Below are 65,227 nucleotides of genomic sequence, written 5' to 3' on the forward strand. Positions count from 1 at the left end.
TGATTGGTGCCAATCCCCTTACTCAGAAAGCCCAACTGCCAAGGTCAATGACCGCTAATGACCCGCCCAGCTACCAAGGCACCCGCCCCTTTATTGGCCGAAATCGAAGAGAGTGATCAGAGCCCTGTCGAGCTATTGGCCATGTGTTCTGTCTCTTTTGGATCCGGCCTGTGCCAACCGAATCGAAGCAGGAACAGCCAGCCAAGTTCAAGACCAACAATCGCTGCCTGATGGATGAGCCCAGCAGAGACAGAGCCACTTTCTTCGAACCAGCCAAGTGAAATCCAGATAAAGCCTTATCCATTTGCACAGTGCCGGTTGCCCTGAAGTTAAGATTAGGTTATTGTAGCTGATAGAAGTAGTTTAACACGTAATAGATATTGTGTTTGCATGTCGCGATAACTCTTGTGTATGTGAATAAACCATCTTTTGAACTAACTAACAGGTTGTTTGGTCATTGGATCGATACAAGGGAAGGCTTGTGGTTCCCCAACATTATTATAGAGCAACACTTCCCACACCTCACAGAAGGAGCATTCTACATGACCAAGCTGCCATGCCATGACTTAGCTTTCACTTACTCCCTTTACTTTAATTCCTCTAGTTTAAGGGATATTGAGTCTATATTGAGGACCTTATTTCTTATACTTCAAACATTATATAATCTAAACAAAAGATCAATTTTTACTTTAAAGACTGGACAGTAGAAATATTTACCAGTTCCAACTTACCTAGGCTGCAGTTCCTCTCATGCTGGCTCCCAGTACTGCACGGATCTCGGTCCTGGTTCCTCTCATTCTTTAAGGCTGCTTCTCTCACAATCGCCTGTGTCCCGGTCTGGTCACAGGCCTGGTTCCTCTCAATCGTTATGACGGCTGCTCCTCTCGCAATCACCTGGTGACCTGCTCTGATCTAGGGCCTGGTTCCCTTCACTGTTTAAGGACGCTGCTCCTCTTGTGCTATCAGATGTCAAAAGTAAAAACCTCCTCCCCTAACTCATTAATCACCCAGCTCCCAGCACTCTATTCAAAATCGCACTCAGGTGGACAGGCTTTGGGGAGTCAGGAGGACAGTTATTGCAGAATTTCCAGCCTCAGACCTGTTCACATTATTTATATGGCTGCCTCAGTTCAGTTTCCGGTCAATGGTAACCTCCAGGATGGTGATAGTGGAGAATTCAGCAATGGCAACACCATTAAATGTCATGATGTGGAGATGCCGGCGTTAGACTGGGGTGAGCACAGTAAGAAGTCTTTCAACACCAGGTTAAAGTCCAACAAGTTTGTTTCAAATCACTAGCTTTCAGAGCGCAGCCCCATCCTCAGGTGAATGAAGAGATGGGTTCCAGAAACACATATATAGACAAAGTCAATGATGCAAGATGACTAAATGTCAGGCGGAGATAGTTGGATTCTCGCTCGCTGGAGATGGTCATTGCCTGGCACTGGTGTGGCACAATGCTACTTGCCATTTACCAGCCCAAACCTGAATATTTTGCATGTCTTGCTGCATATGGAACATCCCCTCTACTGACCTTAAGATGGAAGGAAGGTCATTGGTGAAACAGTCATTTGGCCCAGGAGACTACTCTCAGGAACTCCTGCAGTGATGCTCTGGAAGTGAGATGATTTACCTCCAACCACAACCATCTTTCTTTATGCTTGGTATGACTCCAACCAGTGGAGAGTTTTCCCCTGATTCCCATTGATTTTAAATTTGCTCAGGTTCCTTGATGCCACATTCAGGCAAAAGTTGCTTGATTATTTGCCTTGGAAAATTAAATGCTGGCTTTCTTTAATTAAATCCACATTTGCCAAAGAGATTCTTAATTTTATGCAGGATTATTGTGTCGAAAAGCTTTCCCACCACCGAGGTTAAATGCATCATCCCATATTTAGTACTTACTTGTACATCTTTTTTTCAATAAAGCTGTTGTAATTCTCTAGTCCTCTGGGATCCCTTTACTGAAGGAAGTTTGGAAGTTAAGGTCAGTACCTCTGAGATTTCCACACCATGCTTCCCTCGGTGTCCAGGATGCACACCTCATTAGACCTGGTGAGTTCACAACTTTAAGAACGTCAGTCTTTCTAATACAGCCTCTTTACCGGGGGCATGGTAGCAAAGTGGTTAGCACAGTTGCTTCACAGCTCCAGGATCCCAGGTTCGATTCTCGGCTTGGGTCACTGTCTGTACAGAGTTTGCACTTTCCCACGTGTCTGCGTGGGTTTCCTCTAGGTGCTCCGGTTTACTTCTACAGTCCAACGGTGTGCAGGTTAGGTGGATTGGCCATGCTAAATTGCCCTTAGTGTCCAAATAAAAGGTTGGGTGGGGTTGCGGGGATGGGGTGGGGGCTTGCGCTTGGGTGGGGTGCTCTTTCCAGGAGCCGGTGCAGACTCAATGAACTGAATGGTCTCTGCTTAATAATTTTTAACTATTTATTTGCCTATTAAATAGAATCAATAGAAACCGTACAGTGCAGAAGGAGGCCATTTGGCCCTGTGAGTCTGCACTGACCCTCCAAAAGAGCACCCTGCTAAGGCCCACTCTCCACCCTATCCCCGTAACTCCACCGAACCCGCATATCTTTGGACACTAAGGGGGAGGTTAATTGGGCGATCTACATAACCTGCATATATTTTTTTGGACTGTGGAGGAAATCAGAGCACCCAGAGGAAACCAACGCAGCCATGGGGAAAACGTGCAAGCTTCACACAGTCAAGGCCAGAATCGAACCCGGATACATGGTGCTGTGAGGCAGCATTGCTAACCACCGTGCTGCCCCAATATTCCCATTATTTAGCTGCAAGTCTCTGCTCATTCTCTCCATTTACATCCTGAATATTATTTGAATTATTAATCTGACATCTTGCTTCATCCTACATTCTACCTGTTTTATCATCCAGGGAATTCTGCCTTTTTCAACACTGACTTTCCCATTTCTTCAGATTTCCCAGCACAATCTAGTCTCCTCTAGAAAGGCAGCGGCTGCTGCTGGCTTTTCCCACTCTGTAACCCTGAATATCCTCACGACTCCTCCAGACAGACGCTAGACAGGGTAGAGCTAGCCCACGGTGCCTGACGGGAGTTGTAGTTCTGCCGCGCGCAGCGGCGGTTGGCGCCCAGCGTTCGGCAGTTGGAATGTGAGGGAGCGCGAGCTCGAGCGGCTGAATCGAATTGAAAAGCAGAGATTGGCCCTTGGCAGGAACCAGAGCGATGGCGGTGGGAAGATTCACCATTGCAGCAGAGTCTCTGCATAAAAAGTGCCACAAGTGATACTGACTGGCCAACAGGTTAACTCAGGTTAGATTGGTTTAACCTGAGTGCAGACTGGGGAGCATAGCGCTGATGGGTAGCAGTAACCTTCTTGGATTGACCAGAGATGCATTGGAGATAGAATAGACAGGAGAATGAGCACACAAAGAAAACACATGGTCAAAATTGACTGTGTCGGTGCTTTAAAAACTAGTGTCAAGTGAAAAATGACAAAAGTAGTGAGCTGGTCGCTCAACTCACCCACGCTACACCGCCCTGTGGACCGACAATGAAAATGCAGCTTATATTTTGTGAGAGTTGATTATGCTTGAGTCAATCTCCGAGTCAAAGTCACTCCCCAAGCACAGTTTACACCAAGTTACGGCGTAACTCTACAAGTCCTTGTGGTCACCCTCAGGAACAGAGTCTCTCCCCAAACACTGGCTCAAACTCCTCATCCACTCTCTTTTCCGTTCCACCCTGTCAGGCCCCTCTCTCCAGTGTCCCTCTCTCCTGAGCATGTGTTCATCCCACCACTGCCTTCCTTTTCTGATCTGCTGTGAAACACTCCTGAGGCCACACGTCCCACACTGATGCTGTCAGTTTGAAAGCCACGAGAATGAGGAATGCTATTCCCACACTAGAAATCTCTGTCAAATGTTTACCCGGGGAACTGAGTCAGCAGCTGCAATAAGTGAGGTTTTATTCAGATGGGACAATGACCTGACCTGCTGCTCAAAGTCACTTCTGTTTCACCGGTCAGTTTCCCAAGGAAAATTATGTCACTCCATAAATAGTTGGATTGGCTGTGAGAGACGTCAATCAGAGAGCCTACCCACTCTGCCCATCTCCTCTACCTCTTCCTCTACCACAGCGGCTTCACTTCCAGTAGAGACTGAAAACCAAGTCAGGAGATGGTGAGTGAAGGAGCAGAATTTGGAATAATTACATTGCACAATATCCACACTAATGTTCAGGCAGTCTGACTATCCTGTGGGCAATCAGGTGTGGAAATGCCTCTTATACTGTGTGAGATCCAGTTCATGACCTGTGCTGAACTGTTTGATTGGCTGTGTGTTGGATATTGAGTGTATTTAGTGGAAGCATTTCTCTTCTGATTTACAGACTGAGTTTTGTTGATGGATCATTGTTGAATATGAGATGGTGAAGTCTAATTATCTGAGAGGGGCAGAGACAAATTTATTTAAATGTCTTCCAAAATGCATTACCTCACATTTATCCAGATTAAACTCCATCTGCCACTTCTCCGCCCAAGTCTCCAAACAATCTAAATCCTGCTGTATCCTCTGGCAGTCCTCATCGCTATCCACAATTCCACCAACCTTTGTGTCATCTCCAAACTTACTAATCAGACCAGTTACATTTTCCTCCAAATCATTTAGATATACTACGAATAGCAAAGGTCCCAGCACTGATCCCTGCGGAACAACACTCGTCACAGCCCTCCAATCAAAAAAGCACCCTTCCATTGCTACTCTCTGTCTTCTATGACCTAGCCATTTCTGTATCCATCTTGCCAGCTCACCCCTGATCCCATGTGACTTCACCTTTTTTACCAGTCTGCCATGAGGGCCCTTGTCAAAGGCCTTACTGAAGTCCATATAGACAACATCCACTGCCCTACCTGCATCAATCATCTTTGTGACCTTCTCGAAAAACTCGATCAAGTTAGTGAGACACGACCTCCCCTTCACAAAACCGTGCTGCCTCTCGCTAATACGTCCATTTGCTTCCAAACGGGAGTAGATCCTGTCTCAAAGAATTCTCTCCAGTAATTTCCCTTCTACTGATTTAAGGCTCACCGGCCTGTAGTTCCCTGGATTATCCTTGCTACCCATCTTAAACAAAGGAACAACATTGGCTATTCTCCAATCCTCAGGGACATCACCTGAAGACAGTGAGGATCCAAAGATTTCTGTCAAGGCCTCAGCAATTTCCTCTCTAGCCTCCTTCAATAATCTTGGCTATTCGCCAGTCCTCCAAGACATCACCTGAAGACAGTGAGGATCCAAAAATTTCTGTCAAGGCCTCAACAATTTCCTCTCTAGCCTCCTTCAGTATTCTGGGGTAGGTCCCATCAAGCCCTGGGGACTTATCAACCTTAATATTTTTCAAGACGCCCAAACCTCGTCCTTTTGGATCTCAATGTGACCCAGACTATCTACACACCTCTCTAGGCTCAATGTCCACCAATTCCTTCTCTTTGGTGAATACTGATGCAAAGTATTCATTTAATACCTCGCCCATTTCCTCTGGCTCCACACATAGATTCCCTTGCCTGTCCTTCAGTGGGCCCACCCTTTCCCTGGCTACCCTCTTGCTTTTTATGTACGTTTTTCCTGTTTTATAGAAGGAGTGCACCATGCTACACCGGTGATACAGAGAAGATAGACACCTCAGTTAGATCCTGACCATCACCCAAGGGAAAACTGTACAACTGTGGGAAAACATCAAGTCCCTTCACAACATTGGTCAACGGAGAACCTTGAGCAGTGAAACCATCATCTGGAAATCGGTTGGGCAGGGAGCTTTGACATATTATCAGATTTGGAACTGGTCAGTGGTGCCAAACTTTCCATTAGAACCAACCTTTCCAAAGGTTCGGCTGGGGGTGATCGGTCAGGGTGAGACTGGGAAGAAGAGTGAGTGGCCTCCAAGTGTGTTGAGAGCTTCAATCATTCATCGAGCATCAAAAACTACAGACTGATTCCTTCAAGTGAGAGGCTGTTCAAGTGAGGCTACCTCCACAGGGACATATGATCTGCTAATACACAGAGGAGAGAAACCATTCACATGCGAGGTGTGTGACAAATGATTCTCATCATCATCTAATCTCTGCACACACCAACAGGTGCATCAATTTTCCCACCTATCACACAACAAAAGAAGCATGGAAGAGAAGTGGTTCAAGTGTAATGTGTGTGATCAAACTTTCACATATCCATCGACATTTGAGAATCACCGACGCAGTCACACCGGGGAGAAGACTTTCGAATGTGAGGTGTGTGGCAAATCATTCTCACAGTCATCCAGCCTCCTGCACCATCAGAGGATTCACAGAGGGGAGAAACCATTCACGTGTAAGATGTGTGACAAATCATTCTCGTCATCATCAGTACTTGATGCACACCAACGCATTCATACAGGAGTGAAACCATTCAGGTGTATGGTGTGTGAGAAATCATTTTCACAGTCATCCAATCTCTGCATACACCAGCGCAGTCATACAGGAGAAAAACCATTCACACGTAAGGAGTGTGAGAAATCATTCTCATCATCATCTAATCTCCACGTACACCGACGCACTCACACAGGTGAAAGACCATTCAGGTGTGAGGTTTGCAGCAACATCGTCGAGACTTCGCACACACCAACGCATTCATACAGGGGAGAAACCATTCAGGTGTGTGGTGTGTGATAAATCATTCTCACAATCATCCAGCCTTCTGCATCGTCAAAGGATTCACACTGGGGAGAAACCATTCAAATGTGAGGTGTGCAACAAATCATTCTCTATGTCAACATGTCTCCCGAAGCACCAGATGATTCACACTGGGGAGAAACCATTCCCATGTATTGTGTGTGACAAATCATTCTCATCATCGTCAGTACTTCGCGCACACCAATGCATTCACACAGGAGAGAAACCATTCACATGTGCAGTGTGTGACAAATCATTCTCATCATCAAATCTCCGCACACACCAACACACTCGCACAGGGGAGAAACCATTCAGGTGTGAGTTGTGCAAAATAGCATTTTCCTCATCATCGGGTCTCTGCAGACACCAACACATTCACACAGGGAAGAAACCATTCAAGTGTGAGGTATGTGATAAACCATTTTAACAGTCATCTAGCCTCCTGCTCCATCAGAGGGTTCACACCCTTCAAGCGTGACGTTCATGATGAAGCTTTTGTAAATTATCAACACTCCTGGTTCACCAGTGGATTCACACAGGGGAGAAACTCTTTAGGTGCAGTGTTTGTGACAAGGTGGGCGGCACAATGGCACAGTGGTCAGCACTGCAGCCTCACAGCACCAGAGACCCGGATTCAATTCCAGCTTGGGATGACTGTGTGGAGTTTGCACGTTCTCCCTGGGTCTGTCTGGGTTTTCTCAGAGTGCTCCGGTTTCCTTCCACAGTCCAAAGATGTGCAAGTTAGATGGATTGATAATGCTAAATTGCCCCTTAGTGTCCAACGGTTGGGTGGAGTTATGGGGATAGGGCAGGGGAGTGGGCCTGGGTTGGGTGCTTTTTATGAGGCTCGGTACAGACTCAATGGGCTGAATGTTCTCCCTCTGCACTGTTGGCATTCTATGATTTTATGAAGACACACCCACCCCTCCCATCTCCTGAAGGACCAGTAGATCCACATTGGAAAAAAACATTCAGTGTGAGGTGTGTGACAAGAATTTCACAGTCAGTGTATGCCCTGGTCCATAAACACATTCATAAGGGAGAAACACTATCGGTGTGAGTTCTGTAATAAACCCTTCACATAGTTGTTGGACCTCCTGAAACATCAGTGAACCCACACACAGATGACCAAAACCAACTTCTTGCTAATTTGTTGTCAAGAGTGTTACTCTCTCCGCAGGTCCACTGCAAAGGATGTTCAGTGGTGTTGGGGCACAGAATAAGAAGCAGCTTTCACTCACATCAAACAATTATTTACGACAATGCCAGTGCTGAGGTACTATGGTGTCAATGATGAAGTCACCCTGCAGTGAGATGCCAGTGAAACAGGACTTGGAGCAACCCTCGTGCAGAAAGGACAACCAGTTGTGTTTGCATCCAGAGAATGAACAATGCTGAGTACAATTGAAAAGAGTGTCGCCTTGTGAGTATTTCAACCAGTACCTATTTGGGAGAGTAATATTGGTCCTATCTGCCCCAGAACTGATCCCAATGTCCAAGGAAAGCCCTCAATCGTGCTCCATCTCGGCAATCGCACATTCATCTGCTTTATCTTGCTCATTTCTATATTCGCTTGCACTTGGTACTAGGGGGAGTCTGGAGATATATCAAGCTTTTTAATTTCCTACTAATCTCCCGAAATTCTAATTGGAGGACCACATCCCTCTTTTTATATACATTGTTGGTGTTTATCAGGGCCATGCTCCTTTGCTGTTCACCCCTTAGGTTACACTGCAGCCGTTCAATGGTACTCTTGACTTTCGTATCATGGAGGCAACAAATCATCCTGGATTCACGTCTGCAGCAACAGAAATATTTGTCTGTTCCCCTAAGTATGGAATCTCCAATCACTATTACTCTCCCTGCCCTCTCTGTAACCCCTGTAAAGCTGAACCAGCTGTGGTGCCATGGACTTGGCTCTGGCTGCACTCCCCAGATCAACGATCACTTTCATCAGTGTTCAGAACTGATTACTGGTTATAGAGTGAGATACACTCAGGGCTTCCTGCTCTACCTGCCTTCCTGACATCACCAAGGGCAGCACATTGACACAGTGGTTAGCACTTGTGCCTCACAGCGCCAGGGACCCGGGTTCAATTTTGAATTTGGGCGACTGTGTGAAGTGTGCACGTTTTCCCTGTGTCTGCATGGGTTTCCTCCGGATGTTCCAGTTTCCTCCCACAGTCCAAAGATGTGCAGCAGAGGTTGATTGGGCGTTCTAAATTGTGTTCAAAGATTCGGTGTGGATGTACTGATTGGGCAGGGAAGTGGGCCTAGTCCATTATGCCACGATGTAATAACGGTGTGATATGTTCACCTTACAGTCTACCAAGATTAATTTCATGTTCTGGGAAAGATCTTGAGACATTTTTGAAATATTTTGTTATTTTGGTAGATTCGAAGTTGGTGTACATGTGCATTTTATTGTTGTTTACCTGATCTTTTGTTATTTGGTCCACAGATGTAAAGCTCACAAACCCACATTATTGATTTGTTTCTCTGCTGTTTTATAAATCTTCTGTATACATTTATAACTGATAATAAAATCAGCATTTTTTGCTTGACCCAAACTATCTGATTTGTCAGCAGGCTGTGTTCCTACTGACTGAAACACTCAGGACCCTACAGTAAGACTCTTGTACACAATATATTGGTCAATGTCACTGTGGCTGGTATATTTTCTCCATCAATGGGTTTTGAATTCCCAGTTCACAGGAAGCACAATAAGAGAGAAATACTTGTATTTAAGTATCACCTCAAGGCATCGAAAGATCTTTATAACCAATGATGTGCTTTTTTTGAAGTGTAGTCACTGTTTTAAATGAGGAAATAAAGCAGCCGATCAGTGCACAAGAAGCTCCCATTAACAGCAATATGATAATGACCAGATAACCTGTTAGGTGATATTCTTTGCAGGATCCATATTGACCAGGGCATCAGAGATAACTCCCGTGCCATTATACACTGTAGTAACTTGAAATGTTTTATCTGAAATAGCTGAAAGGTGGTACATCTGACTGTGCAGTACTCCCACAGCACTGGCTCTCTGACAGTGCAGCACTCCCTCAGCACTGAACTTCTGACAGTGCAGCACTCCCTCAGCACTGAACTTCTGACAGTGCAGCATATCCTCAGTACTGACCCTCTGACAATATAGCACTTCCTCAGTAATTACCCTCTGACAGTGCAGCACTTCCTCAGTACTGACCATCTGACAGTGCAGCACTTCCTCAGTACTGACCCTCTGACAGTGCTGCACTCCCTCAGTACTGACCCTCCGACAGTGCAGCACATCCTCATTAGTGACCCTCTGACAGTGTAGCACTCACTCAGTACTAACTCACAGACAGTGCCGCACTCCCTCAGTACCGACCCTCTGACAATGCAGCACTCCCTCAGTACTAACCCTCTGACAGTGCAGCACTCCCTCAGTACTGACCCTCTGACAGTGCAGCATATCCTCAGTACTGGCTCTCTGACAGTGCAGCACTCCGTCAGTACTGACTCTCTGATAGTGCTGCATATCCTCAGTAGTGACCCTCTGACAGTGTAGCACTCACTCAGTATTGATCCTCAGACAGTGCAGCACTCCCTCAGTACTTACCCTCTGACAGTGCAGCACCCCCTCAGTACTGACCCTATGACAGTGCAGCACCCTCTCAGTACTGACCCTCTGACAGTGCAGCACATCCTCAGTACTGCACTGGGGTGTCAGCCTTCATGCTCAATGTTCTGAAGTGAGAATTGAAACCGCAACCTTTGCACTCAGAAGAACACAGTTTTGAGTTCAAGTCTAACTTCAGATGGATTATTCCATGAACATGGATTAAAGTTGTTGTCATGGCCGCACAAATAATTCTTCAGACTCTGAGCTCCCCGATCAAACCCCACACACCATTTACTGAAACACAAATATTTTCTAAAACGTATGAATAAATTATGTAGATGTTTACACACACATTGATTTGTGGCAATCAGATCACAATCTACCACTCTTAAATAAAACTGCTTTAACATATTAGAAAATTAGAAAAAAATTATTTTCTGAATCTCCTTGACAAATATGCAACAATCACAAGTGCATTGATTGTGGTCAACAATTTATACTAGTTGTGTTGGTTTTATCAGCGTCATCTTGCTAAATGAAACAAATCAGGAATGTTAAATGTAAGTTACGTCAAGCATTAATTAAACTTTTGTGATCGTTGACACTGGTTTATCAAACATCACCCAGGAAGCGGGTACCAATCACAGAAATGGCCAGGGTTCTAGATGGGAATAATGAGAGTCGTGTTCCTGCCGATTGCTGGAGGAGAAAGATAGGAGAGGAAGAGCGCAGGGGAGGAAAGAGGATTGATGAGGGAGAAAGAAGACAATGAGGACACAGAGGCAGAGATAGATGGGGAATGAAGAAAGATGAGGTGGGGGACCAGAGTAAATTACTCCCTCTGTGACACACCAACCTTAATCTCCCATGCTCCCCTCTCTCTCCTGTGCATGTGCTGATCCCACAACTGCCCATCATTGCTATCTTGGATATTGAAGGTCTTCTAATCTGCTGTCAGACACATCCGAGACTACACACCTCACACTGATGTTGTCAGTTAGCCTCCGAGAATGAAGGATGCTATTCCCACACTAGAAATCTCTGTCAAATATTTACATGGGGAACTGAGACAGCAGCTGCAATAAGTGAGGTTTTATTCTGATTGCACAATAACAAATTTAAATCCCCATCTGATCTGCTGCTCAAAGTCACCTCCATCTTACTGGTCAGTGTTCAAGATTCAGAAACTCATGTTACTCCAGAAATATTTGGAGGAATTTTAAACAAATGTTCCAGATGATGTGCAAAATGGTTACTGCCTCAAACCTTTATTTACCTATGATGACATCAGAGGTCACATTAATCTTGGATTCACAGTGTACCAAGATATTTATCTGAATATATCCCTGTTCATAAAACAAACAAATTCCATATCCTATCATTGACAAATTGCTCCACATACATAGTCCAAAAAGAAAATGATCACACATGAAAACAAAACTGTTCTTTCTCCTCTGTTCCAATTCCTCTCCCTGCGCACACATTGCTCACATAATCTTTAATGTGTTCAGATCTTACGGGTTATGTGTGAGTTGTTTGTTGGCTGCTCATCTCGTGTCTGCTGATTTCTGAGGTGACATCATCTCTCTGGGGAGCATTGTTGCTGAGGTGAGTGTTGCTGCTGTGATCATTGTTGCTGCTGAAGCATTTCATTTATTGGGGACGGGTTGACCTCTGGGGCTGATGGTCATTTAGTTCCTTGTTCAGTTGGTGATATCAGATCTGCCCCATCAGTTGTCTGCTGTGAAGGAGCAGCTTCTCCGGTTGTACATAGATGTTTGTAGAACACAGAACATACAGCGCAGAAGGAGGCCATTCGGCCCATCGAGTCTGCACCGACCCACTTAAACCCTCACTTCCACCCTATACCCATAACCCAATAATCCCTCCTAACCTTTTTTTGGACACTAAGGGCAATTTAGCATAGCCAAACCACCTAACCTGCATGTCTTTGGACTGTGGGAGGAAACCGGAGCACCCGGAGGAAACCCATGCAGACATGGGGAGAACATGCAGACACCGCACAGACAGTGACCCAAGCTGGGAATCGAACCTGGGACCCTGGAGCTGTGACACAACTGTGCTAACCACTGTGCTATCGTAATGTTCTTAAAGTGTTTAAGGCCTAGGTTTGTGCACAAAGTGACAGACTTGTGACCCGACAGTCGGCCAGAAGACGGTCATAGAATCATAGGATTTACAGTGCAGAAGGAGGCCATTCGGCCCATCGAGTCTGCACCGGCTCCTGGAAAGAGTATCCCACTATCCCAGTAACAACCCCAGTTAATCTTTTTGGACGCTGAGGGAAATTTATCATGGTCAATCCACCTAACCTGCACATCTTTGGACCGTGGGAGGAAACCGGAGCACCCGGAGAAAACCCACACAGACACGGGGATCCGCATAGACGGTGACCCAAGCTGGGAATCGAACCTGGGACCCTGGAGCTGTGAAGCAACTGTGCTAACCACCGTGCTACTTCCCCTTCATTGAGAAAAGAAGAATTTGGTACTCTAAATATATTTTTTAAAATTTCTCTACACACGTCCCAAGTTGCCCACTGAGCTGTCTTTTGTTGAGAGTGTTGAATGTTTTCACTCTGACCGGCTCTCCAACTCTCAGCTCTGGCAACAATGTGGTGGCTTCAGCAAAGTGAAACATGCTTCTGTCGTTTTACTTTGATCTTGTCACTCACTGCTGTTCCTACTTATGGTCTCAGTCGTGATTTAGCCATTGGAAGAACAGTCTGGGTGCGGTGTGACATTAGTCACTGAACTGGGCAACTTCCCATGCCTTCAGTCGGTATGTTTCTTCACTCTAACATTGTCTTGTATACATGTCTGCTGGATTCAGTCAATTTTTTGATGACCCCTTTGACAATTTTCATCACTGCCTCAGCCATTCCTTTTGACTGGAGACAGTGTGGAGATGATGTGTAGAACTGAATTTCCCAATCATTCATAAAGGTCTGAATTCCTCACTTGTGAATTGAGGGCCACTGTCACTCAGCAAAATGTAAGAAATGTCATGATGACTGAAGCGTGCTTTCAAGCATTCTATAATTTCACTGATTGTCATTGGCGTCAGCTGGTTTAACTCTGAATCTGAATAGTAGTCGACTGTGATGAGATAATCCATTCCAGTGAGAGTGAAAAGTTCGACTTGAAGCTTCATCTACCCTCTGTCATGAGTAGCACTTTGTCTTGATCAGCTTGATGTTCATTACAACCACTGTACTAGCTGATGTGGTCCTTAATCTCATTGCTCATGTTTGGTCACCAGAGAGTGCATTGATGTCTTTGGAGTTCTGATGGCTCCAATAATGATTTCTCACACACCTCACAGGCACCTACGCTTAATTCCTTGAAAGCCTGTGTAGATGAGCATACACCAACACCCTCACATTGGGAGAAACTGTTCATGTGTATGTTGTGTAATAAGGACTTTCCACAGTTATCAGATGAAGCATCGACACATTCAAACAGGGGAGAAGAAAAAAAATCATGTGTGAGGTGTGTGATCTTTGAACAATTATGGGGCATGTTGGATCACCGTCGTATTCACATGGCGGGGAAGACAAGAGAGATGTGTGACTGAGCCTCACACAGTCAGTAACATACCTGCAGCACTGACATATCCACACTGAGGAAAAGATGTTTCAGTGAAATGTTTGACAAAGACTACATAAGGACAACATCCTTCCTGATTCACCAGAGGATTCGCACAGGTGAGAAACCAATCAATTGTGAAGTATGGCAGGATTGTTTCACTTTCTCTTGCAAACACCAACATTTCCACACAGACTTAATAACTTGGGGTTCCGGTTGCGGCTATGCCTAGGTAGGTCGCACGTTCGGCAGCTCCCGCCGGGAACGGACTTTTGGGCTCTTCAGAGGGGCCCCAATGGCAATTGTTCGACGGCTCCCAGTGTGGGAAGGTGACAGCAAGGTTCCCCGACATTATATGGATTGGACCAGGAGTGGAGCGGTTAAAAAAGTGATCCTGGTGCAGCAGAAAGTGCGAGGGAGGAAAAGCAAGATGGCGGCGGGTGGAGACCAAGCAGCATGGGCGCAGTGGTCGCAGGAGCAGCATGAATTTCTGAAATGCTGCTTTGCGGAGCTGAAGACAGAAATGCTGGCGCCAATGAAGGCGGCGATTGAGAAGCTTGTGGAGACCCAGAAGGCCCAAGGGGCGGCGATCGAGGAGGTGCGGCAAAAAGCCTCGGAGAACGAGGACGAGATCTTGGGCCTGGCGGTGAAGGTGGAGGCGCACGAGGCGCTTCACAAGAGGTGGCAGGAAAAATTTGAGCACCTGGAGAATAGGTCGAGGAGGAAGAATCTTCGGATTCTGGGTCACCCTGAAGGAGTGGAGGGGCCCGATGATGGGGAATATATGAGCACGATGCTCAATTCGCTGATGGGCGCGGGAGCTTTCCCGAGGCCCTTGGACCTGGATGGGGCTCATCGGGTCCTGGCAAGGAGACCCAAAGCCAACGAACCGCCAAGGGCTGTAGTGGTGAGGTTCCACCGCTTTATGGACAGAGATGGGCCAAAAAAGAACGGAGCAGCAGGTGGGAGAACACGGAGATCCGTATTTACCAGGACTGGAGTGCGGAGGTGGCAGTAGGTTTTAACCGGGCTAAGGCGGTTCTCCAACGGAGGGGGGTGAAGTTCGGGATGCTGCAGCCAGCGTGATTGTGGGTCATGTTCCAAGATCGGCACCACTATTTTGAAATGCCTGATGAGGCATGGAACTTTATCCAGGCTGAAAAGTTGGACTCAAACTGAGGGTTTGTGGTGGGGGGATGTTTAATGTGTTTACTGCGTTTGGGAAATGTTCTTTTTGTTTCGGTGCTGGGTGGGGATGGGTGAATGGATTTGATGTGGGGGCTGTGGGAGAGTGTTGTCATCGGTGTTGGAGGGGCAGGGCCCCGCGGAGGAAGAGGGGAGGTGGAGGCCTGGGGATGGGGAGTTGGGGTAAGGCTGCAAAAAGGAGATGCGCCAGAGCGGGCGGGGCCGGATCAGATGGAAAGCGTGGGCTTTTTCCCGTGCTAGGGAAGGAAGGGGGCGGGGCCAGGGGCAAAGGGCAGTGCTGGAGAGGAGTGCACACTAGCTGCCAAGGGATGGAGGGATTCTCACACTTGGCGGTCGATGGAATGGCGGGAGAGGCCAGGGTCAGCAGGAGTCAGCTGACTTACGGGAGTGTCATGGGGGGAGCAAAATGGCTAGACGAGGATCCAGCGGGGTGGAGGGGGGAGGGGGGGGGACTGAGTTGCTGCTGCATTGGCCAAAGGGGAACTGGAAGTAGGAGAGGGGGTCGGGGCGGGGGTCCGCCGCCTGGGGGACTGGAGGGTGCGGGAGGCGCGGGCACGTGGCCAGCCTAGAAAAGGAGTTGGCTAGTCGGCAGGGGGTGGGGGGGGGGCGCGAGTAGTCCCCTGATCCGGCTGATAACTTGGAATGTGAGGGGCCTGAACGGGCCGGTCAAGAGGGCCCGGGTGTTCGCGCACTTAAAGGTACTGAAGGCAGACGTGGTTATGCTCCAGGAGACATATTTGAAGGTGGCAGATCAGATTAGACTGAGAAAGGGATGGGTAGGGCAGGTCTTTCATTCAGGGCTGGATGTGAAGAACAGAGGGGTTGCAATACTGGTGGGGAAGCGGGTGTCGTTCGAGGCACTGAATATTGGATAATGGAGGTCGATATGTGATGTAATGAAATGAAATGAAAATCGCTTATTGTCACAAGTAGGCTTCAATGAAGTTACTGTGAAAAGCCCCTAGTCGCCACATTCCGGCGCCTGTTCGAAGAGGCTGGTACGGGAATTGAACCGTGCTGCTGGCCTGCCTTGGTCTGCTTTAAAAGCCAGTGATTTAGCCCAGTGAGCTAAACCTGAGTGGTAGGTTGCAGGGGGGGCGGGTGATACTGGTGAATGTTTCTGCCCCGAATTGGGATGATGCCGGATTTATGAAACGCATGTTGGGTCGGATTCCGGATCTGGAGGTAGGTAGCTTGATAATGGGGGGGGGACTTTAACACGGTGCTGGACCCAGCACCGGACCGTTCTAGGTCCAGGACGGGTAAGAGGCCGGCTGCGGCCAAGGTGCTCAGGGGGTTGAGGACCAGATGGGGGGAGTGGATCCATGGAGGTTTGCCAGGCCGCAGGCCAGGGAATTTTCCTTCTTTTCCCACGTCCATAGAGCCTACTCCCGGATAGATGTTTTCATTTTGAATAGGGCGCTAATCCCGAAAGTGGAGGGAACGGAATACTCGGCCATAGCCATCTCGGACCACACCCCGCATTGGTTGGAGCTGGAGTTGGGGGAGGAGAGGAACCAGCGTCCGCTGTGGAGCCTTGATGTGGGACTGTTGGCGGATGAGGGGGGTTGCGGGCGGGTGCAGGGGTGTATTGAAAGATACTTGGAGCCCAATGACAACGGGGAGGTGCAGGTGGGGGTAGTCTTGGAGGCGGTGGTCAGGTGAGAGTTAATCTCCATTAGGGCCCACAGGGAGAAGAGAGAGAGGACGGTGAGGGAGAGGTTGGTGGGGGAGATTTTAAGGGTGGACAGGAGTTATGCAGAGGCCCCCGAGGAGGGGCTACTTAGGGAGCGACGGAACCTCCAGACGGAATTCGACCGGATGACTATGGAAAGCAGAGGCACAGTGGAGGAAAGCGCAAGGGACAGTTTATGAGTATGGGGAGAAGGCGAGTCGGATGCTGGCACATCAGCTTCATAAGAGGGAGGCAGCGAGGGTGATTGGTGGAGTTAGGGATAGAGGGGGCAATACGGTGCGGAGTGCGGTGAGAATAAACGAGGTATTTAGGGACTTCTATGGGGATCTGTACAGGTCTGAGCCCCCAGCGGGGGAGGAGGGGATGCGACGATTCCTAGATCAGCTGAGGTTCCCGAGGGTGGAGGAGGAGCAGGTGGTTGGTTTGGGGGCGCCGATTGGGCTGGAGGAGCTGGTTAAAGGATTGGGGAACATGCAGGCGAAGAAGGCCCCGGGGCCGGATGGGTTCCCGGTTGAATCTTATAGGAAATATGTGGATCTGCTGGGTCCGTTGCTAGTGAGGACTTTTAATAAGGCGAGGGAGGAGGGGACCTTGCCCCCGACAATGTCCAGGGTGCTGATTTCTTTGATCTCGAAGCGGGACAAGGATCCATTGCAATGTGGGTCGTATAAACCGATCTCGCTCCTCAATGTTGATGCTAAGTTGCTGGCGAAGGTGCTGGCTACGAGAATTGAGGACTGTGTCCCGGGGGTGATTCATGAGGACCAGTCGGGATTCGTGAAGGGTTGGAACTAAATATAAATGTGCGGAGGCTCCTCAATGGATTATGATGCCCTCGGTGGAGGGGGAAGCGGAGGTAGCGACAGCTATGGACGCAGAGAAGGCCTTTGATCGGGTGGAGTGGGAGTATATTTGGGAAGTGTTGCGGAGGTTTAGGTATGGGAAGGGGTTCATCAGTTGGGTCAGACTGCTATATAGAGCCCTGGTGGCGAGTGTGGCTACGAACCGATGGAGGTCGGAGAACTTTCGGCTGTACAGGGGGACGAGACAGGGTGCCCCTTATCCCCCTTGTTGTTTGCACTGGCAGTTGAGCCGCTGGCCATGGCACTGAGGGAGTCCAGGAAATGGAGGAGATTGGTCCGGGGGGAGAGGAACACTGGGTGTCATTGTATGCCGATGACCTGTTGTTGTATGTTGCGGATCCAGTGGACGGGATGGCGGAGGTCATGCAGATCCTCAGGGAGTTTGGGGACTTTTCGGGGTATAAACTCAATGTAGGGAAGAGTGAGCCCTTTGTGGTGCACTCAGGGGACCAGGGAAGGGGGATAGACGAGTTACCGCTGACCCGGGAAGGATGGATGGCGGGTTTCGGAGCTGGCATCGGGCAGGGATTAGAAGAATGGGGGACCTGTTCATCGATGGGACGTTTGCGAGCCTAGGGGCGTTGGAGGAGAAGTTTGGGCTACCCCCGGGAAACGCTTTCAGGTACATGCAAGTGAGGGCATTTGTGAGGTGGCAGGTGAGGGAATTCCCGCTGCTTCCAGCACGTGGGATACAGGACAGGGTGATTTCGGGTGTATGGGTTGGAGAAGGCAAGGTTGTGGCGATTTATCAGGAGCTGCAGGAAGAGGAGGAGGCCTCGGTGGAGGAGTTAAAGGGCAAGTGGGAGGAGGAGCTTGGGGAGGAGATAGATGAGGGTCTGTGGGCTGATGCCCTGAGTAGGGTTAATTCTTCCTCCTCTTGCGCCAGGCTCAGCCTAATACAGTTCAAGGTTACTCACAGAGCGCATATGACAGGGGCGAGGTTGAGTGGGTTCTTTGGAGTGGAGGACAGATGTGGGAGGTGCTTGGTGAGCCCGGCAAATCACGTCTATATGTTCTGTTCGTGCCCGGCACTGGATGGGTTTTGGAGGGGTTTTGCAAGGACTATGTCCAAGGTGGTGAATGCCCGGGTCAAGCCGAGCTGGGGATTAGCATTATTTGGGGTATCGGACGACCCGGGAGTGCAGGAGGCGAAAGAGGCCGGTATTCTGGCCTTTGCGTCCCTGGTAGCCCGGCGGAGGATTTTGCTACTACGGAAGGAGCCCCCGAGTGTGGAAGCTTGGATCAATGACATGGCAGGATTCATCAAGCTGGAGAGGATAAAGTTTGCCTTGAGAAGGTCTGTGCAAGGGTTCCTCAGGCGGTGGCAACCGTTCCTAGACTATCTCGCGGAGCTTTAGGAGGAGGTCAGCAGCAGCCCAGGGGTGGGGGGGGCGGGGGGGGGGGGGGGAGGAGGGGGGGGGGTTTCTCTTGGGGTAGTGTTTGGGTTAAGGTGGTTTTTTTTTCCCTATTTGTTCTTTTTACTGTTATATGGGGGGGCTACTGTATATGGGGGAAATCCAATGTATAATTTCTACTTGTGTTCTTGTTGCTTTCTTTTTGTTGGGGTGGGGGGGGGGAGTGTTGAAAAATTGTTGAAAAACTTGAATAAATATATACATTTTTTTTTAAAGACTTAATAATTTGGATGAGGGAAGTGAATATACTATTATCAAGTTAGTGGATGATGCAAAAATAGGTGGAAGGCAAATGATGAGGCTGACACAATGAGCCTACAGAGGGATAGAGACAGGTAAATAGATGAATGGGCAAAAACATGGCAGACGGAATATAATGTAGTAAAATGTCAAATTATACACTTTGGTAGGAAAAATAAAGGAACTGAATGCTATTTAACTGAAGACTGCAGAAAGCTGCAGCACAGGGGGATACGGATGTCCGTGTGCATAACTCACAAAACCGAGGATGCAAGTTCAGCAGATAATTGGGAAGGCAAATGGAATGTTGGCCGTATTTCAAAGGGAATGGAGTATAAAAATAGGGAAGTCCTGCTGAAACTATACAAGGCAGCAATTAGACCACACTTGGGATACTGTGACAGTTTTGGTCCCCTTATCTAAGAAAAGTTATACTGGCCTTAGAGGCAGACAACAGAAGGTTCACGAAGTTGATCGTGGGTATGAGGGGTCTTTCTTATGAAGAGAGGTTGAGTAGGTTGGGACTGTACTCATTGGAGTTTAGAAGAATAAGAGGTGACCTTATTGAGACACAGGATTCTCAGGAGGCTAGATAGGGTAGATGCTGAGAGGATGTTTTCTCTTCTGGGAAAGTCTAGGACCAGAGAGCATAATTCCACTTCTGGGAAAGTCTAGGACAGAGGGCATAATTTCAGAGTAAGGGGTCACCCATTTAAGACCGAGATGAGAAACTTCTTCTCATAGGATAGTAAATCTGTGGAATTCTTTACCACAGTGGGCTGGGTTGTTAAGGATGTTTCAGGTAGGAAAGTGCAGTTGAGGATTATCATATCTATCATGATCTTATTGAATGGTGGAGGAGACTGATTGTGCCGAATGGCTTACTTATGCTCTGATATCTTATAAACTTAGAGCTGAGTCACCTGCTTCCTTACATTGGAGTTGTCTGTATTGTTTACCCTCCAGTGCTCACACAGGGGAACTGTCCTTCCTCAGCAGTCTCTGTCTCCAACCTCTCCCACTATTAGTCCATTTGTTTCAAGAAGGTCGATTTAATCTTTGACTAGATCGCCAAACATCACCAAAAGAAGACAACACATTGAGTTAGCCCTGTTGCCTCACGGCACCGAGGTCTCAGGTTCGATCCAGCTCTGGGTCACTGTCCGCGTGGAGTTTGCACATTTTCCCCGTGTTTGCATAGGTTTTTCCCCCACAACCCAAAGGATGTGCAGGCCAGGTGGATTAGCCATGCTAAATTGCCCCTTAATTGGAAAAATGAATTGGGTACTCTAAATTTATTTAAAAAGAAGACATCAATCTGGATAGAAGCTGCTGATTATGCACAGATGTCACTGCGTCTCTAGGAGGATTTCTTCAAAAGGAATTAGGCGACTCAGGAGAATGAGTATCAGGATTTTCCCTGATAGACAATTCTTTCCTCCTGTACAAAATAAATGCAATTTTGGGAACAAGTGTGCTAAATCAAATTGATGGCTACAGAAGCATTGTGGTGGTGAAGGTGGATAAATCACGTGGACCGGATGGGCTACACCCCAGGGTTCTAAAAAAGATAGCTGAGAAGATTGTGGAGGCATTGGTGGTGATCTTTTCGGAATCACTGGAGGCAGGAAGGGTCCCAGAGGACTGGGAAGTGGCTAATTTAACACCGCTGTTTAAGAAAGGAGGGAGGCAGAAGATGGGAAATCATAGCGCGGTTAGCATGACTTTAGTCATTGGTAAGATTTTAGAGCCCATTATTGACGATGAAATCGCAGAGTACTTGTAAGTGCATGATAAAATCGGACTGAGTCAGCACGGGTTCGTCAAAAGGAGGTCATGTCTGACAAATCTGTTAGAGTTCTTTGAGGAAGTAACAAGGACGTTGGACAAAGGAGAATCAGTGGACACAATTTATTTAGATTTCCATAAGGCCTTTGACAAGGTGCCGCAGAGGAGACTATTAAATAAGTTAAGAACCCATGGTGTTAAGGGTAAGATCCTGGCATGGATGGAGGATTGGCTGATTGGCCGAAGGCAGAGAGTAGGGATAAAGAGGTCTTTTTCAGGATGGCAGCCTGTGTGCCTCACAGGTCGGTGCTGGGACCACAACATTTCACAATATATATTAATGATCTGGAAGAAGGAACTGAAGGCATTGTTGTGAAGTTTGCAGATGACACAAAGATTTGTAGAGGGGTAGGTAGCATTGATGGAGCAGGCAGGCTGCAGAAGGACTTGGGCAGACTAGGAGAGTGGGCAAAGAAGTGGCAGATGGAATACAATGTGGAAAAGTGTGAGGTTGTGCACTTTGGAAGGAGAAATGGAAGCATAGACTATTTTCTAAATGGGGAGATGCTTAGGAAATCAGAAGCACAAAGGGACTTGGGAGTCCTTGTTCACAATTCTCTTAAGGTTAACGTGCAGGTTCAGTCGGCAGTTAGGAAGGCAAATGCAATGCTAGCATTCATGTCGAGAGGGCTAGAAAACAAGGCCAGGGATGTACTTCTGAGGCTATATAAGGCCCCATTTGGAGTATTGTGAGCAGTTTTGGGCCCCGCATCTAAGGAAGGATGTGTTGGCCTTGGAAAAGGTCCAAAGGAGGTTCACAAGAATGATCCCTGGAATGAAGAGCTTGTCATATGAGGAACGGTTGAGGACTCTGGGTCTGTACTCTTTGGAGTTTAGAAGGATGAAGGGAAATCTTATTGAAACTCACAGGATACTGCGAGGCCTGGATAGAGTGGATGTGGAGAGGATGTTTCCACGAGTTGGAAAAACTAGAAGCAGAGGATACAATCTCAGACTAAAGGGACGATCCTTTAAAACAGAAATGAGGAGGAATTTCTTCAGCCAGAGCATGGTGAATCTGTGGAACACCTCAGAACGCTGTGGAGGCAAAATCACTGAGTGTCTTTAAGACAGAGAGAGATAGGTTCTTGATTAATAAGGGGATCAGGGGTTATGGGGAGAAGGCAGGAGAATGGGGATGAGAAAAATATCAGTCATATTGCATGATGGAGCAGACTCGATGGGCCGGAGTGACCTAATTCTGCTCCTGTCTTATGGTGGTGAATTGTAGTAGCCAGGTATTTCTAATACACCTAATATAGGTAAAAGATAGCTGTTTAAGCATAAATATTAAGCCCCAGTTTTAAATTAAGGATTAAAAACACATATTCTGCAAATTCATTTAATCATTTTGTCCAACACAACTTTTAGGTACATAGTTTTAAAGTAACACAGAAGACTGATGAGACAAACACTTTTAACTATATTTCTCCAAGGACAAGGGCTGAATCCATGGCAATGAGGTGACAAGAGCCCAGTAACTTAAAGGCTCTATTGTTCTCTTTTCAGGCCATTAGTGATTACAGCGTGAATCACATTCCATAACTTATAAGGCTGAAACATTTTAATGGACAGTTTATAAAACATCGAATCAAATATATTTGATTCCAACTTTCTCAAACCATAACAATTTCATAGAAGCAGCATAATTCACTTTACTAGATTAAAACAGATTTGATTTACATTTTGCAAGTCATTGTCCAGCATTGCATGACAAAATTACATGAAGTCTCCATTGTTACAATAGCCAAGCCAGCGTACAACCAGTTTTTGCTGGCTTTGATAAAGCACCATATCGCATTCATTAACATACACAAGTATGCAGATATGCAACAATTAGAAGTAATGTTACATATTGAAGATGAACGGCTTGCCGTCAAATCAGATGTGTCTTGAGTCTAACCCAAACCAATTAGGATTATATTGGGGTGTGATTAGATGACTTAAGGCAGATATGAAACAGTATAACTGAAGAGTTTCGTTCCGCCATTTTTTAGGGTAGGTTTTGTAGGTATGTTTGGGTAGGTTTTTGTGGGGAGATTGATAATTTTTGTTTTGTTGGTTTGACGCTGAAGATTAGCTCTCTCTCTCTTTTTCAATTCACTGTCTCCCTGTATTCATATTTCATTTTCAGACTTTGACTTTTAAAAGTTATTGTCGAGCTGTTTGCCTAAGCAAGAAGATAATGTCTGTGATTCTTTGAAAGCTTCAAATTGTCTACGAATTGCCTTTTAAATGACTTTCAAATTGTAATCAATAGAAGACAAATAAAACAATTCTTATTTGCACCTGAGAAGTTTTAACTTAAATTCCTACTGAGTTCCAGTAATCGCAAAGTGCTGCTGGTAACCGAATAAGTTACAGAGGAGGTTCACAAGAATGATCCCTGGAATGAAGAGCTTGTCATATGAGGAACGGTTGAGGACTCTGGGTCTGTACTCTTTGGAGTTTAGAAGGATGAAGGGAGATCTTATTGAAACTCACAGGATACTGCGAGGCCTGGATAGAGTGGATGTGGAGAGGATGTTTCCACGAGTTGGAAAAGCTAGGAGCAGAGGACACAATCTCAGACTAAAGGGACAATCCCTTAAAACAGAGATAAGGAGGAATTTCTTCAGCCAGAGCATGGTGAATCTGTGGAACACCTCAGAACGCTGTGGAGGCAAAATCACTGAGTGTCTTTAAGACAGAGAGAGATAGGTGCTTGATTAATAAAGGGATCAGGGGTTACAGGGAGAAAGCAGGAGAATGGGAAGGGACAAATATCAGTCATATTGCATGATGGAGCAGACTCGATGGGCCGAGTGACCTAATTCTGCTCCTGTCTTATGGTCTTATGATGGTGAATGGAGGGTCAAAGGGCAGGAGTGATTCATTTCATGTTATGGGTAAGATCCTGAGTCATTATCAAATGTTTTGTTATTTTGGTTTATTCAATGTTTGATGTGTGCTGAATAATGTGTTCTTTGTCTGCTGTTTCATCAATCTTCTGTATAGATTTCCTAAAATCATAGAATTTACAGTGCAGAAGGCCATTTGGCCCATCAAGTCCGCACCGGTCCTTGGAAAGAGCACCCTACTTAAGCCCACACCTCCACCCTATCCCCATAACCGCACCTAATCTTTTTGAACACTAAGGGCAGTTTAGCATGGCCAATCCACCCAACCTGCACATCTTTGGACTGTGGGAGGAAATCTACGCAGACACGGGGAGAACGTGCAGACTCCACACAGACAGCGTTGCAAGCCGGGAATCGAACCTGGGACCTTGGAGCCGTGAAACAGTGCTAACCACTGTGCCGCCCTCAAAATAAATTCATTTTTTAAAAACTTAACCCAAACTACTTGATTTGTGAGCATGTTGTGTTCCTACTGACTGAAACATTCAGGAGCCTACAGTAAGAGTCCTATACACAATATATTGGTCAATGTCACTGGGCTGATATATTTTCTCCATCAATTGGTTTAGAATTTCCAGTTAACAGTACAATATTTCCCGAAAAAAGAAAGACTTCAATTTCATGAAGAGGGCATCAGAAAGCAACTTACAGCCAATGAAATGCTTTTTAAGTGTAGTTTTGAGTTGTAGTATAAGAAATGTGGCAGCCAATCTATGCACAGTGTGACAATCCTGTTAGGGGCCATTAACAGTTGAAGAATAATGTGAAGACCATGTGGTAAACCAGAAGAATTCATGTTTTTAATCAAAAACAAACTTTATTGAATGAAGAATTAAACAAAGCAAGTACTGTGAACTTAAGTCATTTATCATTACTTCACTATCAACGCAATTCTGCTCCTTATTCCCCTTACACATTACAAGAATGTTGAAGGTTCTATCACTTCTTTTGAAATCTAGATAAAGGTACGCCACAACCCTCTAAACTCTCTTTAATTCTCCTCCGTGTTTCCGCTCTTCTCCTTTTGACTGAGCGACCACCACCCCCAAGTTTTTCTTCAATACCTCACAGCATTAGATGCTTCAGCCTGGTGGCAAAAACCCAACTGCTTTTGCACAGCTTCCAAGCTAACCCTGCTGACTGCTTTCTGCCATAAGGACTAATGTAGATATGTGCCATGAGTTTCAAACTAGCCAGCTGCTTTACTCACAAAATCCCAACTTGTGCTTGAGCCTGACCCGCATTTCACATGGTGAAAAACAATATGAATAATTAACAATACTAATTTATGATTGTCTTCACCCTAGACTCACTGGGTCCATGAAGAAAATGCCAATGTTCACTCAGGTGCTTTCAGCTTCTTTTCATCTGGAAACAACAGACATAATTTAAATCCTGTATTGAAGTAAGGGTTATTTTTTGGGCTCCATTCCAATCTGAAAGGTGACCCACTGTTGTTACTACTTCCTTACTGCTACCTCAGACCTTGTAAGATAAACATAGGCTAGCGTTTTACTGTAATATACTCCCATGTTTGTTTGAATTGCATTTACATTCGGATTATCAGTTTCTCAAACAGATGCTCCCATTGAAACACAATTCTTAAAACTAAAAGTTCAATTCTATAACATATGAATTACGAGTTAGATTTTTGCAAGAACAGTGAGATCCCACAAACAACAATGTGATAAAAGACCAAATAATCTTTTTTACTTATATTGATAATGGTGGTACAGTGGTTAGCACTGTTGCCTCACAGAGCAGAGACCGGGGTTCAATTCCGACCTTGGGTCACTATCTGTGGAGTTTGCACTTTCTCCCCTTGCCTGTATGGGATTCCTCTGGGTGCACCTGTTTCCTCCCACAGTCCAAAGATGTGCAGGTTAGGTGGATTGGTCATGTTAAATTGTACTTATCCAAAGATGTGCTTGGTTAGATGGAGTTGCGGGGAGAGGGCAAGAGGGCCCAGGTAGGGTACTCCTTCAGAGAGTCAGTACACTCGATTGGCCAAATGGCCTCCTTCTCCATTGGGGGGATTCTATGATTGTGAGATCCATATTTAACAGGACATCAGAAATAACTTCCTCACTCTTCTGCACCATAATGTCATGGGATCTATAATGTCGAACTCCAGATTGATTAATCCAGCTACATGAGTTAAAGTTGTTGTCAAGACCACACTAACAATTCCAGAAGTTCTGGGCTTCCTACAAACATCACACCCACTGCCACCATCACTGTTTATTGAAGCAGCTGAAATATGGGAAAATGGGTCAAGACCTTCTTCACGTTCACACATTCATGAAACCAAACAAATCAAAATCCTGAGATAAAACAGTTGGTCATAACTTTTCAAAACTTCTTTATTAAAATTCTTTCATGCTTTAATCAGGGTAATCTGACTGAATTTGACTATGTTGGGAATTTTAAATGTGTTATGTCAAAAGTAAGTTGAACTTTTGCGATCTTTAACAAGGGTTTATTAAACATCATCCTGGAAGCTGGCACCAACCACAGAAATGACCACGGCCCCAGATGGGAATAAAGAACGTGCTTAGTTTCTGCTGATTGCTCCTGTTCGAGGTGGGTCTTCAAATTACGCTCATAGTTTTGGACGTTCAGGCACTAACAGTCAGTTATATTCATGATTCCACTCTGGATGCTGTGACTAGCAATTATTTCAGAAAACTACAGGTTCGTAGATGATACATGATTTCAGTTGTGGCACAGAAACAGAAGCAATAGTTAAAATAGTTTAATGTAGTCATAAATACATTATTATCTCAATAATATTGTCTGGAGACCCTGTTTTGTTTCTTTCATTCATGGTAATGTTTAAAATGGTGAACTTTCTCTGTATCCCTCTCATCTTTATAATGCCGGAGAAGGAGAGGCATAGAGAAGAACGAGGAGGTAGATAGACAGACTGAGAAGGACAGAGAGAAGGGAGAGTAGTGACAGGTAGAAGAGAGAGACAAGAAGAGGACAGCCAGGTGAAAAGGAGGGAATTGAGGAGATGTATCAGAAAGGAAATAAAGGGATGACGGAAGTGTGGTAGGAGAGAGAGAGATAGGACAGTGGAAGAGTAGGAAAATGAAGGGTTTAGAGGAAGAAACACTTCATAGAATCATAGAATTTACAGTGCAGGAGGAAGCCATTCTGCCCATCGAGTCTGCATCGGTCCTTGGAAGAACACCCCACTGAAGCCCACATCTCCACCCTATCCCCATAACCCGACCTAACCTTTTGGACACTAAGGAGCAATTTAGCGTAGCCAATCCACCTAACCTGCACATCTTTGGACGGTGGGAGGAAACCGGAGCACCCGGAAGAAATCCACACAGAGACAGGGAGAAAGTGCAAACTCCACACAGTCACCCGAGGCCAGAATTGAACCTGGATCCTCGAGCTGTGAGGCAGCAGTGCTAACCATTGTGCCTATCTTAATGGGTAGTCTCTTTGTACAAGATGCCATCTTTGGCGATCACTTCATCTCTGACTGCCCAATGCTCTCTTACAGGTGTCTCCTTGATTTTTTTTCAGGACATCCTTTCATCACAACGTCCTGTAATATTTGAACAGTTGTATTTTGTTAATCATAGCAAGACACTGGTCTTTCAGATTCAATGCCTCTGCTGGTTGATGATTCCAGAGCATGTCGTACTGTTGCATCTTGTTGAATCTGGAAGATTTCATACTCTGGACCAGCATCATCACTTCCTTCAGAGAGTGCAGCCCTTGACAGTATATTGGTGAAGGGATGTCTCTGCAAATGAAGTAATTTCCTTTCCAAACACTTTGGAGTAGATAGAAAGCGGTTTGAGAAAGATGCTTTGAACTGTCTTGTCACTTTCTCTCTCCCAACAGGTACTGGCTGAAATGCTCACAAGCAAAGACAATGTCCAGGCATTCCTTCTCAATCTGTATGTAGCATTTGTGTTAATGCTCTGGATACAAATACAACTGGTTGTCCTTGCTGTAGGAGGGTTGCTCCAAGTCCTGTTTCACTGGCATCTCACTGCAGACTGACTTCATCATTGACATCATAATAACTCAGCACTGGCATTGTCATCTCACTAGTTGTTTGATGTAAATGAAAGTTGCTTCTTGTTTTGTGTCCAATACCAAGAACATCCTTTGCAGTGAACGTTCTTAGGTTTGCACGATTACACTTGGCTTGAACTTAGTTTTGGTTACCTGTGTGTGGCTTCATTGATGTTCCAGGAGATCCAAAAATTGTGTGAAAGCTTCATAACAGAACTCGCATCAATAAGAGTTTCTCCCGTGTGAGTGTGTTGATGGACTCAGAGACACACTGACTATTCCAATGTTTTGTCACACACATTACACCTGAATGGTTTCCTATCAGTGGTGCTTCAGGCGATTGGAGGAGTGGATGGAAGTCTTGTCACAAACATTGCACCCAAAGAGTTTTTCTCTTGTGTAAATCCACTGGTGATCCAGAAGTATTAAAGATGTCAGCACAAACCTCACACTTGAAGGGTGTGGATCCTCTGATGGAGCAAGAGTTTTGATGACTGCGAGAATGATTTGTTGCAAATCCCACACCTACATGGTTTCTCCCCTGTGTGAATCCTTTGATGGAGTTGGAGTTTTGATGATGTTGAGAATGATTTATTGCAAATCTCACACCTGAATGGTTTCTCGCCTGTGTGAATCCTCCGATGCTGCAGGAGGTTTGATGACTTTGCAAATGATTTATCACACACCTCACATGTGAATGGCTTCTCTCCTGTGTGGATGCGCTGGTGTTCGCGGAGATTTCCTGATCTGGCAAATGATTTGCCACATACGACACACGTGAATGGTTTCTCCCCTGTGTGAATGCGTTTGTGTGAGTGAAGTACTGATGATGATGAGAATGATTTATCACACACCTCACACCTGAATGGTTTCTCCCCAGTGTGTATCGTCTGGTGTTGCATGAGTTTTGATGACTGTGAGAATGATTTGTCACACACCTCACATCTGAATGGATTCTCGCCAGTGTGAATCTTCTGGTGCAGCAGAAGTTTTGATGCTTGTGAGAATGATTTACTACACACCTCACACCTGAACGGTTTCTCACCAGTGTGAATCCTCCGGTGGTGCAGGAGATTCAAAGAATGGGAGAATGATTTGTCGCACAGCTCACATATGAATGGTTTCTCCCCTGTGTCAATCATCTGGTGCTGCTGGAGTTTTGATGACTGTGAGAACGATTTGTCACACACCCCACATGTGAATGGTTTCCCCCCAGTGTGATTCCTCTGATGCTGCAGGAGTTTTGATGACTGTGAGAACGATTTGTCGCACACCTCACACGTGAATGGTTTCTCCCCAGTGTGAACTCTCTGATGTTGCAGAAGGCTCGATGAGTGCAAGAATGATTTGTCACACATCTCACAATTGAATGGCTTCTCTCCTGTGTGGATGCGCTGGTGATCGCGGAGGTTGTCTGTTCTGCCAAATGATTTGTCACATACGACACATGTGAATGGTTTCTCCCCTGTGTGAATGAATTGGTGTTTATGGAGATCTGATGAGTGTGAGAATGTTTTGGTACAAACCTCACACTTGAATGGTTTCTCCCCTGTGTGAATGCGTTTGTGTGAGCAAAGCACTGATAATGATGAGAATGATTTACCACACACCTCACATGGGAATGGTTTCTCCCCAGTGTGAATCTTCTGGTGCAGAAGGAGTTTTGATGACTGTGAGAATAATTTGTCACACACCTCACACCTGAATGGTTTCTCCCCAGTGTGATTCTTCCGGTGCTGAAAGAGATTTGAGGACTGTGAGAATGATTTGTCGCACAGCTCACACGTGAATGGTTTCTCCCCTGTGTGAACCCTCTGATGCTGCAAGAGGTTGGATGACTTTGCGAATGATTTGTCACATACCTTACACGTGAATGGCTTCTCTCCTGTGTGGATGCGCTGGTGCTCACGGAGGTTTCCTGATCTGGCAAATGATTTGTCACAAACTACACACGTGAATGGTTTCTCACCTGTGTGAATGCGTTCATGTGAGCGAAGTACTGATGATGATGAGAATGATTTGTCGCACACCTCACACGTGAATGGTTTCTCCCCAGTGTGAATCCTCCGGTGGTGCAGGAGATTCGAAGACTGGGAAAAAGATTTCTCACACACCTCACACGTGAATGGTTTCTCGCCAGTATGAATCCTCTGGTGGTGCAGGAGATTCAAAGACTGTGAGAATGATTTGTCGCACACCTCACACGTGAATGGTTTCTCCCCTGTATGAATCCTCTGATGCTGTTGGAGTTTTGAAGACTGTGAGAATGATTTGTCGCATACCTCACACGTGAATGGTTTCTCCCCTGTGTGATTCTTCTGATGCTGCAGGAGTTTCGATGACTGTGAGAATGATTTGTTGCACACCTCACACGTGAATGGTTTCTCCCCTGTGTGAATCCTCTGATGCTGCTGGAGTTTTGAGGACTGTGAGAATGATTTGTCACAGATCTCACACCTGAACGGTTTCTCCCCTGTGTGAATCCTCTGATGCTGCAGAAGGCTCGATGAGTGCAAGAATGATTTCTCACACACCTCACAATTGAATGGCTTCTCTCCTGTGTGGATGCGCTGGTGTTCGCGGAGGTTGTCTGATCTGCCAAATGATTTGTCACATATATCACATGTGAATGGTTTCTCCCCTGTGTGAATGAATTGGTGTTTATGGAGATCTGATGAGTGTGAGAATGTTTTGGTACAAACCTCACACTTGAATGGTTTCTCCCCTGTGTGAATGCGTTCGTGTGAGCGAAGCACTGATAATGACGAGAACGATTTACCACACACCTCACATGGGAATGGTCTTTCCCCAGTGTGAATCCTCTGGTGCAGCAGGAGCTTTGACGACAGTGAGAACGCTTTGTCACACACCTCACACCTGAATGGTTTCTCGCCAGTGTGATTCCTCTGGTGGTGAAGGAGATTCGAAGACTGTGAGAATGATTTGTCGCACAGCTCACACGTGAATGGTTTCTCCCCTGTGTGAATCCTCTGATGGTGAAAGAGATTCGAAGACTGTGAGAATGATTTGTCGCACAGCTCACACGTGAATGGTTTCTCCCCTGTGTGAATCCTCTGGTGCTGCAGGAGGTTCGATGACTTTGCAAATGATTTGTCACACACCTCACAACTGAATGGCTTCTCTCCTGTATGGACGCGCTGGTGCTCACGCAGGTTGTCTGATCTGGCAAATGATTTGTCACATATGACACAAGTGAATGGTTTCTCCCCTGTGTGAATGAATTGGTGTTTAAGGAGACCTGATGAGTATGAGAATGTTTTGTTACAGACTTCACACTTGAATGGTTTCTCCCTTGCACGAATGCGTTCTTGTGACTGAACTATGGATAATGATAAGCATGCTTTGTCACATATCTCACTTGGGGATGATTTCTCCCCTCTGTGAATGGTCTTGTGCAGCAGGAGTTTTGATGACTCGAAGAATGTTTTGTCACACACCTCACACCTGAATGGTTTCTCCCCTGTGTGAACGCGTTGGTGATTGTGGAGATGATGTGACTGCAAAAATGATTTATCACACATCTCGCACTTGAATAGTTCTCCCCTGTGTGAATCCTCTGATGGTGGAGGGGGCTCGCTAACTGTGAGAATGATTTGTTACACACCACACACCTGAATGGTTTCTCTCCTGTGGGAATGTATTGGTGTGAATGAAGTACTGATGATAAGAATGCTTTGTCACACACCTCACGCCTGAATGTTTCTCTTCCACGTTCCTGTTGTTGTCTGCCAGGTGGGAAAATTGATGTGCTTGTGTTCAGAGATCTTCTGAGCCTCTGGATCGCTCCTCACACTTCACACTGGAACAGCCTCTCACCAGCAGGAATGTCAGTGGTTCATGAGGCTCAATACATGACTGAAACTCACACCACACTTGCAGCCCACTCACACTTCTTCCCAGCCTCACCCTGACCGATCACCCACAGCTGAACCTTTGAAAGGTATCAGATTTGATGATATTGCAAAGCTTCCCTGACTGATTTCCAGATGATGGTCTCACTGCTCAACCTTCTCTGTGTTAAGCAATGGTGTGAAGGGACTAGATGTCTTCCCACAGTTGTGCAGTTGGTCCTTGGGTGATGGTCAGGATCTATCTGCAGTGTCTGTCCTCACTGTATTCTCAGGCATGGTACGGTGTCATCCTTCTGTAAAACAGGAAAGGGAAACATGATTTCCTCCAGTCCCTCTCCATCTTTACTCAACTGGCTGGCTCCATAGTTAGAGACTGTTCCACATTGAGTACCAGTCAGCTATTCCCTTGTATGAGGATCAGGTACAAGTCCTTTCTTTTCCCTCACTGGGCTGTCAACACCCACGTATGCAACCAGGACACTGGATAGTGACCAAGAGCAGACAATGTGGCTACTTTCTTTACTTCACCCAGTCCCATCTTCCATGCACCATGAGGGCAATGGAAAAGACAGTCGGGCGGAGTGTAAAATGGGCTGTCAATTCACCATAAGCTTGTGTTGCGCTGGCAAAGACCAGTTTTACCGTTCGAGGATATGTCTCATATAAAACCACTCAGGAAGAATGTTAATTCAATGGAGATTTTGAAATTTCTCCCCTTGTTTTCCCAAATTATTTGAAGAAAACACACTGGACAGGAAATGCTGGAATCTCAGGAATATATTGCTTCAGTGTTGCTGATTGAAGGGTTCTAGATTATCCTGGGAAACTAGATACACTGCATTCACTCAGACGACACATCCCAAATTCAGCTCTCACACACAGCACTGGGCTAAACTATCAAATCCAAGCCCTGGATTTTGGGAAAAGCTAAGGCCTTCAGATAAAATCTTTAAAGACATTAAAAGACGTTTCAAAAAATGTCTCTTCCCCTCACAGATAATTCCACCTCACCTTCTCATATTCAGCAGAGACCCATCAACAGAACTCAGCCTGTAAATCAGAAGGGAAATGCTTCCAATAAACACACTCAATATCCAACACACAGCCAATCAAACAGCTCAGCACAAAGCACCGAGTAAACAGGTCTCTGAGCTGGATCTTCTCACACAGCATAAGGGGCATTTCAACACCTGACTGCCCACAGGATAGTCAGACTGCCTGAACATTAGTGTGGATATTGTGCAATGTAATTCTTCTAAATTCTGCTCCTTCACTCACCATCTCCTGACTTGATTTTGAGTCCCTACAGGAAGTGAAGCAGCTGTGGTAGAGGAAGAGGAGAGAATGGGCAGAGTGGGTGGGCTCTCTGATTGACGTCTCTCACAGCCAATCCAAATATTTCTGCAGTAACAGGAGTGTCCTGAAGTTTGGGAAACTGACCGGGGAAACGGAGGCGACTTTGAGCAGCAGATCAGGTGGGGATTTAAACTTGTTATTGTTCCATCTGAGCAAAACCACACTTATTGCAACTGCTCTTTCAGTCCCGTCCCCCCACCCCCCGCCGTCCCCCTCTGGTAAATGTTTGACAGAGATTTCTAGTGTGGGAATAGCATTCTTCATCGTCGGAGGCTTTCAAATTGACAACTTCAGTGTGGAATATGTACAGCAGATCAGAAAAGATAGACCCTCTGCATCCAAAGCACTGATGATGGGCAGTGGTGGGATCAGCACAGACACAGGAGAGAAGGGGGTAAAGGAGAAAGGGAATAAAATATTTCCTCTCTGACTGGGTTTGTGACTCGATCCCTCACTCCCCGGCAACGTCACTGGTAACCTCTCATCCCTCACCTAATATGACACCGCGCCAAACCCCTCATCACTTCTGGTCCCGTGTCCCTTTCCAGGATTTAGGAAGTGACAACATGTTCAAGGACTTTGGAGAGGAAAGGGAGGTTGGAAATGGGGCAGTTGTTTGCAATGAAGAAGGGGGTCAAATATTGTTTTTCAAAGGAGGGGGAGATAACAGCAGATTTAAGGGAGAGGGGGACAACATCTGAAGCGAGAGAACTGAATAATATTAGCCAACATGGGAACAAGAGGGGCAGCTGGGTGTCAGTTTATTGAGAATATGGTGGAGCGAACAGGAGGTGGGTCTCATGGACAAGATGGGTTCAGAGTGGACATGAAGGGAGATAGGAGAGAAACTAGAGAAAGATGTGACTTCAGGGCTGGGGCAGGAGGGAGTATTAATGGAAGTTTGTCCGGGCGGGCTAGTGGAAGAGGGAAGTGGGCGAGGCAGCTGATGGATTTGTTTCAATCTTATTTCTCTGAACAGAGAGGTCAATAACCAGGCAGCAGAGATTTTAAGTTATTGATGGAAGGATTAGAGGGATGTTGTGAAGTATTGTTTCACCCAAAGGATAGTAAAGGTCTGGAACTCACTGTCTGAAAGCTTGACAGAGGCAGAAACTTTCATCACATTTTTAAAAATAATGGGATATGAACTCGAAGGAATAACATTTCCACATTCAAAATGGGATGGAATAACATCTGCATGTTGACACTTCCCATCAAATGAATGTACAGAACAGGTAAGATACAGACTCAAGCACTGTCTCAACTGTCCCTGGACGATGAAACCGGTTGTCCACCAGAAACTTTCAAATCTGCCTCTCATGAATTTTGAAGGAGTTAATATGGAGTCTATACCTGGGGAAAGGGTCAGGGTGAGAAAGAGGATTGGTTTTATTGGGGACTCGGACATCTGGGCTGGGAAATCTCTGAAACATTTTGTCAGGGCAAGCAAGGAAACTTCTAGAAAAACAATTGTTCACACATATAACATACTCTTCCAGCATTAACTGACACACTAAAAGTAATTTCTGATCCTGTCAGCTCATCACTGGAATGTTTGGAATTGATGCAACCTGGTTGTGGATGAAAAGAAAGGGCCAGCCAACAAAGGCATCAAATTTGGCAGTGACTTAATCGAGACAAAGGGTCAAAGTTACAATCGCCAAACCCCCATCTTGTATAGCCCCAGTGACCTAATGGATAAGGCGCTGGCCTCATGAGCCAGGGCTTGTGTCCCATTTGGGGTGGAGTAAAGTTTGGTCCAGAAATGTCAAAGCTCCTTCTCCAGAAATTGTCACATTCTGTGACAGTCAGGGAACTTTCTGTTTAACTTCTTAACCAATCTGAGCAGTTCCTGTTCAGCCCCCTTCTCACTCTGTCACTGGCTTTCCACTGACACAAATCAATGCAATGTTTCTCCTGGACTGTGAACTATCCCAACACTCAGGGTCAATGACACTTCCACTTTCAAGGCAAATCCTGTCCCTTTAACTCCTGTCTTCAGTTTACCCAGCACCCCAAATGCAGTCTCTACATTGAAATGTCAACTGATAATATGTAAAATTAGATTAAGAGGTTTATGTTAGGAAGGAGATTGCGGAATATGGAACCAAGTGGAGTTAAGGGGCAGCACGGTAGCATTGTGGATAGCACAGTTGCTTCACAGCTCCAGAGTCCCAGGTTCGATTCCGGCTTGGGTCACTGTCTGTGCGGAGCCTGCACGTCCTCCCCGTGTGTGCGTGGGTTTCCTCCGGGTGCTCCGGTTTCCTCCCACACTCCAAAGATGTGCAGGTTAGGTGGATTGGCCATGATAAATTGCCCTTAGTGTCCAAAATTGCCCTTAGTTTAGTGTTGGGTGGGGTTGCTGGGTTGTGGGGATAGGGTGGAGGTGTTGACCTTGGGTAGGGTGCTCTTTCCACGAGCCGGTGCAGACTCGATGGGCCGAATGGCCTCCTTCTGCTCTGTAAATTCTATGATAATCTATGATAATCAATAAATCAGAAAAAAAGGAGACCGCTGGCCCAGAATCCAGTTTAAATCCAGCCCCAGCTCACATCCACCACCGGCACCCAATGTACTTAAAAGCTTTTCTCATCATCTGCAGATATTGATGTCTTTCAGTGGTCAGTAGGTCAATTGTGAGGATTCCTTGAAGTAGCTGTTTGATATACTGGAGTTTTTCTGAGGTCTTTGATGTTTCTCCTGGAAAATGTAACTCTGAACAAAACTCAGTTTCTCATTAGAGGTTTAGAAGATGGTGGCTGGGAACAGAGGCTGAAGCTGCTGTGACATGTGTGAGCAGAACACAGTGTGGCTGCTGATGATATTCATTATTGTGCAGAATATTCCCACTCATTCTCAGTGTCTTCCATTCATGTTAAATATCAGAGAATTTAGTTTCTTGCAATGATCACTGCGGTCCTTTTAGAATTTATCTGAATTTTTGCTCCTCTCTCCATTGTCGCTCTCCTCTCATCCTCTCCTCTATTCTCTCTCCGATCTCCCCCTTTGCTATCTTCCTCTCTCATATCACTCTCTTCTCTCCTCCATTCCCTCTTTCTCCTTTAACATTATAAAGATGAGGAATGGAGAGAGCATTCACCATTTAAAACTCTGTCAAATGAAAAGAAAAAGCAGAACTCCAAACAACATTATTGAGATAATAATTTCGACTGTATTAAACTATTTTAAATCTTTCTCTTGTTTATGTGACACAACTGAAATCTGTGGGCCTGTAGTTTGCCAAAATAATTACTGGCCACAGCCTCTAGACTGACGTCATGAATATGACTCACAGTGGGTGCCAAAAAACCAAAAACCCCTGAGTGTAATTTGAAGATCCGCCTCAAACAAGCACAATCGGCAGAAACTCGCCACCTCATTATTCCCATCTGCAGCTGTGGTCATTTCTGTGGTTGGTACCAGCTTCCTGGGTGATATTTAACCAGTGTTAAAGATCACAAGAGGGCAATTTATATTTGACGTAACTTACATTTATATTCCTGATACTGCCAATTTAAGGCAGATTATGCTGATAAATCAACAGAAACAGTGTAAACTCTCGACCAAAGCCTGTGCCCATGTGGGTATTGCAAATTTTTCAAATAGTTTGATTAAAACAAACATTGAAATAACGTGTTTGACCAATTGATGCAATTTTTGTTAAGTGTGGTACATTGTGACCTAGCTGACTTCATGATCATTGCAGTGTCTAAATATCTACAGAATAATTCCTTCACTCATTGTAAACATGTTTCTGTTTCAATAAATGGTGGATGGGGTTTGTACAGGGAGCTCAGAGTCTGAGGAATTCCTCGTGTGACCCTGACTACACCCTGAATCTGTGTTCCTGGAATAATCCATCTGGAGTTGGATTTGAACCCATAACCTTGTTCTCTGAGTCAGAGGGTTGTGGGTTCAAGTCCCGTTCGAGGACCAGAGCACAAAAAATCCTGACTGACACTCCAGTGCAGTACTGAGGGGTGGAAAAGACTCCAGAGGTAGGGAGAGGGGAGGTCATGGAGGAATTTGAAAACAAGCTCCAAAACCTCACTAATAGAACATAGAACATAGAACATTACAGCGCAGTACAGGCCCTTCGGCCCTCGATGTTGCGCCGACCTGTGAAACCACTCTAAAGCCCATCTACACTATTCCCTTATCATCCATATGTCTATCCAATGATCATTTGAATGCCCTTAGTGTTGGCGAGTCCACTACTGTTGCAGGCAGGGCATTCAACGCCCTTACTACTGTTGCTCGTTTTAGCCTTAGTTTAATTGCTCTAATTCTGTCACCTTTGCTCTTGAGTCGCCAGGTATCTTTCTGATACTGCCACGTGGTTCAAGTTCGAGGAATGATTAATAATCCAACGCACCGCTTAGTAAGAGTTAAATCAACGCTCATTTATTATATACAGCAATCAATACTTATACATTAATCCTACTTCTAAGCTACTTCCTACAACTAACAGGCCAATAATTAACTTTGGAAATGGCCCACCAGGTCAGGGAAACAAATGGCCTTTCGAATGGGTTCTGAGCCTGCGGGATTCAAAAGCTGGTACAGGTCGATAGTCAGGAGTGCCTATCCCGTAGCGATCGTTGGAGTAAAACTTACGTTCTCTGCAGAAGGGTCTCGAAGGGTGCAGAGAGGAGAAGAAGGGTCAATTTGAACTTGGCCCCTATTCTTATAGTCCCCAGGGGCTTCCCGCCTCTCGGGGCGGACCTTGTACCTGGTTCCAAGTGATTGGACTTGGTCCCAATCACTTGGTTCGATATTCTCCAATGCTGGAGCGATTCCTTGATCGAGGGGTGGTCGTTTACCTCTCTTTGTGTCATCTCCTGCTGGAGCCGAAAGGTCTGGGTTGGCTTTGTGTGTCTATTTTGTATCAATTGTTCCCGGGGATTGCTGATTAATATGCAGATGGCTGGGCTGTTGTTATGTTGATGGCTGCAGGTATCGATTCGGTCTGGCTTCCCCAGAGGCGAATTACACTGTTTTACCTGCAGCTGTATGTTTGAGTCCAGTTGGCTGATTTTCCCATCAGCCTCTTCCATTCGCCATTTTAAATCGGGGTTTGGACATTATAATCGGGAGTTAGACATTTTACATGGCTACACTACTCTCTGAGTAAAGAATCTACCTCTGACACCTGTCTTATATCTATCTCCCCTCAATTTAAAGCTATGTCCCTTCGTGCTAGACATGACCATCTGAGGAAAAAGGCTCACACTGTCCACCCTATCCAATCCTCTGATCATCTTGTATGCCTCAATTAAGTCACCTCTTAACCTTCTTCTCTCGAACGACAACAGCCTTAAGTCCCTCAGCCTTTCCTCATAAGATCTTCCCTCCATACAAGGCAACATTCTGGTAAATCTCCTCTGCACCCTTTCCAATGCTTCCACATCCTTCCTATAATGCGGCGACCAGAATTGCACGCAATACTCCAAATGCGGCTGCACCAGCGTTTTGTACAGCTGCAACATGACCTCATGGCTCCGAAACACAATCCCTCTACCAATATAAGCTAACACACCATACGCCTTCTTAACAACCCTCTCAACCTGGGTGGCAACTTTCAGGGATCTATGTACATGGACACCGAGATCTCTCTGCTCATCCACACTGCCAAGAATCTTACCATTCACCCAGTACTCTGTCTTCCTGTTATTCCTTCCAAAATGAATCACCTCACACTTTTCTGCATTAAACTCCATTTGCCACCTCTCAGCTCAGCGCTACAGCTTATCTATGTCCCTCTGTAACTCGTAACATCCTACCGCACTGTCCACAACTCCACCGACTTTAGTGTCATCTGCAAATTTACTCACCCATCCTTCTACGCCCTCCTCCAGGTCATTTATAAAAATGACAAACAGCAGTGGCCCTAAAACAGATCCTTGTGGTACACCACTAGTAACTGGACTCCAATCTGAACATTTCCCATCAACCACCACTCTTTGTCTTCTTCCAGCTAGCCAATTTCTGATCCAAACTGCTAAATCACCCTGAATCCCATGCCTCCGTATTTTCTGCAGTAGCCTACCGTGGGGAACCTTATCAAACGCTTTACTGAAATCCATATACACTACATCAACTGCTTTACCCTCACCCACCTGTTTGGTCCCCTTCTCAAAGAACTCAGTAAGGTTTGTGAGGCACGACCTACCCTTCACAAAACCGTGTTGACTATCTCCAATCAAATTATTCCTTTCCAGATGATTATACATCCTATCTCTTATAAACCTTTCCAAGATTTTGCCCACAACAGAAGTAAGGCTCACTGGTCTATAGTTACCGGGGTTGTCTCTACTTCCCTTCTTGAACAAGGGGACAACATTTGCTATCCTCCAATCTTCTGGCACTATTCCTGTAGACAAAGATGACTTAAAGATCAAAGCCAAAGGCTCAGCAATCTCCTCCCTAGCTTCCCAGAGAATCCTAGGATAAATCCCATCCGACCCAGGGGACTTATCTATTTTCACACTTTCCAGGATTGCTAACACCTCCTCCTTATGAACCTCAAGCCCTTCTAGTCTAGTAGACTGAATCTCAGTATTCTCCTCGACAACATTATCTTTTTCCTGTGTGAATACTGACGAAAAATATTCATTTAGCACCTCTCCTATCTCCTCGGACTCCACGCACAACTTCCGCTACTGTCCTTGACTGGCCCTACTCTTTTATTCCTGACATATCTATAGAAAGCTTTCGGGTTATCCTTGATCCTACCTGCCAAAGACTTCTCATGTCCCCTCCTGGCTCTTCTTAGCTCTCTCTTTAGGTCCTTCCTGGCTAACTTGTAACTCTCGAGCACCCTAACTGAACCTTCAAGTCTTATCTTTCCATAAGCCTCCTTCTTCCTCTTGACAAGTGTTTTGACTGCTTTAGTAAACCACGGTTCCCTTGATCGACCACTTCCTCCCTGCCTGACAGGTACATACTTATCAAGGACACGCAGTAGCTGTTCCTTGAACAAGCTCCACATTTCCATTGTGCCTATCCCCTGCAGTTTTCCTCTCCATCCGATGCATCCGAAGTCTTGCCTCATCGCATCATAATTGTTTTTCCCCCAGATATAACTTTTGCCCTGCGGTATATACCTATCCCTTTCCATCACTAAAGTAGACATAATCGAACTGTGGTCACTATCACCAAAGTGCTCACCTACCTCCAAATCTAACACCTGTCCTGGTTCATTACTCAGTACCAAATCCAAAATAGCCTCGCCTCTCGCTGGCCTATTTACATACTGTGTCAGGAAACCCTCCTGCACACATTGGACAAAAACGGACCCATCTAAAGTACTCGAACTATAGCGTTTCCAGTCAATATTTGGAAAGTTAAAGTCCCCCATAACAACTACTCCGATCCAGAAGCATCTTTGCAATCCTTTCCTCTACATCTCTGGAACTTTTCGGAGGCCTATAGAAAACCCCTAACAGGGTGACCTCTCCTTTCCTGTTTCTAACCTCAGCCCATACTACCTCAGTAGACGAGTCCTCATCAAACGTCCTTTCTGCCACTGTAATACTGTTCTTGACTAAGAATGCCACCCCTCCCCCTCTTTTACCACCTTCCCTGAGCTTACTGAAATATCTAAACCCCGGCACCTGCAACAACCATTCCTGTCCCTGCTCTATCCATGTCTCTGAAATGGCCACAACATCGAAGTCCCAGGTACCAACCCATGCCGCAAGTTCACCCACCTTACTCCGGATGCTCTTGGCATTGAAGAAGACACACTTTAAACCACCTTCCTGCCTGCCGGTACACTCCTGCAACTTTGAAACCTTACTCATGACCTCACTACTCTCAACCTCCTGTATACTGGAACTACAATTCAGGTTCCCAAGCCCCTGCTGAACTAGTTTAAACCCTCCCGAAGAGCATTAGCAAATTTCCCCCCCAGGATATTGGTACCCCTCTGGACCAGGTGTAGACCATCCCGTTTGTAGAGGTCCTACTGACGCCAGAATGAGCCTCAATTATCCAGAAATCTGAAACCCTCCCTCCTGCACCATCCCTGTAGCCACGTGTTCAACTCCTCTCTCTCCCTATTCCTCGTCTGGCTAGCACGTGGCACGGGTAACAACCCAGAGATAATAACTCTGTTTGTCCTAGATCTAAGTTTCCACCCTAGCTCCCTGAATTCCTGCCTTACATCCCTATCCCTTTTCGTACCTATGTCGTTGGTAGCTATGTGGACCACGACTTGGGGCTGCTCCCCCTCCCCCTTACGGATCCCGAAAACACGATCCGAGACAGCTCGGACCCTGGCACCTGGGAGGCAACACACCAACCGCGAGTCTCTCTCGTTCACACAGAATCTCCTATCTATCCCCCTAACTATGGAGTCTCCAATGACTAATGCTCTGCTCCTCTCCCCCCTGCCCTTCTGAGCAACAGGGACAGACTCTGTGCCAGAGACCTGTACCCTATGGCTTACCCCTGGTAAGTCGTCCCCCCCAACAGTATCCAAAGCGGTATACTTGTTACTAAGGGGAACAACCACAGGGGATCCATGTACTGACTGCTTCCTCCCAGCCCCTCTCACCGTCACCCATCTATCTTTATTCTTCGGAGTAACTACATCCCTGAAGCTTCTATCTGCGACCATCTTTGCCTCCCGAATGATCCGAAGTTCATCCAGCTCCAGCTCCAGTTCCCTAATGCGGTTTCTGAGGAGCTGGAGATGGGTGCACTTCCCACAGATGAAATCAGCAGGGACACTGACGGCGTCCCTCACCTCAAACATTCTGCAGGAGGAACATTGAACTACCTTCCCTGCCATCCCCTCTAGATAAAAAAAGAAAAAGAAAGAGCTTACCTGTTATTCACTCCCCTTCTCAGCAAGCAGTCACTCAGCAACCTCTGCGCCCCGTACGATAACACCTGAGGGAAAATAAAAGAAAAACTACTTACCAGTCACCAGCCAATCCCTTACCTGCAGGCTGTGACATCACGGTTCAACTTCTTTCTACTTCCACCTGCCCTCGAGCCTTCCTCTTGATCTTTACAGCGGTTGGGTTTTTTTTGGTTCGAGGAGGGGGTAGGGAGGGAAACACTGAGCTTTCCTGGAAAGAGTGGGTTATTCATCGAGTTTTATTCCTGATAGACTGTTAGAACTGTGTCTAAACATTAGAACCTTAATGAGTGAATGAAAGCAGAATAGTTAATCAGCAGCACTGATTGAAGACAATACCTTAAAATGTCCATTCCAGCTGGCACCAGGGACTTTACCACTTTTCACAGCTTCAGGAACCCAGACACAAAAACAACACTAACAACTGCAGCTTGAACTAATTACCATTTTAAATTGAATCAAACTTTCAGGCTGCAGGTTTACCGGCAGAAAGCATTCTGTGCACATCCTTGAGACTTAACGCAGACTTAAAATGAACTCAATGCATTCTATGCTTATTTCAAGCAGGAAGCCAACAAACTGTTTTCAACTGTCCCAACAGCCTCAAGCACACCCGTAACTACCGTCAAAGCCTCTGAAATCAGATCTGCCTCCTTGAAAGTGAACCCACGAAAAGCAATGGGTCCTGAAGAGGTCCCTGGTCCTGCACTCAGATCCAGAGCAGACCAACTGGCATGTGTGTTCGCAGACACCTTGACCTCTCCCTACTCCGTTCTGAGGTTCCCACCTGCCTCAAGAAGACCACTATCATACCGGTGGCAAGGAAGAACCAGGAAACGTGCCTCAACGACTACTGGTCTTGACATCAATCATTATGAAGTGCTTTGAGAAATTGGTCATGAGACACATCAACTCCATACTTCCAGAATGCCTTGATCCATTGCAATTTGCATACCGCCACAACCGATACACAGCGGACGCTATCACCCTGGTCCTAAACTCATCCCTGAAGCATCTCGACAACAAGGACTCCAAGGTCAGATTCCTATTCATTGACTACAGCTCCGCCTTCAACACAATAACCCCAGCCAAACTCATATCCAAACTCCAAAATCAGGGACTTGACTCCTACTTCTGCATCTGGATCCTCGACTGCCTGACCCATAGACCACAATCAGTAAGGATAAACAACGAAAACTCTTCCACGATAGCCTTCAATACCGTAGCCTCACATGGCTGCGTACTTAGCCCCCTACTATACTTCTTAAACACACAAGACTGTGTGGCAAAATGTGGCTCCAACTTCATCTGTAAGTTTGTTGAGGACACGATCATAACGGGTCAGATATCAAACAACGATGAGCCAGAGTAAAGATGGGAGATAGAGAACCTAGTGGTGTGGTGCAATGAAAACAATCTCTCCCTCAATGTCAGCAAAACTAAGGAGCTGGTCATCGATTGCAGGAAGCAAAGTGTCATACACACTCCTGTCTGCATCAATGGTACAAAGGTGGAGATAGAATTTACAGTGCAGAAGGAGGCCATTCGGCCCATCGAGTCTGCACCAGCTCTTGGAAAGAGCACCCTACTCAAGGTCAACACCTCCACCCCATCCCCATCCCCATAACCCAGTAACCCCACCCAACACTATGGGCAATTTTGGACACTAAGGGCATTTTATCATTGCCAATCCACCTAACCTGCACATCTTTGGACTGTGGGAGGAAACCGGAGCACCCGGAGGAAACCCACGCACACACGGGGAGGATGTGCAGACTCCACACAGACAGTGACCCAAGCCGGAATCGAACCTGGGACCCTGGAGCTGTGAAGCAATTGTGCTATCCACAATGCTACCGTGACAGCTTCAAATTTCTAGGTGTGCACATCACCAACATTCTGTCCTGGTCCACCCACGTCGAAGCTACGACCAAAAAAATACAACAGCGCCTATACGTCTTTAGGAAACAAAGGAAATTTGGCATATCCACATTGACTCTTACCAATGTTTACAGCTGCACCATAGAAAGCATCCTATCTGGCTGCAACACAGCCTGGTATGGCAACTACTCGGCCCAAGACGGTAGGAAACTACAGAAAGTCCTGAACAACCCAGTCCATCATGCAAACCCACCACCCAACTATTGACTCTGTCTACACCACATGCTGACTTGGGAAAGCGACCAGAATAATCAAAGACCTGTCCGACCCAGGTTATTCTCTCTTCCGACCTCTTCCATGAGACAGAAGATACAAAAGTCTGAGAACACGCACTGACATTGTGTTCTTTGGACTGAGGGCGGCACGGTAGCACAGTGGTTAGCATTGTCGCTTCACAGCTCCAGGGTCCCAGGTCAATTCCCGGCTTAGGTCACTGTCTGTGCGGAGTCTGCAGGTTCTCCTCGTGTCTGCGTGGGTTTCCTCCGGGAGCTCCGGTTTCCTCTCATAGTCCAAAGACATGCAGGTTAGGTGGATTGACTGTGCTAAATTGCCCTTAATGGGATTACGGGTATTGGGCGGAGTTGTGGGCTTAAGTGGGGTGCTCTTTCCATTGGCCAGTGCTGGCTCGATGGGCTGAATAGCCTCCTTCTGCACTGCAAATTCTATATCTATTACAGATTCAAAAACAGCTTCTTTCCTGCTGTTATCAGACTCCTGAATGACCCTCTTCTGAACTGAACTCTTTACGCATCTTCTCTACTGTTGTAGTACTGTATTCCATATGCTTCACCCAATGTCAATGTATTTACATTATGTATTTATCGTATGTCCAATATTTTTCATGTACGGATTGATCTGTCTAGACTGTATGCAGAACAATACTTTTCACTGTACTGAGGTACACGTGACAGTAAATGTAAATCAAACCCCTTAGAAACTTAATCTAATACAATTTAATCTAGAAATATGTGTTACTGTCAACCGTGCCTGAGTTAGCACTCGCGTCTCTGAGTCAGAATGCTGTGAGTTCAAGTCTCACTCCACAGCCCAGACTTTTGAGAAAGGTAGAGGCCTTCAGTTAAAAATGTTAAAGAAGACATTAAAAGGCATTTTAATAAATGTCTCTGCCCCTCCCAGAAAATTACAGCTCACTTTCTCATATTCAGTAATGAGCCATCAACAAAATTCAGCCGGTAAATCAAAAGGGAAATGCTTCCAATAAACACACAAAATCCAACACACAGCCAATCAAACAGCTGAACATTGATTGACGGCTCTCAGAGCCACTTAGACGAAGAAGAATAGACCTTCCATAATGGAAATGCCAATCAATCCAGGCCGCCAATCACGTATGAGGCGGCGGGACATCACGAACTGCTCCGTCCAGTTCTGCGCAGCCGCATTCCTGACAAACTCTTAACGGGTTGAACTACATTACTCATGCCGCATGTGCCCCTAAGCCTGCGCAGTGAGAAGCGGCAGTGTGGCACCAGGGAGAGAGAGAGAGAGCCAGCACGCGGTGTCTGATGGGTGTTGTAGTTCTGTCGCGCGCAGCGACGGTTGGAGCCCCACGTTCGGGAGTTGGGATGTGAGGACACTCGAGCCCGAGCGGCTGAATCGAATTGAAAAGCAGAGACTGACCCTTGGTAGGAACCAGAGTGATGGCGGTGGGAAGATTCACCATTGCAGCAGATTCTCTATCAAGAATTGAAGAGAAAAAAGTGCCACAAGTCAGTGCAGTCTCACTGACTGCACAACACAGAAGAGGATCAGGAAGAGGATAGTGTGGTGGGGCATGTCAAAGGCTCCAGAGAGATTAAAAGCAAATTACTGCGGATGCTGGAATTTGAAACCAAAAGAGAAAACGCTGGGAAATCTCAGCAGGTCTGGCAGCATCTGTAGGGAGACAAAAGGTCATCGAGTCCAGGTGACCCTTTGTGAAAAAATGATAAGGATGATATTAAGAATTGAGAGATTGTAACTGTCAGGAAAGAATGAACAAGCTGGCACTCTTTTCCCGAGAAAAGAGAAGGCTGAGGGTGGACATCATAGAATTCTTTAATAATTATGAATTTTAAAATAAAAAATTTGGGGTAAATGGAAAGATGTTCTCACTTGTCTAGGGGAGTCCTAAACGATGGTCCAGAAAGTTAAGATGGTCAATAATAAATCCAATGAGGAATTCAGGAGAAACCTGTTTCCCAGGGGAATTAGTAGAATGTGGAACTTGCTCCCAAAGGGAATGGTTGAGGCAAATAATTTTGATGTATTTAACGGGAACCCAGGTAATTAGGTGATCAAAAAAAAGGTTCTGCTGATGGGTTGAGATAAAATATGGAGAACGATCATGTGAAGCAGTAGCCCCTGTAGAAAACAGATGGGCTGAACGGTCTGTTTTTTGTGCTAATGGGGTGAGACAAAAAGCTGCATTTGTTGCCAGCACAGTTTTAGTGTTTTACTCCATTATCACATTGAAAGTGACAGATTAGGTAGCAGCCAGGAACAAAGATGGTGCTGCTCGAACAATCAAAGCTGACTTTTAGCTCCAATTGTTTAATTCCCAATTGAAGTAGATTGGCCAGAGAGCCTGTCGCTGATGGAGAGCGAGCCAGTTTCCAGATCAGAGCCACAGTCAGTCTCAAGCATTGGGAATTACTTTGGTCTGAGGGGGATTTTATGTTCCTTGTATTCTCCAAGACAGCCACGGTCGTAGTGTTGACAAAGAACATAAACCTAGATGTTTAAATCAAAACTAGTTTATTTTACATTACTTAAATTGGTTCGCACACTCTACTGAGTAACAGCTAACAAAATAATAGTACAACTAACAAAATAATAGTATTGAATCTATGATACGTAATTAATTATCTTTCTAATATATATAACCTGCACTCTAACTCAACTTCACACTATCCTTCGACATCAACTTCTCTAACAGCTTCTTCCATAATGCCAAGAGACGCAGCCTTTTATAAGACTTCTCAGTGATGCCATCTCCTGTTGCTAGACATGAACATCATCTTGTTAACCCGTTACTCTCCTGAGATTATACATATCATTATATCCCCCTTTTTTTAAAGATGTTTTGTACAGTACAAAGCAGAAAATATGAATAATATTATTACATGATACATTAATATGTATACCAAAAGTTAACAAGTGAGTTAAAATTTGTTAAACAGTTCATTCGTTTCACTTTATAAATTCAGTCTGTCGGGTTTCTTTCTGATTCTGGATGATCTCCTCAATCCAGTCAGTGCAGTGGTAGATGTTTTTAACGGCTTCTGGAAGTCATCTTGTAGCTTAGCAGATGCTGTAAGTAGAACAAAATAAATTATCATCAAACTGAAGACTTGGAAATAATGTATGAGAAGTTTGAACTTTCAGAAGGGCACATCGATTTCTTCTAAGAACAGAACTTTCTTCTGAGAACAGAACTATCAGCTGCTTGAACAATGTATGAGTATTGTGCTGCTTGACTTATGACCTTAGCGAGATCAGACCATCCTCCAGTGGGAATCTGAATTCTCACTAAATCATCTGGATTAAGTGGTTCCAATGATTTTGCATGTTCATTGTAGTATTTCTCCTGAAGATGCTTTTGATGTTGCATTTTCTTTATCACTGGCTGAAGATCAGGACCAGGTAGTCGTAGACATGGAAGAGTTGTATGCAACGTTCTGTTCATTGACAACTGAGCAGGAGATAAATTTGTTGAGAGAGGAGTAGCCATATAATTCAATAAACTTAAGAACATATCTGAACCAGAGTCAAGTGCTTTCTTAAAAAGTTGTTTCACAATGTAAATACCTTTTTCAACCTTGCCATTAGATTGCGGATAAAGAGGACCAGGCCTGATATGAGTGAACTTGTAGCTGGGAGGAAATTCTGTCCAATCATTGCTATCAAAACAAGTTTCATTGTCTGTCATGACTCTGCAAGGTATCCCGTGATGAGCAAATATTTCTTTAGTCGCTTTCATCACGGATTTTGAAGTAGAATCAGACAATTTTATTACTTCTGAGTAATTTGAAAAATAGTCGATGATCAACACATAATCGTGACCATGAAAATGAAAAAGATCAGCTTTCGACCATGGAGTCTTCTCAAGATCATGAGATGTGAGTTTTTCTTTACTCTGAGTCAATTGATTTCGCTGGCATGTCTCACATTCTAAAACAAAATTGGCTATGTCAGCATTTATTCCAGGCCAATACACTGCCTGTCTCGCTCGGCATTTGCACTTTTCTATTCCTAAATGACCTTCATGAACCTTCTGGAGTATCATGTGCCTTAGTGTCATAGGAATAACAAGACGATCGAGACAAAGTAGAAAACGATCTACAACAGTGAGGACAGATTGAATATTTCTGAAATTCGAACAGTGTCCTTTCGGCCAACCATTTCTCATATGGCTGATTACTCGTAACATTTCATCGTTTTTAGTCTCCTCTCTGATGAGCTTGAGTTTTTCACCAGAGACAGGAAGAGTTTCAGCTTGAAGTTGCACTTGAGCTTTAATTAGTTGAACAATCTCAGATTGTTGTTCCCCTGTGTCTGTAGCACAAGACAATGCATCAGCAATTATAAGATCTTTACCTGGAGTGTAGACCAGTTGAAAGTGTATCTTCTTAGTTTCATGAGTATTCGTTGCAGTCTTGGAGTCATGTCATTCAAATCTTTCTGAATTATGTGAACTAATGGTCAGTGATCTGTTTCGACCCTGAACATCGGAGATCCATAGATGTAGTCATGGAATGTTTGTATGCCGTAAGCAGGTTTAAACAATCTTTCTTTATCTGAGCGTACCGTTGCTCTGTGGTAGTCATAGATCCTGATGCATATGCAATTGCCGTCCAAAAAGTATCATTTCTTTGAAGCGACTTCTGGTGCCGACGATGTGCTGAGCAGTCGTACGTTAGGTGGCTCTCTTCCCATGGACACAAAAAATAGCCACTTGTCAATGATAACCCGACAAAAAAAGACGCAGTAACTCATTCCCCAACCTTAGTAAGTCAGAGGAAGGAAGAAAGAGTGGGGGAATATAAAGAAAAATGCTTGGAAAAAGCCAAACAGTGGAGACCTCAAACATGGCGAAGGAACTCGGTCGTTTTATGGAGCAGATGGGGGCATTGGACCATTGGAGGTTCACCCACCCAGGGGAGAAAGAGTTCTCCTCCCCAGTCACAACGTATACATCAGGATTGACTTCTTTATGGTGGGGAAATTGGTGCTTCCAGGGTTGGTCAAAGTGGAATACTCCGCAATCGTAATCTCCGAACACGCTCCACATTACATGGATGTGAGGTTGGAGATGGGCAGGGCCCAAAGTCCCGCATGGAGGCTTTCAGCGAAAGGGTATAACAAGCCATAGCGGTGTATACGGAGAACAACCAAAACAAGGAGTTCTCACCCTCCACGTTCTGGGAGACGGGAAAGGCCGTGATTAGAGGTAAATTGTCACCTTCAAAGCGCAAAGAGACTGGGAGGAAATGACGAGTAGGCAGCAGTTGGTTGACTCCATACTGGAGGCAGACCGTAAATACTCCGAGGCCCCGACCGTAGAGCTGGCGGAGAGGTGCAGAAGCCAGCTATTTTCTTTCGGTAAAACGGATAGGTAAAAGATAGCTCTTTAGCTATTAAGCCCCTAGTCAATTAAATACCCATTTAAAAATTCACTCATAACCTCAGGTCATTTCAAAACACATATTCAGCATGACACAGCATAATTCATTTACATTAAGATACACAATTTAACCGAAACAGAAAACCCATGATAAAACAAACACTTTTCACCAAGCTAATGAATACATTTTTCAAGACAGTGTCTAAGGACAGGGCAGGCTCCATGACAATGGCACAGTAACCTAAAGGCGCTATTGTCCTCAGCAAGAATCCAGTTCAAACAGCTTGCAATAACGACACAGAATCGCATTCCAGAACACATTCAAGAATTAATTTATGAAACATTTCAAGTTAATGTTGCACATTAAAGACAGACAGCTAACTGTCAAATCAAACTTATTTGATTCTAACCCAAACCAATTAGGATTACATAGGGGTATAGCTAGATGGCTGAAGGCTGATACGATTTAGTATAACCGTGGTAGTTCGTACGGCCATATTCCATTCCAGGATCAATCTATACTTTGACTTAACTATTCGCTGTCTCTCTATCTTTCATATTTCACTTTCTAACTCTTGACTTTTGAAGTTATTGCAAGCTGTTTGCCGTAAGCAAGAAAATAATTTCTGTATAATTTGAAAGTTGAATTGTCTACAAAATTGCTTCTCTTTGAGTCCTTTTGCTAGCTGGACTTATTAGAGAATACGATTTAAATGATTCTCAATTGTAATCAATAGAGACAAATAAAACAATTCTTATTTGCACCTGAGATGTGTTAACTCAAATTTCGACTGAGGTTTAGTGATCGCAAGTGCCACTAGATCCACATGGAAGATCTCTACAACTGGCGTAGTTCAGCAAAAAGGGGAGGAGCCAGCCAGGAGGAAATCAGAAGACCAAAGAAAGACCAGAAGGATGGAAGACCCAAAGAGAAACGGCTAGACTGGGGTAAGAAACATCTTTTTCATCCATTAACAGTTTTAAAACCGCATGAAGCAGTGCTTCGACCCCTTAGAAATGATCTTTTTATAGACTGTGTTAATCCGATCGGGTGCCGGTCGTTGAAACTAAAATAAAACGGGACTGAAAAAAATAGTCACGGTAGTGTACACAGATTACACATAGTTGACAACCAAAAAATTGGGTGTTAGGCTGAGTTTATGGCGGACATGACTCCTAAAATAGATTCAGGATCTTCAAATGGTTGAGAACTACTTCCCACAACATCCAAGGGAGGTTGCGCTGTACTGGATGTCTCTATTGACGTTATATTGGATGATCTTAGATCTTTGATTTGTAGACAATTTGGACTGTCTGAAGTTGCCACAAAAATTGAGTCAAAATATGATATCCCCAAAGGACAGTGGTCCCTTGATAATATCAAGAAGGCATGGGGAAAAACCACAAGCTTAAAAGGTGGAAAACGTATGAAATGGTCTTTTGCAGGAATGGCACAGCTCCAAAAACATCAAGAGACAGTTGCAAAAACGAAATTCGATCATGACCTTAAGTCCATTAAAGACCAACTAACAGCAGTTGTTGAAGAATTACAAGATGCAAAATCGAAACTTGAACAATGTGATCAGATACTTTGGCTAATGCATGCCTACCCATAGTGCCCCAGCAATCCACATGGTTCATATTTATTCATTATGCACCACTAGCCAATAACATCAAAATGGAAAGTTTTTGTTGAACTATTATTTACTGCATTATTATTCATTTATTAGTGAATTATTATTAATAATTCATTGCTCAATCATATAATCAACTTTGATAATCATTTTACCATTTATTACTAAATCATATACTCAACTTTCTATTGTATAATCATTTTATTTGTATACATGAAATTATTATTAATTGTTTATTACTGAATTATGTAATCATGATATCAATTTTTAATCAGTATGTCAGTGTTTTAAGCAATACTAAGGAAAGAAAAGTTGGATTCACGCATTGCATGTGAAGCATACGTACAAATATTAAGATCTGTAAAATGTTTGCTGTAATATTCATTTTCAGTTATTTGATTGGCTTGTAAGTGTTGCACCAGAACTGAATAAGAACACATTCCTTTACACATCTAAGGTATATGCTAAAAATTTCAACATTTCCAATTGTTGGGTATGCATTGCAACCCCTACTTGGATTGGATTGGATCAGAGGATTGGATTGGATTTGTTTATTGTCAAGTGTACCGAGGTACAGTGAAAAGTATTTGTCTGCGAGCAGCTCAACAGATCATTAAGTACATGGGAAGAAAAGGGAATAAAAGAAAATACATAAAAGGGCAACACAAGGTATACAATGTAACTACATAAGCACCAGCATCGGATGAAGCATACACACTGTAGTGTTAATGAGGTCAGTCCACAAGAGGGTCATTTAGGAGTCTGGTAACAGCGGAGAAGAAGCTGTTTTTGAGTCTGTTTGTGCGTGTTCTCAGACTTTTGTATCTCCTGCCCGATGGACGAAGTTGGAAGAGTGAGTAAGCCGGGTGGGAGGGGTTTTCGATTATGCTGCCCGCTTTCCCCAGGCAGCGGGATGTGTAGATGGAGTCAATGGATGGGAGGCAGGTTCGTGTGATGGACTAACTCAGGAGAGGGTATTCCCTTTCTAACTATTCCCTTTAATGCTTCAGAAACAGCAGAATGGTACATCTATCAAAACGTCGCTCGCTCTGTAGTGGTCCGTTCTTGAGAATATTCATGTGAAAAAGGAAGGTACAAAATTTATTTACAGAAATTCATCATGGAAATCTGCAGTCTATCCACTAAAAACCTTTTCAGGATGGCACCAACTTATATATAATCCAAACAAAAATCCTCAATATATTAGCCTCCCAACTAATATTAAACAAAAAGGATCAATATGCCTCATTGGTAATCACTCTGAAGGGATGAAAGTAGGCAATAGTGTTTGTGCTAATTATTTAGATGTTAACGCAGCCTATAAATGTACTCAAGATTTATTACAAAGAATTAAACGGTCCTCAACAATAGTGACGAATGTGATATAAAATAGTTACTTTAGAGATATTAGTTACTGTAATGTAGAGATAGGCCAGTCTCATCCTGGTGAGTTCACAGACAAAGGATTTCTAAATGCATGGCAAAGCAAGGAGGAGGTGTGTCCAGCTACGGAGGGGAAAAGGATGCTCGGTAATAGGGGGCCAGAGGCAGGGATTGGAAGTGAGCCAATTAGGATGTATGGCCAGGTCAGGAGGGGTATAGGATGACCGATGGGAATCGTGTATGTGAAACTTGATGCCATTTGTGTTATTAGTAGAGATTCCTTTGTCCTACAGACTCACTTGATTCCGGACGTCCAGAAAGCAAGATGTGTTTTGTACCGCTGTGAATTGAGACAGACTTGCAAGTCAAATAAAATAACTAATGCTGTACCTGCAAATCCATCTTGACTTTTATTGAGGCCAGACTGACGGGTAAAGAAATTTAAGTTTTGTCATTGTGGATGTGTTCAGCAGATGGGTCGAGGCGTATCCGACTACCGATAATAAAGCTGCTACTGTGGTTAAAGTTTTGATGCGGGAAATCATTCCCCGGTACGGTATACCAGCTCAGTTAAGTTCTGATAATGGGCCTCATTTTATTCGACAAATTAACAAGGAGTTTTGCTCCCAGTTGGGCATACGCCAGCAGTTACACTGTGCTTACAGACCGCAGGCGGCCGGGTTGGTTGAGAGACACAATCAGACCCTCAAAACTAAATTGGCTAAATTAAGAGCAGACACGGGACTGACATTGCTTAAGTTGCTCCCCGTTGCCCTCTTCCAGCTGCGGGTTACACCTGCGGGACCGGCCCGGCTCTCTCTTGCCGAGATTCTTTATCGCAGGCCTCTTAGAACTCCCTGGGGCCTGCATGCTTCCAGACTGGTTCAGTTTCACCATATGACTGAAGAGATGACCACCTATGTTCTAGCCCTCACTCAGGTGCTCAAGGAGCTCCATGGCCAGGTCCACACGGCTCACCAGCCTTCGCCCCCAGTACCTAGCTCACTTTCAGTCCAGCCCGGTAGTTATGTCATGGTCAAAAATTGGACTAGGAAGGGGTCGGAGCCGCGATGGGACGGGCCCTTCCAAGTTCTCCTTACCACCCCCACAGCAGTTAAAGTGGAGGGGCGGAGTGCTTGGGTCCATCTCCATCACTGTAAATTGGGTCCATCTCCACTACTGTAAAAAGGTCGGTTACTTTCTCTTCTCCCTTCTCCAGTGCTATTTTACAGGTGTGGAATATGATGGGGTGGCTACGCATCGCCTGTGTGATCTACGGCCTCACCTCGCTTGGAGTGTTATTGGCGACGGACATGGAAAAGGGAAATATTATCTACATTTGTAACCCCAACCAAACTACAAGGACATTTCATTTATGCAAAGGTGATGTTCTTCGCTGCCCCCATATACGAGGACATGGTATCGACTCATGGAAGGTCATCAAATTCACGGACAATGCAGTACTCATGAAGCAATTGCACCGGTCCCGGCGATGGGAAGGAAACATTATATGGACATTGCCTTGTTTTTGGAATACATGTAAATTTGATTTTGGATGTGTTATGATTGGTGCGATAAAGGTAACATCAGACTGTCAGGCGAGCGTAGGAAGAGGTTGTGAGAGAGAGAGGGGGACTAGAGAGAGGACGGGGCGTGTGAGAAGGGAAGTACAGTTAGAACGTAGGTTATCAGGAGATACACTTAATTTAGTTAAAGGCCAAACTGAGGAAAACACGGGTAGTATGAATCGCTTCTACCAGATTTACCACCGCTTGTATGGCCACGGACGGGTTGTCTGCTACCCGAACCCCGCAGCGGTGTCTAGGTTATTTTCTATTTCACCGCTTTGGGGCACTCCCCAAACGGTGGTTCATTGTCAGCATTCCGAGCCACCGCCCGAGCAAGTCACTCTTCCTTACGATCCGGGTTCAGCACCACCGGCTATTTGCCTTCCCCTTCCTCGGGATAATTCCCACTCACAGTATGATAGGCTGCAACGGTGGAGGGCGTACATACCTAGCCACTTCACTCCCAATAGGGATTCCCGGTCGTAGGAGAATTGTTTCAGAAGTGAAGGATACGGCTGTTTGCTGGTAGAGGTGGAAACGAATATAACATGTCTGTTCCCCACCTGTACGGACAAGAGGTGTCATATCACCCAGGCGTCTGGCCAATGCGTTTGTTACAACACCACCTGCGTTCCATTGAACGCCGGCCTCCAGCTCCTTTGGGGCTGGGCGAATGTCTCTCATATCACTGTTGGGACTAGGGCTTTCCGCATTGCCAGGCGGCCCGAATGGGCGTTTCGAAGCTGGATAAACTGGGCTACTGGGGGATCCCTACGCAACCGATATACTGATTGTGATGCTCGCCTGCACACGGAGCAAGGATACTACTTTTTATTTAATGGCACAGCGACCAATGTTTTGTCACCCCCATTTCCCCGCCAAATTGCTATTGGGACTCTAGTCCCTACCACAGTCCCCTGCCCCTCGGCGTGGATGCTGCATAATCAGTTAGCACGCCGGGCAGTCTCAGCTGAATTCTGCGAGAACTGGAAAAAACCTCAGGTTCTCGCACCCAACCGGGGCCACTCAGCCGGGTGGGGGATTCTGAGCGTCTTGACACTGGGAGGTGTAGGGGTTCCTTGGCTGTCAGCGATAGGAATTATTTTATTTGTGGCCTTACCATCTTGGGAAATGAAACCTTGGGAGCCCTTGGGGCAATAACCAAGGAATTGTCTCAGCTGCGGTTGTTTGCAATGCAGAACCGGTATGCTCTTGACTATCTTCTGGCCCGTGAGGGTGGGGTATGCGCCATAGTACAGGGCAAGTGTATCATGGGAGTTCAAGACTTGACCGCTAACATCACTAAATTTATGGATCACATACGGGATCACCTGGACGGAATGCAGGATCCTGGCTCTTGGGGTAACTGGGGATTTGGAGGTTGGAAGGACTGGTTGATAAATATGGCCATGTATTTAGTGGTGGCTATCGGCTGCATCTTTGTGGGCCTAGCCATCCTTAAATGTGTGATGGGTAGAATGCGGGGCGCACTGGAACAGATCAACGCCCCTAAAATCTTGACTGTCAAAATCCATGAGGGTGGGTGCAGCAGATGAAGGGGGGCTACGCCAGGAATTGGAAATGCAGTGACGGATCTTTTTAGATGAGGGACCGTAGCTATGGATTGGATAGTTCGGTTATCATGGAATGATAAAAGGAGGGAATGACGAATGTGATATAAAATAGTTACTTTAGAGATATTAGTTACTGTAATGTAGAGATAGGCCAGTCTCATCCTGGTAAGTTCACAGACAAAGGATTTCAGAATGCATGGCAAAGCAAGGAGGAGGTGTGTCCAGCTACGGAGGGGAAAAGGATGCTGGGTAATAGGGGGCCAGAGGACGGGATTGGAAGTGAGCCAATTAGGATGTATGGCCAGGTCAGGAGGGATATAGGATGACCTATGGGAATCGTGTATGTGAAACGTGATGCCTTTTGTGCTATTAGTAGAGATTCCTTTGTCCTACAGACCCACTTGATTCCGGAGGTACAGAAAGCAAGATGTGTTTTGTACCACTGTGAATTGAGACAGACTTGCAAGTCAAATAAAATAACTAATGCTGTACCTGCAAATCCAGCATGACATATCCAAAATGAAATCAAGAAACTTGATCCACCCCCCGTTATCCCTCTCTGAGATAAACTTTGTGGGTGGTTGGGACACACTGGAATGTCCGCAGTAAGAATAATCTTATTCTCCTGTGTCGCTGGATTCATCATTTACATAACATATCAATGCGTTAAGTACATCAAAGAACTAATCGCTAAACGCAGGGGACCAAATATCAGAAAAATTCACACTAACCCAACTGCACCACCATTAGATGAACTTGAAATGACATATTATTGTTGAAATGTTACTGATCAATCAATTATTTGACTATTATTAACGTATAATTTATTAATACTGAATCAGTAGAATCAAATTTGATTAATTTATCAATTGTTATTTTATAATAATGATATTTTAAGAATTATAATAATTATTGCTGAAATGCTTGTAATGCAATGCTTATCCACTCTATTGTTTAAAACTGCTATGACAATGTGAATGAGTTATTCTTTGCGCTTTTACCTATCCTATTGCATGAATAGTGTCTTTGATCTTATTGTGATAATATTTCACTTATTCTTTCGATTTACCAAAAGAGCCGACTGTGGAAGCCAGTTATTTTCTCTAGGTAAAAGTGATAGGTAAACGATAGCCATTTAGCATTAAGAATCTGTTTAGCACAGGGATAAATCGCTGGCTTTGAAAGCAGACCAAGGCAGGCCAGCAGCACAGTTCAATACCTGTACCAGCCTCCCTGAACAGGCGCCGGAATGTGGTGACTCGGGGCTTTTCACAGTAACTTCATTTGAAGCCGACTTGTGACAATAAGCGATTTTCATTTTCATTTAATTTCTGTCAGTGCTTTTAATTTGGCCTGCTGAGCTGATGTACCTGGGGACAAACTTCCTTCAGCTAATACTTCGTATGGGCTTGTGACTGCCCACCCAGGTTTTTTGATACCCTTGTCAAAAAAGAGGAACCATCAGTGTAATAGGACTAAATCTGGGTTCTGTAGTGGCTCTTCTTCTACCAAGCGTACTACTTCCATTTCCTCTATTATTTTCACACAGTAATGCCCTTCTCCCTCTCCTCGCTTTTGTTCCTCGGGAAGCGGGAGCAAAAATGATGTGTTTATAGGACTGGCTTTGTGAAAATACAGGTTGGGAGCTTCCATAACTGCAGTCCATCTAGTCCATCAAGCTGATGTAAAAAGCTGCAAATGGACTTTGACCTGCTCTCCACCAGGAAAGCAGTGCACCAACTCCGCCAGGCACGGGGGACCCTGTACGAACACGGAGACAAACCAGCCGCCTACTGGCACACCAGCTGAGAAAGCAGGCAGCCACTAGAGAGATCGCGCAAATTAGAGACAACAGAGGCACATTAGAAACAGACCCAGAAATGGTCAACCAACTTCGAGGCCTTTTACCGAGGGCTGTACACCTCAGAGCCCCCAACAGGGGACTCAGGGATGAAATGGTTCCTCGACGTACTGGACATGACAGTCGTGGGGAACAACAGAAAACGGGGCCTGGAAGCACCATTAGAACTGGGAGAGATCATGCAGGGTATTAGCTCCATGCAGGCAGGAAGGTGCCTGGACCAGACGGGTTGCCGGCAGACTTCTACAAAAAACCTGCAACAGCACTGGTCCCACACCTGCGGGAGTTGTTCACAGACTCGCTGGCGAGGGGCATACTGCCATCTACAATAGCACAGACCTCAATCTCACTAATACCCAAGAAAGACAAAGACCCAACAGAATGTGGGTCATACAGACCCATCTCACTACCAAATGTGGGCGCCAAAATGCTGGCCAAAATCCTAGCCGAAAGGCTAGAAGACTGCGTACCAGAGGTAGTCGCAGAGGACTAGAAGAACTTTGTCAAAGGTAGACAGCTAACATCCAACATCAGGCACCTGCTGAATGTGATCATGACCCCATACGGGGAGAGAACACCAGAGGTGATCGTCTTGAACGTAGAAAAGACTTTGACAGAGTCGAGTGGCTGTACCTCATCGAGGTACTGGAATGGTTTGGGCTCAGATCAGGGTTCACCTCTGGGTGAAGATGCTGTACAACGGTCCCATGACGAGCATACGGACAAATAACACCAGCTCCCAGTACTTCCAGCTGCACAGGGGCACAGGCAGGGATGCCCGCTGTCTCCCCTGCTGTCGCCCTAGCGATCGCTCTCAGAAAAGCAAAAAACTGGAAGAGGATCCAAAGGGAAAGCAGAGAGCACAGAGTTTTGCTCTATGCAGATGACTAGATCATCTACATCCCGGACCCACAAAGCAGCATGGAAGGAATCATGGTGCTCCTGAAAGAGTTTGGTGCCTTTTCGGGCTACAAACTCAATATGAGCAAAAGCGAGACCCTCCCGTTGAACCCGCAAGAGGGAGGGGCAGCACTGGGGGGACTGTCATTTAAACAAGCCCAACACAAATTCCACTACTGGGGATCCAAATTGCTCACGACTGGGCAGTGGTTTACAAATGGAACCTGACCAATCTGATAGAGGGAGTCAAAAAGGACCTACAAAGATGGAACACACTCCCACTCTCCCTCGCGGGGAAAGTGTAGATGATCAAAATGAATGTACTGCCCAGGTACCTCTAGCTACTTAGATCTATCCCGATCTGTACCCCCAAGGCCTTTTTCAACTCACTGGACAAATTAACAATTGGCGTCTGTATTGCCGGCGGGGGAGGGGGGGGTGTAAGGATCCCAAAGAAGGTCCCACAGGAAATAAAATTGAGGGTAGGGCTAGCCCTCCCAAAACTACAATACTACCACTGGGCGGCAACAGCATAAAGAGTAATGGGATGGATGAAGGAGCCAGAAGCTCAGAGTGCACACAGAGGAGGCCTCCTGCAGGCCATGGCGGCACTCCCATCTCCACCCACAAAATACTCCAGCAGCCCAGTGGTGGTTGCCACCCTACAGACCTGGAACCAATTTGGCCTGACCAAAATGTCCGACAAAGTCCCCAGCTGCAACAACAATCACAGGTTCGTGCCAGCGTTCATCAACGTCACCTTTAAAAGGTGGAGACAGGACGGGGGGACACTGACAGTCAGTGACCTACGCACCGACGGCAGTGTCACAACACTGGACGAACTGACGGAGAGATCCAACTAGGTAAGGGCAATGAACACAGATACCTGCGGCTTTAAAATTTCCAACGGAAGGAGACAAGGACGTACGCACAACCACTGCGGCAGACTCCGGAGGAATTACTGGACGCAAATATTCTAGGTAGAGGACACTGTAGCGACATGTACGAACAACTGGTAGAGAGGGGTGGCACTGTACTGGATACGATGAGGAAGAAATGGGACGAAGACCTGTGGCTCGAAAAGGGTGGGGACTCCGGAGCGAAGCACAACAAAGGGTCACCTCCATGTGCGCAAGACTCAACCCAATGCAACTGAAGGTGGTATATAGAGACAACTTAACAAGATCCCGAATGAGTAGGTTCTTTCCTGAGGTGGAGGACAGATGTGAACGATGCAAAGGAGGCCCGGCCAACCACGCCCACATGTTCTGGTCTTGCTCCAGATTTGCTGTGTACTGGACAGCTTTCTTCGAGGCAATGTCCAAAGTGGTGGGGATGAGGGTGGAGCCCTGCCCGAAAGTGGCGGTCTTCAGGGTGTCAGCCCAGCCAGATCGCTTCATGGGGAGAAGGGTGGACGCCTTTGCCTTTGTCTCCCTGATCGCCCGCCATAGAATCTTGCTCGGCTGGCTGTCAGCAACACCACCTAAAGCTGCAGACTGGCTGTCCGATCTATCAGAATTTCTCCAAATGGAGGAAATCAAATTCGCCATCCGGGGATCGGAAGATGGCTTCCACAAAACATGGGAGCCAGACACCCAACCGTTCCACGACCTGTTTGTGGCCAATGAACAAACAAATAAATAATCAAGTAGCGAAGAGCTAGGGGAAAGCAGCCAAGACATGAGAAAAGAGAGGTAAGGGAGGGAGGACCTGGGGGTGGGGGATGGGGGAACAGTGCAAGAGGGGGTAGCCAAACACAGCTGATCCGAAAGGGGAGCTTCAGAGAGAGGGGGGAAAGGGGGAAGGGAAGGGGGGCAGGGAAGAAGGAAAGACAGGGAGCAAAAAGTAATAGAGGGGAGGAAAGACGAGGGAACACAAACTGGAAGGAAAGCACGGGAACGACTACGACTACAGCGAACACAGCAGGGCAACAGAGTGTAAGAAAGTATAGGAGGAAGGAATGACAGATGGCCGAGGCGGAGGCAAACACAGAACAGCAACAGCGAAAACCGACCGGGAGAAGCAAGTAACATCAGGTGCCCCGCCCACCGAGTTTTGTTTTGCTTTGCTGTTCTATATGTATTTTCTTTTAAAAAAAACAGAAAAGGTGGGGGGGGTGGGGGGGGGGGGGAGAAAGCCCCTACCCCCATGACATGTATAATGTAATTGTCTCTCCGTTGCTTCTATGTATATACACTTCCCCAGTTTTTCCCACCACCCCTTGTTTTTTTATTTATGTAGTGTTTTTGTTTTTGTTACCTCTTTTTGGTTTCTCTATGTGTACACCTGTAAATATACCATGTATAAAAAAAACATTCTTCAAAAAAATATTATTCCTTTGAAGTAGGACTTCCCCAATTCCATTTTGACTTGCATCTGTGGAAATATTTGTTTCCTGCCCAGGGTCAAAGAAGGAAAGGGCAGGTGCGGTAGTCAATGCTGACTTGATATCTAGCCATTCCTTGTTGTGCTCTGCAGTCCACGAGAATAATGTGTTCTTCTTAATGAGGTCATGCAAGACTGTTGTTCGTGAAGCTAGGTTGGGGATAAATTTTCCGAGGCTGCACACCATGTTCTGAGATTTGAGCACCCAGAAATCGTAACGTTGAGATACCAAGGTTGCACTTAGATCGGTTTAGCTTCAATCCGAATTTGTGTATTCTCTGGCACATTTGCAGGAGTCTTGCATTATGTTCTTCACGAGCAGATGACCATATTATAATGTCAACATACACCCAAACTCTATCTACGCATTCTGTCATCTGTTCCATGGCACAATGAAATATCTCAGATGCTGAGATTATGCCAAATGGCATTCTGTTTAAACAGTAATGACCAAACAGTGTGGTGAATGTACACAATTTTTTGCTTGTGTCATCCAGTTGCGTTTTAATTTTTTCTGCCTTATTAAATGTTCTCTGAATTTCTCATCTGTGATGCCAAAAATGATTTGATCTCTGATCATTGAGTCTGACAATATTGAGAAGTTACAGGTTAGTGACTTTCGTCTTAAATCTGTAATGAAGCAATCTACGGATTGTCCATCTTTTTGCACTCTCCTTTTAAAGATAAACCGATCATATGTTTAATTAATTTGAGCTTTACAATGAAGATCACATTTTTCAATAACGATATATTGTTTTTTCATCGTCCATGGAAAATTGGAAAGAGTTATAAAGTTCAAAAACCTGTGGTCCAACCATTGTTAAAAATAATGCGAGTTTTCTGTTATCACTAGCATTATCTAAATCTGAGGCAGAGAGGTATAGTTGAAATTGCTGCTTAAATATTTTCCAATTTCCATCAATTTTACCAGAAGTCCGGAACTGTTGCAGAGTTTGCAGTTTTTCCATTAGGTCTGGACTTGTCTGTGTGAAGTAACTGGTCTGGAAGCAGTCTTGCCGTCGAAGTCTAAGCACGTGCTAGCTTTCTTTCTTCTAGATTCTAACTATTTTCTAACTAAACTACTTCAGTAATTTCTGACTGTCCAGTACTGGTAGCGTGTTATGTTCCTTGTATTGTTCTCCAAGATATCCAAAGCCGTAGTGTTGACAAAGAACATAAAACTAAATGTTTAAATCAAAACTAGTTTATTTTACACTCCTTAAATTGGTTCACACATTCTACTGAGTAACAGTTAACAAAATAATAGTATTGAATCTATGATACAGTAATTAATTATCTCTCTAATATATAACCTGCACTCTAACTCAACTTCACACTATCCTTCTACATCAACTTCTCCAACAGCTTCTTCCACAATGCCTAGAGACGCAGCCTTTCATAAGACTACTCAGTGATGCCATCTCCTGTTGACATACATAAACATCATCTTGTTAACTCTTTACTTTCCTTAGATTATACATAATCATTACAAGGGAGTCAGGCATGTGTTCATCATGGATGGAATTTTGTGGACATGAGATTGTTCAACACAACAGATTTATATTGATTTTATTTCCAAACTGTGAAAATGCCTTTTAAGACATCAAGTTTCTAACCTGTGTGCTCGCTACAACTTTAATGTGACAAGAATTATTGCAGAATTATTCACATATTGACCTTTCATTGCTGCTTCTTTCATCTGATGTGTTGTACAACAGCTCCCATTCCACTCAGCTTGTCTACCTCCAATAGTTCCAGAATCTATTCCTCAGAATAGTATTCATATCCTGTCAAATGTTCACTTCTTCCTTCAGATCAAACCATCCCCAGATGCTGCAATTCAGACTTTCTTTTTGACATTTTGTTTTGACTACGAGCAGCAAAAGAACAGTTTCTAGAAGTGGAGACTGTATCCTGTGAAATGGAACTTGCCACCTCTAAAGGCATTCAGCTATTTCTCGTTCTGCACCTCATGGTGCTGAAGGCAGACTTTCATCTGTTCCCAAAGCAAAGTTTTTCCTAGAATAGGTCACTATACTGTCACCAGAGCCTTATAGTTTGAGGGGCGCCACTCCACACTAAGCATGTCTGACCAGGAGTCTCTTTCACTCTTACTGCCAACCATTGGTGTGTTGGAAGGATTTTCCAGGTTGGATAGAGAGAAAGCTCATGTGGAGCACAAGCAAAGTAGAAAGCAGATGGACCAAATGGTCTCTTTCTGTGCTTCAAAAACGAGAATCAAATCAAAAGTTCTGGAAATACTCAGCAGGTCAGGTAATAGCCCACCTCCTCCATCACTATCTGCCACTATCCCCCCACCCCTTAGCAACACCATCCCTGCTGAGATCCCACAATCAAATGCCCTTATATTTCCTCAGAGTTGGTCACCTGGGGATCAATCATTGTCACTTCGCAAGTAAGAGAAACTCCCAAGCAGAATTCCTGCCTTGGTCACAGAATCATTCCCCGAGTCAGTGTTATTCCACAATTTCCAGAACTATACCCTGAGTAACAGAGTTACTCCAAAGTTACAGTGTTACTCCCCGAATCCTTTTACTCCCTGAGGCACAGCATTAATCCACATGTCCCAGAGTCACTCCGCGAGTCACAATGTTACTCCCCAAGACACAATGTTACTCCCCGAGTCACAGTGTAGCTCCACATGTCCCAGAGTCACTCCCTGAGTAACAGTCATTTCATAAGCATTGGATCATTTGCACCTCCCAATCTCTTCTCTGCTCCTCTCCCCCTCTTGTGTCTCCCTCTCTCCGATACATGTGCTGATCCCACCACTGCAGGTCATCGCTGCCTTGGATGCTGTGGGTCTTATTCTGATCTGCTGGCAAACATATCTGAGGCTATACATCCCACACTGATGTTGTCAGTTTGAAACCCTCCAAGGATGAAAAATGCTATTCCCAGCATTTCCAGAAGTCTCTTGTCAAATCTTTATCAGCAAAGCAGGTAACAAAATGAAATTCCAAGTGTCTGTTGCAAACTTCATTTTATAAAACCATTAATTTATTTTCAAAAATACAACCTGTACATTTACATTCTTGATTATAAACCGATTCAATTGCATAATCCTGTTGGAAAAAAACAGCATTGAAATTCAGAGTCCCCCTTCACTTTTGTGAACCACTTGGAGCTGTCAGTCAAAATGGTATGGCAGACAACCTACTGTAATAATGGATGGTTGTGATGGTCATGCGACCCTGAGGCTTAAGTCATCAGATAGAGTGAAAGTGATTGTTTATAACACCCACTCCCTGGCCACACCCCACCAGTCCCCCAGCCTTCGCAGAAGCTCCTCCACCCTCCCCCCGGCCAGCGGCACGGATCCCGGCCAAGTGTGGCGCCACTGGACACAATCCGTGGCCGCCACACTGGGTTCTCGCACGGCTGAGACCACACATGTCACGCGCCGTCGAGAACTCCGCCCATCGGGGGGTGGAATATCGTGGGAGGGCAGACGATGAAGCGCCAACTCCATTGCAACGGCGCGATGCGATGACGCCATTTCGGAGGGGGCGGAGCATGGTTGACCGGCGCCGGCCCGATTTCAGCGCCAGAGTCGATTCTCCAGCCGATCGCCAATTAGATATCCCACTCTAGATTTTTCATGACTGAATGAAAACAGAATGGTTAATCAGCAGTAGTGATTGAAGATAATCCCTTAAGGTGTCCATTCCAGCTGACATTACCATCTTTCACAGTTTTAGGAACCCAGTCAAAGACACCACTGACACCCGCAGCTCAAACTAGTTACTATTTCAAATCAAAATTTCAGGCTGCCCGTTTACAGGAGGAAAAACATTCTGTACACCAGTGTTTTTCAAACTTTTTGCCCAGGATCCAATTTTACCAACCGACCATCCTTCGCAACCCACACCGGCAAAACTTCGCGAGCTGCCATTTTCACTTACCTTTACTGTGACAGGTGAGCCTGCTTGACCCTCACGATCGTACTTGCTTTGTTATTCAATGTTACATTTCTGATAATGACTTGAGCTGATGATTTAAGATCTCAATGCATCCATTGAAAAAAATCAAAAAGTTTTGTCTTCGAACTCGCCATGCGACTCTCAGAAGTCTTAGAAGTTTTGCGGGTTTTAACCTTTTATTTGCCGGTGCTTC

The 65,227-nt window shown here is 45.4% G+C and overlaps 1 protein-coding gene, 1 long non-coding RNA gene and 1 pseudogene across 3 annotated transcripts; 2 read left to right on the forward strand and 1 right to left on the reverse strand.

Annotated features, from left to right (window-relative positions):
- The first annotated feature begins 6,163 nt into the window (after positions 1–6,163).
- On the forward strand, positions 6,164–7,172 carry LOC140389065 (uncharacterized; annotated as a pseudogene).
- Positions 7,173–22,479: 15,307 nt separating this feature from the next.
- Positions 22,480–33,308, reverse strand: LOC140390128 (uncharacterized). Of its 2 annotated transcripts, none has more exons than XM_072475055.1 (2): positions 33,272–33,308; positions 22,480–32,286 (listed from the first exon to the last, which is right to left on the reverse strand). In XM_072475055.1, exon 2 carries the CDS (start codon positions 31,661–31,663, stop codon positions 28,568–28,570), a length of 3,096 nt encoding a protein of 1,031 aa, XP_072331156.1. In that variant the 5' UTR covers positions 31,664–32,286; positions 33,272–33,308; the 3' UTR covers positions 22,480–28,567. The 2 variants fall into 2 exon arrangements, with proteins under 2 accessions (XP_072331156.1, XP_072331157.1); XM_072475056.1 differs by lacking the exon at positions 33,272–33,308 and adding an exon at positions 33,005–33,247.
- A 112-nt stretch (positions 33,309–33,420) lies between these two features.
- Positions 33,421–53,191, forward strand: LOC140390129 (uncharacterized). The gene is made up of 4 exons (XR_011934565.1): positions 33,421–33,468; positions 50,556–50,733; positions 52,430–52,511; positions 53,096–53,191. It is a non-coding gene; the product is annotated as an uncharacterized lncRNA (long non-coding RNA).
- The last annotated feature ends 12,036 nt before the right edge of the window (positions 53,192–65,227 follow it).

This window comes from Scyliorhinus torazame, chromosome 14, assembly GCF_047496885.1.
Source record: "Scyliorhinus torazame isolate Kashiwa2021f chromosome 14, sScyTor2.1, whole genome shotgun sequence".
In the NCBI taxonomy this organism is placed as follows: domain Eukaryota; kingdom Metazoa; phylum Chordata; class Chondrichthyes; order Carcharhiniformes; family Scyliorhinidae; genus Scyliorhinus; species Scyliorhinus torazame.

Coding starts and splice junctions, on each gene's coding strand:
- LOC140390128 (XM_072475055.1), bottom strand. CDS start 31,663: ATGTGTGATAAATCATTTTTGCAGTCACATCATCTCCACAATCACCAA.